Raw genomic sequence first — 57,793 nt, 5'->3', positions numbered from 1 at the left:
GTTATATCATTTTAGATTGACGATCGTCTTCATATATATATATATATATATATATTTTTTTTTTTTTTTTTTTTTGGTTGCCTTCGTATGAGGCGACAATGTTTTGTTTTTTTTATAATAAAACTTTCCGGATACACCCATCCTCCGGGAACGCTTTGATATCTCTATGAGATGGGAAGCGGGGTGTGTCTGGTCTTCAGAGGTCAAAGTCTCCCCAACTACATCGATTTTCGCCCCAATTGGCGTTTTCGTATTAAGAGACTTGTTACAAGGAATTCAGAAGTGTGTCTCTGGTGTATTGGTCAGCGCACTTAACCGGTATGCAAGGGAGCCTGGGTTCAATTCCCGAAGGAGACAAATCAATTTTATTTCCAAATATTAGTTTCGTATTTTAGAAATACGGATACAACATTTTTCAATACTTTTTTATGGGAATGAACGGAAGGCTTAACGAAAATCAAGAATTTCACAGAGGAAACAATAACATATCAATATTAATATATTTATATTATATTTATTTATATTTTATTGTATTATATTTATTATATATATTTATTTATTTATAACATACAATATTGAAACATATAACAATCTCCCAAACGACGTCCTCAGTTCATCTCTTCCTTTGTTAAAAAAAACGACTCAGGAATTACCTATTTACCATAAACAACATCGAAGACCATTTTTAAAATCCCGGTGTATAGATATGTGTGTGTGTGCACATATACTGTATATACGCGTATATATATGTACGCAATTTTCGAGCTATAGATAAAATATTTATTGATACGTTAGATTTAATTGATACGTTTATATTCCTCTGGTCATTGCGCATGATAAAATGTTATTATTGTTATTATTTTTTTATATTGTTTTTCCTTTTTTTTGCTAATCATGATTACACACTAATTTCATTGCATACACCAGATTCACCAATAAATATCAATATTTGTGTAAAAATCATGACTTATATAACAAATATTATGTTTATAGATTTTTTCTGTTTTATAGATATCTCTTTTTCTTTTCTCGTTAGTTTTTCATTTTAATAGATGTATTTATGCACATAAATTATATACTTGATTCAACTATTGAAAATCACTGTGCCCTTATAAAATTGGTGTGTCCACCAGTATGGATCCTATAGGATCCCTTGATGGATTTTTTTCCTTTGTTTGATCTATATGTTTTGTAACAATAATAATGAGACAATAAAATTGAAAGTGAATTGAAATTGAACCAAAATTGAGACACGATAGCGCTAAGGTGTCCGGAATTTCCACGCAAAACGGATACACATACAGTTTGAAATATTTTTTTCTTTTGAAAAAAAGAAGCAAATAGTCTTGTCGGGGATTATCATCTCGGAAAACCCGAAAAAATAAATTATTCTAAATATATTAAATCTCTGAAGGAAAGCAGCTTTCCGTAGTAGTAATAGCAATTTGTAGCTATTAAGAGTGTCTGCACGCGACTGTCACCACCGGAACATCTCAGGCGAAAAAAGTAATATTATTTCTTGTAAGATGAATAAGAAAAAAAAAATGATTCCCTCCCACTTTTGCAAATCGTTACTCGTCCGGAAAAGGGAAGTTTAACGTAACAAATATTATTGTTGATTCCTTGGGGAAAAAATAAGTAAATAAATGCAAAAAAATTGACTAAAGAGAATGAAGACTTGAAAGTTTTTAGTGGGGAGAAAGAACAAGAAGAAGGTGTCTAGTATCTTCGACCAACCAAACATGACACAGGAAATGTCTACATGGAAAAAAAATGCCATCGAAAGTTTTTTTGGAATTATATAAATACCAAAGATTTTAGAAGCGATAATCATTTACATGCTTTGGATTACATATGTTAACAAGTGAGTAAGTTTTTTGGTTTTGGTTATGCAATCGCTTTTCATTCTCTGGTTAGTTATTCGGAAAAAGCTTACAGAAAATGTCTCGTGGCATGTTTACCATAGCATAATTTCTTATGAAAGATGACATGTGTGATTTTTTTCAATTAATTAATTGGTAATTCTTGTTTAAAATTTTAATATTTTTATTTTACTCCTTCAAACCTCAATTTTTCTTCCAGCTGATAATTTTTTTCATAGTTAATGACATGTATTTGAAACCCGGGAAAATCATTTTAAAATGTCTATTTCGAATTTTACTGCTTATACAGGGGAAGACGTGCAAAGCCTCGAAAATCGTACATAAAGTAAATCTATGGGAGTAATATTACTTTCCACATAACATAACTGTCTTTTTTGTGGTTCAAACTATATTAAGAAAAACTTCAGATTGCAAACTTCAAGGTAAAACCAAAAAAGAAATGCAATCAAAAAATTTCAACAAATTAACGAAATCACATCCACACGTGCTTTGCAATAAAAAATTACTGTCGTTTAACTGAGACATATACCAGCGAATTCATTGTGTAAAATGGAAAGAATATGACCTCACCTTATGTAATGCGCACAAAGGCGATTTTGATATTTTATCTTCAAACTGGTTGCAGTGATGAACATTTTAAGAACCCTTTGCATATATGCAAAACCTACGCATTTAAGAGAGTTACGTTTTTTATTTATTTAAAGTTATTCTACTTATTTTTAAGTTCCTGATCGCTATATATGTATTTCGATTTGGAACCGGTGTATTGAATTAGCTTCGACTTAAATCGAATTCGAAAAGTCGTTGATGTTAAAAATTTGAATTTTGTTTTTAGGATATGAATATTTTACGTATAGCCTACGTTTCCTATTTCTAAATGATGAAGTAACCCATGTTGAAAAGTTGATATCATAGTATATCACATGTCTTTTATATCGTCATGTGAGAGAGAACCGAAATATGCAAATAAACTTACTAACGTTTGCACTGGCTATTTCTATATTGGAATAAGGAACAGAAAACTAGATCTCGAAAAATTTTATCCTCAAATCACATCGGAAATCACTGGTCTCTGTTTGACGAACGACGTTCACCCATCAAGATCGCTACAAACAAGACAAAATTATTACAAAAAATAAAGAAAAACATCGTTTTATATTAACCCTTATTTATTTATTTATTTATTTATGCAATATTGTTGGCCCAAGGCCTATACAAGAGGATGCGGTAGGTTAGTTTTCTGTTTATCATCATATGCTTTGAAACATTCGACAAGAAATCGGAGATCGTGGGGGAGTTAACAATAGTTGAGGGGAGCTTGTTCCATTCATCTATGGTATTGGAAGAGAAACTGAATTTAAAACAATCTGTAGAGGACCCTTTATCACAGACGGTAGTTTCAAGTGCCAGATTAAATAATCGTTATATATTAAACAACTGTGTATAAAAATAGTATTATTTTTGCATTTTTTTTGTCTTCAAGTGAAACAAAAATGACCTACCAAATAATTTACAGGATAACTATTTCTTATTATATTGCCATTATTATTTTTTTTCTGTTTATCATCATTTTCTTCTTATTCTACGTTTCATAATGTGGTAGATAAAGGGGATGAACAACAGAAACGTATTTTCGGTAACAAAAGCGTTAAAAGCCCGAGTAGAAAAAACAATTAATCTGTCCAAAATGTCCGAAATGTACAATTTCCAGATGCTGAAGTTTCTACTGCAGTAACAAAACAAACGTAAATAAATAGCCACGACCGTCAGATACATATATGAAAATTATTGGAAATTTATCTTGAATAAACATGTATAAAACTTAATTAAAATTTATATAAATTTTTCTATTGCTGTCATTGATGTTGATTTATGAATCAATCACTATTCCCTTAATTCATTTTATATGTAGTGAGGATGATGAAGGCAAAATCATCTGGATCCAAAATGTGGCTGATGGACATTAAACTATGGACTGTTACAATAGTTTTCATACTTACGATCATCACGGAAACTGAGTCTGGATGCTGTCATCATTCCTATTACCCAGTATATTATCCAGTGAAAATGGGGCCTCAGTAAGTTTCTCCCATTTTCATTTATTATTGAAAATCTCAATAAATTAAAAATTAAGTTTTTAATTTTTTGTTACTATTTAAAATATTTTTAATTTTTTTTTATTAATGAAGTAGCACTTTATGTGGAATTGTTCCGATAGTTGACGTAAAAGAGGGGCGGAGCCCTCGTGACGTCTTGTTATCTTTCTTGCTCATAGTAACCAATCAGCTGCATGCTAATGCCTCTTGTGTTGCTACGTTGCTAAGAATGTAGGGATTGCAATTACGCAATCCCGAACATCATATCTCACCCGAACGCAAATGTAATAAATTCATTCCAGCTCTCTCTCTGTGTTTCTTTCTTTATCGTAACCCTATGTGCGGAAAAGTTGCTTTTTCCCCCCTCCGGGTTCTTTCTATACTCTTGTTTAGTGGTTTGTTCCCCCCACACATAATGTTGTCGTCCCTCCTCATGCCAGAAGCACGAATGTGTAATGTCCTTGGGAAAAAAACTAACGTAGGAAATGACGTTTGAATGTTTACTCCACACATGATAATCTATTTGGAAGTTATTTTCCTAAAATGTTTTGTAACAGGTGTTTCAATAGGGATACACATTCGCGTTTAAGGCAAAACTTATATAGCAAAATAAGAGATTCACACGCAACCATCTGATGGGAAAAAAAAAATTGCACATTCGTGATTCTGTCATGCGGAGGAAAAAAAATGTAAGTTTTTACTATACAGGGTGATTCTAAATTCATGGGACAAACTTTAATAGGTGATATAAGACTTCTAAGCAAGCGGTTTCGGTCATAGAATGTGTGGTCAAATCACAATAGCAAAGGCAGTAGAGGGTGTTTTTTAACATCACCAAAAACGAATCCCATATTTTTCTGACGGGTTTGCTGCAATAAGTGCAATCACTCATTCGAGGATGTAGGGTATTGCAATGTGGTAGGCCTTCTCGTGGTGCAATCTGGATAATTCAAATTCTACTACAAGTCATTGTACCGCTTGATCATTGTTTAGCGCAACATAACCTTGATGGTCCTTGCACCAATAAAAGACAAACTCCAATCGAATCCGAAGGTGCATAGAGTACGCTAGTAGGGTTTATGGCAGATATCTCAGAAAATCCATAGGAAAAATATGATATTTGTTTGGGCGCGGTAGCCCAGATCGATAAGATTTAGAGGTGTCGCGAGTTCGATACCCAGATCGTGCTTGTCAAAAAAAATTCGTGACACATTGCTACATAAAAGTTTGCTACCGCAGGGAGTCCAACATCAAGGGGTTAGCGCACCAACCTCTCGGTGAGTATAAAAACAAGCCTGCCGTTCGAAATCGACAATAAATTGTAGGTCCCGGTTTAAATTTGTCCTCGTGTGCAGAAAATGACTATGGTGCGACAAAGATGATCAAAATGGTATATGTTTTTGATGAAGTGCTGTTGTGCAATCAATCTCAAAAAACACCCTCTACCCCCCAACTCTTGATATTGTTATTCGACAGCACGTTCTATGATCAAAAACGGTTATTTAGGTGTCATATCACCTCTTAAAGTTTGTCTCATGAATTTAGAATCACCCTGTATATTTATAAGACAGAGATAGAGAGAGAAAAAGAAGGGGGGTGTGAATGATCGAAATCTATATACACTGCCGCACACAAATCTATTTTTCCCATTCTATTTTACCTCTTCTAACATGGGAACAAGGAAAACAATTTTATCCCCGATACTTTTCAAATACAGACCATCAAAAATTTATTGTCAATAGCCTGAACGGATTAGGAGTGCCTTAACTAAATTGTGATGACCATATAATGTCGTTAGAGATTACTGGCTAAGATTTTTCTGATAAATAGGATCGTCCAGATTTTTCTGATGTAGAGGTTTCTTTATTCTTTAACCTTTTGGTTTGTCTTTTGATATTCTCCGACATCAGAGAAGAAGCGCTTCAATTAGAATCTTCCACAAAATCCTGAATTGTGCCTGAATAAGTAGATGCAGTACCTTTTATATGGTTAAATAAAGTTTTTCCCCTACATATTCTTTGCATTTTTTATTTATTACCAAGTAGATTTGCTACTTTGCAGTCATGTGAAATTTGAACAAAATATTCTTCCTCTTCTTGCATCATCACCACCGGAGACTAAAAATGTTTTTTCCCCTCACAGCAAGCACGTGATCCATCTTCATTCCAGTCACCATCACCATCATAGTCACGGACATCACCACGGGCATCACCATGGACACCATCACCAACATGGACACCATCACGGTCACCATCACAAACATAATCATGGTCACCATCACAAACATCAACATGGTCACCATCATGGCCATCACCACGGTCATCACCATGGTCACCATCATGGCCATCAACACGGTCATCACCATGGTCACCATCATGGACACCATCATCATCATGGTCATCATCATGGTCATCACCATGGTCATCACCATGGTCATCATCATGGCCATCACCATGGTCATCATCATGGCCATCACCATGGCCATCATCATGGACACCAACATGGTCATCACCATGGGCACCAACATGGTCATCACCACGGACACCATCACGGGCATCACCACGGGCATGAACACGGTCATCATCACGGGCATGAACACGGTCATCACCACGGGCATGATCATGGTCACCATCACGGACATCAGCACGGTCATCACCATGGGCACCATCATGGCCATCACAAGTGATTCGTTTCCCCGATTCTGTACGGTCTCTCAATCAGTTGCTGTTTCTGCTTGACGTGCGGCGGATATACTTGATGCACAACTCAAACAAAGGATTGAATAATCGAACTTCTGATCTCAAAAGACACAAATTTCAGATAACTCCGCAGCAATCGAAACACGTGTTCTTAATATATTTTCTTTCGACAACTTTGCATGCTAGTCATGAGTGAAGAAGATGATTTGTGATTAAGCTTATCATGTCAGCAAATCTGTTCCAAGCCACCAAATCACATTTTGGAAATCTATATATACCATTATTTCTGTTTCATATGACCATCGTATATATGGGATATTTTGTCAATATATAAATGAATAAACAAATCCTCCATTTTAAAAATACAATGTTCGTTTTCATTTTTAGCTATACGTTTCCATGTGAGTGGTGGTCATGTGTGGGCATCGTGATGATCCAGATTTGAACCCCGTTGACGGCACAAAGATGGTCAGATGAAGTTTTCTGCGGTTTTCCAAGGCGCGCATGTGAACTGGTTTTCACTTTAAAAGATTCTCCGCAAAGAGCACTGCACCGCAATTTACTGCCATTGAAGAGTTGGGTTGGTAATGAAGGCACCATCTATCGGTTGTTGCCTCAAGCTTTAGGGGAAAATATCTTGTTCTATATTCTTCCCAACGGCCATACCATGCTGAAAACACCGGTTCTCGTAAGATCACTGAAGTTAAGCATATCGGGCACGGTTAGCGAAGGTAGAATACCTCGTGCTGTTAGCATCACTATCTGCTGTGGCCGCAAAGAGCAGGCAGACCTTCAACACGATACATACTTAGTTGATATGAAAATTCAGTTATTCGCCATTTTCAGTTCACAATAAGGAAGACAGATGGCAACACACCGTAGATCGTGAAACACGCATAATTCTGAAACATAAATACTTCAGGGTAACCCATACACTAAGATCATAGATTCCGGAGCGGACCAATATTGGTTAGAAATTCCTCAATTCGTCGTTAATGGCCCGGCGGATCGTCTGGGGACCTTGCCGATTACCTTGCACGGGGGGGGGGGGGTATTCTTATATAAAATATAAAAACTATATGAGCAACAGAAATATGGTTATGCATACAAAATATCTGGGACAGAAATGCGTATGAGGGATCGGCAAAAGCATGTTCTAAATTGAGATTAAAAAAATCTACCCTATACGCTGTGCTGTTTAATATGCCTGCTGCTATGCACAATAATGGAAAATATATATAGACCCGTACAGAGAGTAGAACAAAATCGAAAGCATGACATTCGATATAATATTCCACAGCGCAACAATCAATGATTAACGAGACAAAGCAAGCAGAAAAACAGTCTTGCAAAGATTTCGGGGGGGGGGGTGCAACAATTGCGATTGGGGGGGGGTATGCGCATAAACGAGGTTAAAAATACCTGCACACTGTACATTGTTTCATGTGCACTCAGCATTTTGGCATTTTGTAAAAATGTAAAAAAGTCTGTACATCAGCAAACAAACAGTAAGCATGCGATACATTACCGAAGAACATGGTGCAACAAAAATTGACGAACATGTACCGCAAAATCTAAATAGTGGATACTAACGACCACCCAGAAAACTACACCACGTGATTACTCGTTAAAAACTTATATGAAAAGTATTTTCAGTTTTTTTTTGGTTTGACCAATAATTCCTGAGTTATAACGCTTTGAAAATTGATTAAGCGTCACTTCTCCAAATCCTGCCAAATTCACCGAATGTACACACACAATATGTATACATTTGACTTGACAGTAAAGGCGGCAGAATGAACACATTTTGACAAAAAAAAAAGTCGCTTTTGATTGAACAATCTTCAAATAGATATCATTTGGCTAAATGAGATTTCACAAATCTGGTGATGAATTAAATTTGCCAATGTAGCGGGTGAAGACAACCAAGTGTTATAACAACACTCTACACGGAGAGTGAAAGCGCAATCGCGCAGGAATACTGGGCAACACATCATAACATGTCACAAGGTTTCTCAAACGTTACAACTCCCGAAATATTCGTACGCTCCTAAAATGGAAAGAATGTTTCCATTTTAGTTTTTGACGACTAATCACGTGATGTCGTTTTTGGGTGGTCGACAGTAAATGATAACTGAGCACGGCCCATTACCGACATATCTAGAACGTTTCAAGAAGTCGGACAATGCCATGTGTGCTTGTGGTGAGATTGGATCTTTATGGCATTACCTGACATCTTGCCCATATTCAAAAAAATTTCATTTTGGCGCTATCCCCGAAAACGGTCGACTGTGTTTCAAAAGAAGAGTTTTGAAGAGCCCAATGAGGCTTGCTCGGGTGCGGTGGATTATATTGTTCCTCGAGATAACAACTTACACCGCATACATATTAAGAAGACTGGCAGTGCGCGTCTGAGCGGTGGGAAACGATGACGAGTTCAAACCGGCAAGAGCACCAGGGATTGATCTTAAGAGGAAATATGATCTTCGACCACGTCGGCGTCAACAGTAGTAACCAATAAATGGGAAACCGAAGTAAGTTCACCTACAAGGAGATAAATTAAGTGTTTGATGGCAAGGACGAATTAAGTATGACTTACTCGGCTATAATGAATTGTGGTTATCTTAGTTCACCCGGTGACGATTCCAGTGACAATTTCTGTAACGACTTGCGGCTTAGATGATGACAATCTGCGACTATTCACCGTGATTCGAAATGTTATATTCCAAGATTATCGGCAATCATTCGATCAATGGACGATTACTAGATTCTTCTGGGATGGACGGCTATAAACCACCATCTTATAATCCCGTTAGTAACAAGAAAATTTTTCAAGCTACCAGGGTCCGTCCCTTTTGATTCCTCGGAACCCCAAAATCCCGGAACCCTGGTAGCTTGAAAAATTTTCTTGTTACTGTTTCACCTGAAGCAATTTTTTATTTTTATTTCTGTTGAGAACAGGTACTCTCAAATAATTCAGAGAAAATATTGGATAATCGACCAGTAGAAGACAAACAATATTCTTGTTGTGGATCCTTTCTTTCTTTCTTCCTATTCTCGCACACAAGTCCTTCAGACAACAACAGTCAAGATGCCTTCCTGGGAATTGGTATTCCCAAAACTCTCAAGACCTACATGAGCATTTTCATGAGGGTCTTCCTTCAAAAATTCGAAAGTATTAAATTGTTCCTTTGCATTCTGTGCCCCCACCAGATTCTCCCATGCTACAGATTCGTTACCACAAATGGAACCTCGTTTACACAATGTGCAAGAGGCCACGTCAAAACGTCGTATAAGGGTGAAAATCGTACAATTGAAACTTCTTTGAAAATGACCTCCCCCCCCCCCCACTTCTCCCATAGACCTCACAGAAAATATCACAAAAATTCAATGGTTTCAATTGCATTTTGTTTGTTATATAATAATAATTCTTGAGAAAAATTAGGCACAATATTAAATTTTTCAAAACAATACTACAAATTACTTAAATGACTAATTCGCATTTCATCACCGTTCCTTAAATCCTGAGTATTCTTATATTGTGCTTCTGAAGATTTGAAAGGGAAAAGAAAAAGCGTAACTTTTCACTGTTTTTGAAAAAGTTTTATTCTTTTGTTGTTTTTTTTTTCTATATCTCAGTAAAGCAGATAATAGTTGGACATCGAGTCCAAGTCTATGAAAGTTGTCTAAAACAGAAGAACCGAAATACTGGATATCAGTGTTTCTCAAAGTCTCTCTCAGGGGCATCGCCAACCTTTTTCAAGGTCGTCGCGGTAAACTGTCAACATTGCTGATTGCCTGTTCAGTGCTTTGAAGGGGTGTTTTTTTTAAACTATTCTGAGTAGGGCTGCAACCAGAGAGGAACTTGTGAGTTCTGGTGACCAAGCGCCGGACCACAGGGGGCGAAAATTTCACTCTTTAACTTCCACCCCAACCTTAAAAGGAGGGGGAACTCCTTAATGCGTGTTTACCCCGGCTGACCAAGCATCTGGTTGCGGCCTCTGATAACGTACCTGTCACCAATCAGTCAATTAGTCGATCATTAAAACTTAGGGCTTTTGAGATGACAATATGCAGTTAAAAACACTTATAGTGATACATTTTTGTAATCCACAATAATTACATCGATTCAATGTATAGAAATGATCATTCTCGGAAGAAGGTCCCGAGTAAGGCATTGACATTGACCTGCGTTTTTTTCAAATTATTCTTTTGTTTAATGTTGAAAGAAAAGCGTAAGGGAAATTTCCCACGAGTGGCCATCATTTGACCAGCATGTTTTCCGTTATCCTAAAGCTATGTGCATAACTAGGATAACCATATGAAAAAAAAAAACGGACATTTCCATTGATCCATAGCTCATGTTAAAATAACGAATTCACGATTTAAAAATTTCAAAGCAAGTTTTTTTTAGAAAGCTTAACAAAATTAACATTTTTATTAAAACGCTGAAATAACTGAATATTATGAAAAATAATTTTGTCCCGTAAAATATGGATCATATGGTCACACTATGTGTAACTCACAAATATATATATATTTTTTGACACTTTTATCTACTGCAAGTGAGGATTCTTGTTTCGCCGAGTGAATGCGGACTTTTAGGACGCCCTGTATATTGACGAAATATTCAAAATTTGTTAAGGGCCCCGCGGAATAGCCTCGTTACCATCAAGGTTTCCGCGCGGGCTTTCATGGTGGAAAACCCTGCCCTACAGAGCCACTTTAATGATCTCTAAATGTTTCACGGATCCTTCAAGTGCTCTGGAAATGTTTCCGGGCTGCTTAAGTGCTCTAGAACTGCGCCACGCATCACTAAAGTGATTCTTAATTATGCCATGGATTACTTAAGTAATCTGGGAATGTTCCGCGGGTAACTTGAGAGATATATGTAGAACCACATTGGGGGCTGCTTAAGTGCTCTAAAACTGTGCCACATGTCACTCAAGGTATCTCCAAATGTGCCACGGATCGTTTAAGTGTCGCGGGTTACTTAGGTGATCTCTGAATGTGAAAGTGATCTTTGAGACCTACCTCAGTGATCTGAAAATGTGCCACGGGCCACTTAAATTCTCTGGAATTTTGCCACTGGTCATTTAAGCGATTTGTAAATGTGCCGCTTAATTCATTTTTACAAAATTAGGTTTGAGGGAGGCAAGCCTCATCAAAAAAACTTCAGGGCCACATTTGGTCCGCGGGTCAAGGGTTTACTATATATAGCTTAAAGTGTAGGTCGGAATGAATTTTTTAGAGAAAATTTTAGTTCTTACCCTTCCAATAGCATTGAAATTAACAGAAATCGGTTATAATAACATATAAAGGCATTTTCTTTCGAAATTTTAATTTTTTTTTAAATATTTTTTTGCATTAAAAAATGGGGTTTTTTTTCGTCTGGGGGGGGGAGGCGCACGAGCCCCCTATGCCCCCCCCCCTCCTGCGTACGTTTCTGATCCCACCAATATGCGTTAGGAGGTATGGACAGTGATGACGAAATTTTGCTGACAAGGGGGGGGGGCCAAAAATGGCTAAAAATTTGCTTACGTAATACTTGAACGACCCCTTATCTTCATTTTCAGATGGCATTTGATGAGGTCCAACATGATAAACTCTGGAAGAATTCACACGAGATCGGGATTGGGGGCAACTTGCTGAATATGATAGAATTGTGGTTAAGAGATAAGTCAGAACGGGTTATGGTGAACGGGGAATTTTCTGATTGAACATGCGTCAAAAGTGGAGTTCCTCAAGGACGTGTCCTTCTTTTTTTATCGACAAACTCGATCAAGGTATCGATGAGATTGTTAACAGATTCGCAGATAACGTGCAACTAAGGTGGGGGGAGGTGATCGGGAACCAAAGCGAAGGGAGTTGCTCCAGACCAACTTAAACAGGACCACATCATGGGCAAATGAATGGAGCGGGACGTTTATTGTTGACAAGTGCATGGTTGCTCATTTTGATTCAAATATCTTACGTTTCTCTTACGAGTTGAATGATATTGGGAATCCACTATCCCAGATGCAACTATGATCACTGATTTGTAAATTTTTATTGACGAGCGGCTTAGATTTTCTGAACAATGCCAGCGATGGTCAAAAAAAAAATAGAATAGAATGTTCGGTTTCATTTTGAAAAAGGTTTCTTCGCGTTGGCACATTTTTCTCAGCCATCTCGTTGGGCATTTTTCCTGTTGTAGCCTTGTATTTGTATCTAAATGCACGCAGTGGCGGATTACCGCACAGGCGCATGAGGCGCGCGCCTGGGGCCTCAGCAGAGCGGGGGGCCTCCAAATAGTTGTGTGCTTCATCCTACATATGAATTTACATGCGTATCAACAAAGCTCTTGAACTAAGTACAGTATCTGCTCTCCCTTTTTTTTAGAGTTATGGAAGAAAAACGGGAACTGAAAGAAAAGAACAATTTACAAGACGCAGCTCTCAAGGGCCAGTTCTTCCCCGACAAAGAAAGAAGAGACATTGTAAAGCGATCATTCAGGGAGGGTCATTTTCAAACAGTATTTCCCTAAGGGCACAAGCAGGAGGAGGGGTGAGAACAGCAGGTCCTAATGTCTGTCCGAAATGAAAATTGGAGTGAAGGCATAAACAGATGTCTCATTCCACAGTATTAAATGCTTTTATGGGCGCCGATAATACGACAGCTTTGGTGTAAGCTTTTGTATACAGTATAATGGATGGCAAGATGGCTATCGGCAAGCGGCGACATCGACAGGAAGAGACACTCGTACTAATTAAAATGAATGTAGTAGACAAAGCTGTAGTAGAGCTCTTATTGTGATTTTGTCTCCCATTTGTTTGAATGAAATACTATAAGCTGGTTCAAACAACATATACATTTGCAATCTATGACTGTAACCATACGACCATATGACAAAAAAAAAGTGGGGTTTGAAATGAATGCTGAATGACATGCATTCTGAATCACGTGATTTTTCTGTTTCTCTTTTAACACTCCCTCCCCGGCTGAAAAAAATCAAGGGGGTTTCTTTTCCTTCTTTCTAAAAAAAAGAGCTACATTTTTGGATTGGTCAAGGAGGCTTGGGTAGACAACATCTTTGTGTCAGACCGAAAAGTGTTTACTGTTAATGTAATTGTAATGTGTGTTATTGTAATGAAAAAAATTTTCATGCCGATCCTCAAGATTTCCTTTAGGATTTAGATTGCAGAATCTCCAAAAATAACGGTAAGCAAAACTAAAAATATATAAATTATCTGATAAATTTTTATTTGAGCATTTCAATTCAACTACAGTAGTCTCTCGAGAATTCGGTCGTGCTCTAATCCAGCACGTCCAGTAGTCCAGGATATTTAGTTGGTGTGGTGTCACTTTTCTCCTGATGCCCTAACCCCTAACACGTTCTAATATTTCTTAATTGCTGATCAAGTCCTGACTATGTCTTTGCACGAAATTTCATATATTATTTCAATGGGTTTCTTCAAAGTATATCCAGCAATTTCGGTAAAATCTGGCACACCGTGGTCTAATACGTACCGGATTAGCGAGAGTCTACTGCAGTGGTCTTCAACCTTTGAGGCATAGCAGGCCATATTGAAACATTTTATAAAGTACGCGGGCCACAATGTTATACTGTGGCATTTTTCGTTATTAAACGAAACGGGGGGGGGCATAATATAGAAGATTTTTATTCACTCTGAATACAAATAATACAAAGGCAAAGGCCACAACAGGCAGAGTGCCCAACGAGGTGGCTGAAAGAGAAAATAATAATAATTAATATAATAATAGTAAAAATAAAATAGAATAAACAAATAAAAAATAATAATTTCTAAAAAAAATTTTTAAAATAATTTCTTTCATTGACAATAATTTTAATTCATTCTGAAATAATTTCTTTCATTAAATTTTATTCATTCTGAACTAATTTCTTCCATTAAAAATATAATTCTTATATTTACTCTGATATAATTTCTTCCCTCTATTGAAGAAATGTTTTTCTATTAAATATTATCAGTATCTTTATATCAAATCAAATATATTATATTTGAGATATCAAATCTTTATTAATCAGTAATATTAAATTACTAAAACTATGACGGATCTCCATTTTTGCCGTGTGGCTGAAGGCACCAGGACGGACATCTTAGATTACTAAAAATATGATGCAGAATTTTACTGTGATTTTTTTTTTTAATGGGAGTATGATTATTTTTCATCTAGTACCAGAGAATATCATTATATTTCCTTATCTTATTTTTGTGTTTATGGTTTTGGTGATGCAAAAATAAAAAAAAAGTTATGATTTTCATAATATTGTTCATTTTAGTGAACCATCTCGTTCTTATTAGGGCTAAAAGGGTGCAGTGGTGGATAAAGGCAAATTTGTGGGTGGGGGCGGTGGTTGTGACCATGTGTTCAATTTTTCAGGACGGTTCTGATTTTTTTTGGAAAAAATTCTGAATTTTCTCCCTTTTTTAAGCAAATTTATTTTCTTGGTTTGTTATTCAGTCAAAAACGTAGAAAACATTTTTTTTTCCATTTAATTTTTCTGCTCTCGGGGGGGGGGAGGGGGGTGACAGCCCCTACCTTTATTCCGCCCCTGATAGGGGGGCCTCCAGATCAGGTTGCGCCTGGGGCCTCCCAAAATCATGATCCGCCACTGAATGCACGGTATGTTCCATAGATCCCTTGAGAAAATCTTTCGACCGAGTTACTGTGAAACTTAAAGAAACTGACTAAGAACTGAAGGAAGGGATGCGCATTTGTCTCCAGTATAGGTGGACCACTACATCTTCTGACATTACACCTTTTGATCTCCTACATTGTCTTGTAAGTTGATAACGATAATTCATTGGGGGGAAAGGTCCGGCCCAACTTCAGTGTGCAAATACGCAAAAACTTTTGAAGGGGAGAAAAAACAAAAATCGAAATCGTGATAACTATAAACAAATTTTTTTCCATGTTATTATGTTGGCCTGTTCCATACTTTGCAAAAGTTATAACAATATCCAGTTGATAACATTATCCATGATTCTAACAAGGGGTGTCTACTGTATTATTCAAATAATCTTTTTCAACAAACTTCCAGTAATTTCCAAACTTCCGGCGATTTCGGCAGTCCGGCACATCCTGGTGTGATATGTGCCGGTTCAGCGAAAGTCTAATGTAATTGTACATTCCGTTGCATTTTTTAGTCTTCGCCAGATATAGCAGTAACAGATATACCAGAAAGGTAAAGAAATATTTGTTAAAATAACATATATCTATTATCACAAAAAAAACACACCACCTATTTCGTCAGCTTGGACAGGCTTTATTAACCTCAGTCGTGAAAAAACTTTCAACACTTTACAACAGATGGCTCCCCAATTCGCATCCAAAGACCACTCGGACGCAGCAAATACAAAGGCGAACTCTTCGGACGACCAGACGTAAACATCACTCTTCATTCGTGTGAGTTCTGACCACGAGGTCCTGATGACGGCTCTCCATTGAAGAGCCGAAACGCGTCGACCATTCGACCAGTGTAATTTATTTGTCTTAAAAACGTGGCAATTTTTGTATAAAATAAAAATAAAAAAAATATATCTATTCATTTCTAATCTATATATAGTTCTGATTCATTACCTTTTAAAGCGCGCGTGTGGTTACTTGAACACCCACACGCCACACGGAGGTTACCTTGTTCTCCACCTCAGCCTGCAAGATGGTAAACTGAGTATCCTCTGTGCACGCCTTCTCACTTCAGTTCACCGAAACTCGGAGACACTACGCGTCCCACTCGGAGACACTAAGTGTCTCAGCTACTAACGCCCCAACCAACGAGAAGGTAGTGATAGACGATTTCGGGCTAAGGATCACCAGCCGTCTCGCATGCTTCAGAAAAGCATGGGCCACGTGAGTGGCTGGCGTCTGCAGTTCTGCCATTAGTCAGTTTCAGAATCAGCCTCGATAAGTCTCCACTCCATAGAGCGTGGAGCTTTCGGCACCGATCTCCCATGAGTTCCCACAAGGGTAAACTCTACAGAAGAGCGAATTGATCACCCTTTTGAAGAAGAGTGTCCAACTCGATCTTCTCTTCTGATTCTTAGGAACTCCGCGCACCTGGTTATAGTATTCCCGGGAATGTAGTCGAGAAGCCGACTTGCTCCTGGAGATTAACAATCTCCCACTGAACGTCGCAGGAAACTCGTGTCAGTAATTCTGCCACTTTGTAATGAGCAAAAGCCTACATGTTTATCCATAGACCCTAGCGGTTGGCTCGATCTTAATGAATCGAACCGAATTGTCCATCAAAACTGAATCGAGCCAACCTGGGGCATATTTCATGGTATTCGGAACCCCCGGATGGTGGTTTCCGATACTGAATTAAGTTACTCGTTTGAGTCTTATTTATATGGTTTTGTAAATATTTTCCCATTGTTGTGACAAATTCTAACAATATTATTTGTTCAATAATTACCTTCGTTTGAGACTTCCTATTGTTGTGTGCAATGTGGATAGTTTATTGCAATCTGATATTACTATCATTGTTTCTTATTTGCTTTTAAGTATTCGGGCGAGACATCACAACTCTTAAAGGGTATAATTGTAACGTTTGGTAGTTCAGACGAAATAGTCTTAATATTAATATGCCTATGCCATTGATCTCACATATTTGTTGGGTTAACTGTTTTCTTTTGTTAAATACATTTTAATTCACTATTCAGCTATTTATACGCACTAATTGACAATTTCGCCGACTAGTGGTCGCATGTGGTTCTGATGTGAATTGTCGAGGTCCCCCTTTTATGATTCCGATTTCTTGTATTTTTCTTGCTAAAAAAACGTGGTCTCCCCCTCTCCCAATCATAATGAAATACCGCCAGACAAGATGAGAGTTGTCAGACGTTGGAAAAATCCAAATTTACTTCACAATAATCTCAGAAAAATTTTCAGTCATTTTTTTTTGTTTCTCTTATTTTGGCTTAAATGATATTTGCTTACATTATATGATATTTGCAATTTTATTTGGTGAATTTTATGCGGAAAAAAATGTAGCAAGTCATTGTCAAACAGTTTTTGTTATTATGGGATAACTTTTATAACAGCTGTTTACTCTGTTGCCAGGTGATTTTGACGTGTGTGGTGCTCCAGCTACTGTTGCGGGGAGCAAAAATAAGCGTTTTGTACAAATCTCATTGCTCAAATTAGAATCCTCGAAAATTTGTAAAAATTATTAGAAGTTTGCGCCCTTTTTCGGGGTGAGTATTGCCACAGATGTTTCTGCTCTGGAAGAATATTACACCATTCTAACTACGCAAGAAATTTTTGCTGCGTTTAAATACAGGATAATGCGCTGCTAAGATTTTATTGTGCAAACTATGTAAAATGAAAACAGATTTTAAAAAGACGAGATTTCTGTTAGACTTCTTTAGTTCTGAAGAAGAAAATGGGAAAAGGAATTTTTTACCTGCGAATATGGAAATTGGTGCTGTAGAAAAAAAAAGTTGTTAGAGAGGTAACTCTCACTCAAAAATTATAGAAAAGATTACGTAACACTCAACCTGGGCGTTGTCACCACTTGAAATTTTATTTTATTTTGTTTGAAGCTGATTACTTGAGGCTTTTAGGGGACACGACGTGTATTTTTATTGCGTTGAGAAAAAAATAACAAAAAAGAAAAGACGTACATGATTCTTGAAGATTGAAATATTTTTCTAGAAATTTTCACCGAGTACCGGAAATATGCGATTTACTATGACGCACAATCAATGCATTTCTTATCTCAAACTGAGTATTGTCACCGACGATTTCTACTCTCACATGAACAAGCATTCATTGAAATTTGAAATTTCAAGAAATAATTGTACGATAGGATCTGTGTAACAGTGGCACAAAATCACTTTGCGCTAATTCAAAGGTTACCACAACGAAGAACGTGTTAAATTTTTTTAATTCTTACCCCATTTGGCAGTAATAAGTTCGTTTTAAGTTTTGGTTAACATCTAATTTCACTTTTGGTGTTCTAAAAGCCTTGGAAACGCCCACTTCGGTTGTAGCAACACATCGGTTATAACGAAACATATTTCATGAAATATTCGATGTTATTACCAAGTTTGACTGTATATGTGGTAATAAAACTTTTACAATTTATTTTCAAATAATATCTTTTTTTTCTTCTTAAGTTAATAAAAATATTTTTTTCTCAGATTTGATGGTCAAATGTTTGAAACGAGATGATAATCTTCCTTATATTCTGAAGTAATTGAAGAAAGTTTAAGACGTATAAGGAAACACATCAAACTGGCTTCATCGGAAAACGCTTCAGTAATCAACGAAACACATTTTAAGAGAATTCAAAAACTTGTTTATGAGGATAATTAAAACATTTCAAAAGGGAATCGTAAGAGAGGGAGTCATATCAACCACAACTGACTCTTAAAGTTGAATTGGGAAAAATACGACTAGAATAAGGAAAGCATTTTTGAAGATGTTTATAATGGACACAGACATGTATAGACTCTTAATCAACTAGACCATATTCAAGGAATGGAACAAATGATTGAAAATCATTCTGGTAGAACTAAATACAAAATTAGTGGCAGTGACACCGATTCTTAGTGGTTAGGATTCACTCGGAGAGAGATTCGGAGATTCTTTATACTGTTTTTCGATTACCCTATAATTCCGCCAGACATAACGAAAGATGTAGTATGCAAAAAATATATGTATGACCAAAACAGATGAGCAAAGCAGTCAGCTCAAAAGTTAGGGGCCATTCAAGTATTACGTTAGCAAAATTTCGACCATTTTTATCCCTCTTTCTGTCACAATAATGTACTAAGGTTAGCCTCAAAGACTGATATTAGTCTTTATTTAGAAGGCTTCGGTTGCTTCTTCCCCAGCGAAGTAAGCAGTGGGGGGGGGGGTGTTATATAGAGTCCCCCCCCCCCCTCTGAAGAGACAAAATATTTTTGTAAAATATTAAAATATTTAAGAAAAATGTCTATATGCCGTTTGAATGAAATTCTGTAAATTTAAAATGCTTTTGGAAAGCTATGAAGTCAATACTTCTCTGAAATATTTCTCTATTCCTACCCCCCCCCCTTAACTTTCGACCCATTAGTGTTCCCCCTTTCCAAAGGTTGTCCTGCGTAAGCCCCTATGGCGATCTTTTCTTCTCTCTCTGACAGGAAGTGCCCTAGGAGAATAGAGCTTGCTAGTCTGGCCATCACCATCGTTATCTCATGTGAGATATCAAGATGGTGGTGGTCTGGCTCGCAAGCACTGCTGTGGCGAGCATCTATATGTGCATGCATGATCGTATGAGCAAGTTATTAACTACATGCTGGAATTTTACTCTTATTGCAACTGATTAAATAGACTGTGTTCTAAATTAACGTTTTTTTTCAATTCTGATAGTTGCTCAGCGAAGCGAATGAATTCTTCAATTGCTACTAAAACTAGACAAGCTGATGATGACTCGTAGACTTGTCTCTTAGGTGACAGGAAATATTCGGAATTTCAATCTCATTCCCAAGATTGAACATAACACGTTTGATGAATTTATAGAGGAAGGCTAAAATACAATCCACCAAGATAGCCGTAGTGGAGGTCGAGTGGTCAAACTGACGGACACGCATTACGAGGACGTGGGTTCAAACCCAACCACCGAAACAGTGATGGTTGGCTGAAGTTGGTTTTCTGTGGTTCCAAACTTTGAGGCGCGAATGCGAGCCCCGTTAAAAAGTCTCGCCACAGAGAGCAACAGGCCTACTTACAGTGCAAATATTCAAGCATCACACTCCACTCAATATTTGTACAACACTAAAAATTCACTCGCAACACTGCATACGCACTCAGACTGTTAGGTGCACATACTCACACTTCCGGCACTTCTCAATCGTTAGTGAATTGCCCATCGCCAAGCCAACTTCGAGGCACGAATTCCAGCTGGTCTCCCCATTTTAAAAAGTCTTTCCGCTAGGAGCAGGCAGCCCTTCAGCATCCCACCGTCACCACAGTGGTGGTCGGTTGAAGTTGGTTTTCTGTGGTTCCCAACTTCGAGGCGTGAATGCGAGCCGATCCACCGTTTAAAAACTCTCGACGTAGAGAGCAACAGGCCCAGAACAGTACAATTATTCGATCATGTCACTTTAATCATACTTAGAAAAATTGATGGCAGATGGCAGCATACTCCACATAACAAGCAGTACACAGTAACAAACTTCACGTTAGGATTACAACACGTATACAAGCACATTCCAGCATGTACCAATTCGTTAGAAATTCCGCGGAGGAATGTGGACGAGGTATATGTGGGGTTTAGTAGTAGTAGTAGCAGTAGCCCTTCAACATGATACGTAACATGAAAATTCATTCATTTACCATCTTCACTTCAAAATATGGAAGACAGATGACCGCGCCAGTAAGAACACGAAACAAGCACAACTCTAAAAACATAAATATATTAGGAGACACGCGTACACACACGCACGCGCGGGCGCGCACATATAACACGTTCCTGCGTTTACCTATTAGTTGGGAACTCCGCAGAGATGTACGATGTGGATGTGCCGTTAAGTAGTTAAGATACCTACTGTCATTGAAAGTTCAACAGAAATCCTAACTAAAAATTGAACCTCGGTAAAAAAAATATGAATTTTTTGCTAATCAGAACAGGTTCCGGTCCCAATTATTCCGAATTAGATAGATACATTTAACCACTCACAACCCCGGACTTCCGTTAACTCAAATAAATGGCAGGGTTGCAAGTGAAGAGATATGAAAAGAAAGAGAAGTGTGTGAAGAGGTATATGAAAGGCCTATCATCAATGATAAATGGTCGAACCCCCCTCAATTAGTCCGAATTAATGGGGTTCTACCATATTCATGTATGCTAATTGTTTCTAAAGATCCCAAAGATCCAATTTTTAACAAAAACGGTCGTGAATTGATGCTGTCAGCATATTTGTAGTGTTGTGTGTGTGTGTGTGTGTGTGTGTGTGTGTGTGTGTGTGTGTGTGTGTGTGTGTGTGTGTGTGTGTGTGTGTGTGTGTGTGTGTGTGTGTGTGTGTGTGTGTGTGTGTGTGTGTGTGTGTGACCGAGAGAGATATTTAAGTGTAAAAATATACCGTCTGCCTTTATATTTATGTTGTCCATGACAGATAATATCTTGCTTACGAAAGTTGAATAGTTTTTGCTTGATTTCCTTTTAAATTCCCATTTTCCCTCTTTCTCTGTATCTCAATTTGGTGCGCTTTTATAAATCTCTGAAATCGTAAAATGACACCGACAAATAATCAGTTCTATCCAGATAAAAAAGTATTGTACTTATTCATGTACCCATATATTTTGCACTGAAATTACTGTAAAAGAACTGCTTTCTCAAATACCAAAAAAAAAAAGAGAAAAGAAAGGAAAGGAGAGAAAAGAAAGATTGGCGTAATGGCTTTTTGACCATATATTTGCCATGCATATTCAAATATACGCTACCTACAGGATTTAATGAAGAATTATCGAAGTTTCAATCTGCGAGATTTTTTTTTTTTTCATCCAGAGAAGGTATAGATTATGCAAAACTTCAATTCCAGTAATAAAAATGACTATTTTTATGATGAAATTAATTTAATGATCACACATATATTTTCGACGTAAAAATTAGAAACGAGTTCAGCATTTTTTGACCTATAAAAATTGTTTTTTACTGAATAAATCATAAATATTAATACTCATTATCCAACAGAGAATGCGTCCACCCAAATGCACAGCGACGCATTTATGACAAAGCACGACAAAAATGAGAGATAAAAAGACATCAATATATTAATCCTCGAACTTTGTACGAATAGGTACCGAGTCCGAGTTCGGTCCCGCAGCGAAACGACAGCGAAAGTGGAATAGATGATTTAATGAATTTCTTTTTTCTCCTTCGTTTGCGTTTACGAACCAGTGGTAAGTGATTCTCTCACATTATCACCGAGACGTCGTCTCTACCTGTCAATGGCGATATTATGCAACCGATTAATGAGAAAACCAATGGGAAAAGAAAACAAGATAAAGAAACAGAGACGGATGACTGTCTTCAACAGGAAATGTGACCACTCCAGGTAGGATAAGATAGATTAAGACCGTCTGTGTCTTTTTACTTTCTAAACAGATTACGAGGAATTAAGAAGAAGAATAAAAAATGTTTTTCGAGAGCAGGAGAGAAAATTAGGATTAGATCATGTTCACATTCACTTCCTGTGCCGTATAAAATCATTAAGGTAAAATTGTTTTCCGCATCAGAAAAATACTCATTTGATTCTCAAAGTTCAGGGAAGCCACAAGAATCTCATTCTGGACTTCTTATAAGTGAACATTGGATACGTATTATCGGGGAAAACTACTTACCCGGGCTTTGATTGGAAAGCCTTAAGTCGGCTAAAACGTAAGTCATAAAAGTCATCAACTTTACCTAAAATAACTTTCTTAATTCTGAATTTGGTCATTAATTTAATTGAGTGATTTATCATCAATCCTCTGATGAAGTCTATGAAGGATTATCAATTATTATTATATTATTCAAGTTATATAGGTTTTTTTTTTTTAAGACTGATCCTTAACTACTGGGAATCTAAAATAGTTCAAAGAGCCAAAATCTGCAGAAGCTCTTCAAAAATCTTTTCATACGATGATAATATAGTAATTGTTTTTTCTAATTACTTGTCTATTTCTGAAGATAATGTAATTGAACGATTGGTTTTTTTTATTATTACTGAACGAAAATATGTGACCATTGAATATAGTATTAGAAAAATAATTTAGTTTATATAATTTATAAGTTATATCAGCATCGCATTTGAAGATCAAAATTTCATTCTTCTTGGTTTGTGAATTTTTACTTTTATGCTATAATTATATAAATTGAGGCATTATCTGATGTACCATTTGAAAAATACAGAGAAAATAACGTCATTTATTTTATCTTGATGGATATTGATATCAAACATTTCATTCAACTCGCAGCTTTTCATTAAATGCTTAAAATTCAAAAAGTTTTCATAAGCATTCTCATTGATAAAAATTGTTTTTTCGGGTTCGAAGACCGTCGTCCGTTTGAGTTTGTTCTCAACGTTTCCCCAACACTAGTGGTTGGCATCATCAGGAGAATTGATAAACTGGATCAAAGTCAAGTTTTCCGGAGTTTATCAATTCTCCTGATGATGCCAACCACTAGTGTTGGGGAAACGTTGAGAACAAACTCAAACGGACGACGGTCTTCGAACCCGAAAAAACAATTTTTATCAAATGATGGCCGCGAAAACCTTATAGACTATTAGCATTCTCATTGTTATGTAGAGGTGTCTTGTAGGACAAACTGTTTCTTATAATAAATCAAAATTTTAAAAGAGAAGATAAATGATTAGTTCCACAATGTGAGTAAAATGTGAAAAATGGCAATCGAAAAGCGAAAATTTCAGGTATGACAGTTTACTTCTGTAAGATGAATGGAGGAATATATAAGGAATAAAATTTTTATGCAATCCTTCGATTACAAAAAAAGAAATTAAAATTTGTACTTGTTTTTATGGTGTTGAAATAAATTTCTCACTTGGCATTTGAAACATTATCAGCCATAAAATGCACCGAGATATCAATGATTAAAATTCTTGATTTTCCACTCTTTTTTTACGTGATAAAATACCTAAGTCTTGAGAAGAATTGAAAGATTTCGTCAAAAGTGGCTAAAAGAGCAATTATGGATATCTTAAAAAATATAAGATCAAATTTTTTTTTAGAAGTAAACCTTTTTTACTATATAAGGAATCTATAAATTATCTATAAAAATTATTAAATAATAACAAACATTTATTTAATATCTGGGCTGTATAGAGACAAATATCTACTAATTAACCAGGAACCAAAATTTAGGAAAAACACATCTTTAGGTTAGAATTCCATAAAAAAAAGGAGTTATTCCTGCACGACGTACTAAATAGAAAGTAAAAAGTTATTTCTATAATGAGATGGCTTCATAAAATCTCATTCGCCTCCTAGCCGCAATCAAATCCTTAAAAAGTCCATATTTTATGAAATTTGTGTAAACGAATATCATGTGCCTAGCATGCTTTAGTTCTTTTTCATAAATAATTGATTTGAAAATATCGATATGAAATTTTGAACAGTCTGCAAAAATGGCAGATGCCACAACAACCTTTGAAATAACATTTCTAAAAATTAACTTCCCCAGCTTGCACTGCAGACTCTCAAAAATCGGCATAGTTCGGTACATGTACTAATCTGTGATCGACAAAACAATTTTTACTTGGTTATAACTTAATAATCGCCACCAATTCATCAATTAGCCTGTGATTATTCTTGAACTTGAGGAATGTGCATTTTTTCACAGAAAATCGCGTAACTCGGGGTAGCGTGAGTCGCTCTGTATCCTTCTTTCACTAAGGTGGGAACTATCACAGCTGAATTTTTCATTTTTGATGATAATTTTTTATATTTTAGTTATATTTTTGAATCAACCGTGGAACTTTAGCTTCTATCGGGGTTATTTGAGTGAAATATTCAACTTATAGGGGTATAAAAGAAAATGAGTAACTAATGACTCATCAATTTATTTAATATATAAGGTTTCACGTTCTTATTTCTCAATTCAAATGTACAGGGTAATTCAAAATGAGCTTTATATAATAAATCATTAATACTTCAGTCATTCCTGTAACTGCTGTAATTTATTTCACACATATAAACATTAATATGGAAGGTCAATTAATATGGAAGGCAGCATCCAAAGTTAAGGCTACTGATCTAATGTACATGCGTATATATGAGAATTGACATCCCCATCATGCCCCAACCCAGATTTTGACGTCTATCTCTGCCTATGGCTGGAAATATGAGGAAAACTTGAATGGCTTGTAATTTTTCTCACCATTTGGAAAAATTCCACTTTCACAGGATTCACAACAGTTGTAACATCGGATAAGTGATGTCGATAACTCAATTAAGTACCCGATCAATCTGGTATTTCAAGGGGCTCTAGATCATGCTATGCTGGCACAGGTGTGGCAAAACAAGCTTCTCGACAGAAGTTTGTTTCTCCACACCTGTTTGTTTTTCCATACTTAGAAATAAGACAACCATAATCTTCTTTATGGGCAGTGTATTATTAATTATTAGGTCTCTTTTTCGTGATGTAATGCTCTGTTCTTATATTGGGTTGTTGTATCTTAGTTATAATCGACATCCATGTTTTTTATTGGCATCTTTTTTCAGCCACCTCGTTGGGCAATATGTCTGTTGTGGCCTTTGTGTTTACATTTGTATTTAAAACCTAGCAGTATTTTTCTAGCAAACATTTGGGAGATGATGGCTTTTCAAAAAAAAAAAGTGTTGCCAAGTGTAACTCGAGAGTTAATTTTTCGTTATATCAACGTTGCGTTGATATGTGCGAAATACATTAATTACAGCAGTCGCAGACATATTTTCTTTTTGTACCAATCATTTTGAATTATCCGTGTATGATATTATCACAAATGACAGAAGATACTTCCCATCGCTGTATCCAGGAACATTTTATCGAAACGCTGTCAGACTTTTACGCTTCACACAATAAGAGAAATCGTGGTTGATTTAAAACATTTTGCTTCATAAAAATTTGTTTAGTTTCCCCCCCCCCCAGCTTAACTCTTTCAGTTCTACAAACTTTTAACCCCCGTAACACCCCTTACATACGTTGTGGGAGTTAGGATGAAAGCTGTGTAACTACTTTACGATTACCAGATCACAGCTAAAATGTGATACAACTAGTTTTTTAAATATGATAAGATTTACGAATAAAGATTCACTTTCACGGTCATCATCGTAAGCAGATATAGTTGCAATTTTGCGAAAGCGTACTAATAAGAAATTAGTTGAGGTGAACATAATACATTTCCCCCCCCCCTTATTCATTATTGCCCATATTTAACGGGTCGTCACCATTTTCGTGAAATAGTTCCTGTGTTTCAAATGCCAAGCAAATTTGTGTGACTGGTATTTATAAGTACTGTCAGTACATGGTGAGGTGTAAATTGTATGCAAACAATGGTGAACTTAAATTTAATTTAATTTGGATGTGCGGTTTTTATTGTTAGAACTAAGAAATGAAATCTCGATATATAAGGATATTCTGCGAACTAAAACAAAATCCTGAAAAAAATCTGTGATAGGGGTTATCATTGTATCGGGAGGCAGACCATCATCGTAGTGTACAACCACATTTATACTGTTATTTATATATTATCCATATTCAAGTTTTTAGTATCACCACTGGTATTTATTTGCGAAAAACAAATTATATTAATAGATTAATTAATAAAATTCAGTTAGGTGTGTAACCCTTGTAAAAATGTTTACTGCATTTGTAATTGCAATTACAATGCATGTATTCCCCTTAAAAATGTAAATGAAATAAATTATGGTTTTCTTTGTGGTAAAATGCATATATATATATATTTCTGCAACTGTATTATTCAATATATTTGAATTTTTATTTTTTTTTATTGTAAGCGTAGAGTGCTGACGGTACTTTGAAGTACCACGTCTATTAATTTTGAAAAGCCACAAAAAATAGCATGGCACTCGTTTGACTTTTTAGTCCCTAAAAATGTTCATTTCATACAAAAATTTGCATTCAAATTTGCAAATTTAAAAAAATAAATAAATTAGACAAAACGTTGCTTAAACGCAACGTTCGTCAAAAAACAGATCAATAAGAATCTGAAAAAATAAGTAAATTTTAATACCAATTGTATAAAAACTGTCAAATCGATCAGGATTGATTTTTTCTAAAAATCAATAATAAAAATACCTCCGTATCGAATGAAGGCGGGTGGATTTTTTTAATATTCGTAAAGCAAGAACAGTGTATTAATAATTAGCGAGTTCTTATTCAAAGCTGAAAAGATTCGCGTTGAAGAAATAGCGATGCATGACGCCGACCGCTGTCTTGGAAATGGCAACATATAATTATGAAATACAAATTATTTAAAAAAGTTTTTATTAAGTATAATTATTTCTCTATGTTATCTTTCTTTTGAACGATTACAGATCAAAATGAGTCGCAGCACGTTCATGGACATGAAGCTGTGGCTGTTCGCAGTGGCTGCCCTCGTGTTCATAGTCGCTGAGGTAGATGCTGATTTGCATTACCATTACCACCATGTCCCGTAAGTACACATTTTTTATAGGAGAAATTACTTCGTTGCACCCCCAAAATATGATGACATATCCTTTTAATTTTTATGATTTTGATGCATGAACATTTTATTTGATGCGAGATCTACTTTAGAGGTTTTAGTAACCCTCCACCAGGTTGACGGTATAAAAAATATTATCATTATCCATGCGGAAACATGTTGTTACAGAGTTTTCATCTTCTTTGAGCTTCATGTTTGAAAGAAAGTGGAATCTGAAGCCAACTATATATAAAAAAATATATATCAGTGAAAAATTAATGTGAGTAATCATTCACGAATTCATGAACGTACGAGTTATGGTTTTTCATGATTTCAAGGGTAGCTAATGGTATGGAAATGTATGGAAAGTTATGAAAAATTAGTGACACCTTTTTTCATTGCACCTTAAACAGCAATAGTTAGAAATCATAACTGTGAGTTCCAATGTAAAACGAAGAATCTCAAAGATGAACTTCAGATACAGACTCAGTGGCTTTCATTGGAAACACTTTCCCAGAGGGAGTGAAAAATATATTTTTAACATTGTCATATAGGCTATGATATCTGGATACATGCATGCCATTCCGAAAAATCAAACAGCCATTGAAAACATGTAGGTTCATGAGGATTACCAAATCTCGTCAAAGTCAGCGCATCTCAAAGTGCTGTAAGAGAAATGGTTGGCATTTTATCTTCTAGGACAGCGACTTTAGTGCCGGTCAGAATTAGGGATTACGTGGACTGTTTTTACATCACGGCTAAGCCTAGCCTCAAACTTCTGACTGAATGCTGTAACAATTTTTGGCTGTTTAGCCAGTTCGAGTATTCGATTACTGTTTCCGTACTTGTAGTCAAGACTTGAGCTTATGTGGGTATTTTACGTTCCCTCATTGACATAGGCTCTTATAGCAAACGATTTGTCGATAAAAAAAGCAGTGGTTGATGGGATGAATAACATTTTGAGCAGTCTGTCAGTTGGGGTTCCCGAATTCTTTAAGGTGATCGTTTGGCAAACTGCAAACGTTCATTGATATTTAGGGAGTAGAATAATTTGCAAATATAAAAGATAGAATTTCAGGTTTATAACTATTGAGTTTATTTAGCGGCTAAAAATATTTCGAGTAGCGTACAGATGTTCGTTATTCAAAACGCATACTTGTTGTCCAAAAGCAAATTCATAAACTGTAATAGTCTTCGAGGAAACACGAAATCAGTTTAATGATCACACCCCCCCCCCCCCAATAATTTTTTATCCATTTAATTCATTCTTTCAATAGTACCCTGACGCCTCCCATTGTATATAATTAATACAAATTTCTCGCGATTCAATTCAATCTCTCCTGATATAAACGTTCCTACATCCCTTCAAAGTCTTAATGAATGATGTGTTGTCTCATATATATATAGAAGGATTATGCTTATATATATGTAATTCATTAAACTTGACGTTTTGTGAATTTCTCTAACATGTCATTACATGAAAAATGTTTTGCTTAATATGTTCTACAGATGAGTCGTAAAAGAAATTAAATATATTAACTTTCACCAAAATAATTTCTTTGACTTAGGTAGCTTCCAAGAAAAATTATGTGACAACATTCATTTTTTTTTCTTATTACGGTAATTAGACGTTACCGTATAGCATCAAAACGTTGCAGTAACAAAAAAAACACATTGCCAGGTGGTTTTGTCACATATTTTAATTACTTTCATTCTATTTTATAATTTTTAAATTTTTCATTTGATGTTCTTGTTGGCGATGTTTGTCATGGAACCGAAGTTATCTCTAAGTTTTACCAACCTGTATACTTATTAATATGAACAATACTTAATCTTCTTCCGTATTTTTTTTTAGATATCCCGTTAAGAAAAATATCGGAAACAAACCGAAAACTTTGGTCCGTACGAAATGTTTTATTCAAAACAAAAACAATGCGAGTGAATTTTACGTAATCGATTTCCGATCGAAATTCATTAGATATGATAATATCAAAAAGGAAATGAGTATCTTCAACGGAACTAGTAGATAGATGCTCCCGCAAATGGCAACAAGACTTCCTCGATGTGCCAAAATGGCCGTCACGGCTGAGCTGTATTTCTGAACGACATCGTCAAGACTATACTCAAAGTAAACTCGTCTGATAGCAATTTCCCACGCCAAAGTTCCACATCATAGCTTGCAGTCGGAGAACATTATAACTACGCTATTTCTTAGGGATTACGGAAGAAAGAGTTTTGAGGAATTACAAGGGTTACTAGAACGTGAGGTGGTTACTGATTAATTGTGCAACGGGAAGAACAACTTATCTGTACTGAGATTTGCTCGTACTATTTACAAAACAATTAATGAGTATGATTATTATTGATGCGAAAATATCGGTGAGAAATTCATCAACTCGTGTAATTAACGAGAAATCCGTCAGATCCGTGCCGCACTTAAATGAGCAGCGATGCATTCAGAGTGTGATCTGATTCCAATGAATAAGGTCACGTGGCAAACTTAATTACAAACGCTAATATGTGTAAATTAAAAATTGAGATTTTTTTAATGAATCTGAAAGGAATTTTTCCAAGTAAATGGATTTTTTTAATTATTATTGTAAACAAACAACGCTATATACAACCGTTGTATATTCGAATACAGATATAATACGCCATATAGAAAAAAAAGTTAAATTGGAAAAAAACCATACTATACAGCTTTTTGGAACCTATTTGTTTCTTCATAGAGTAATTAATCATTATCGACATAAAACTGTAAAATTAGTAAATTAGGAAAACCAGTGACTGAATTCAATGAATGTAAAAAATTCTGTGCAGTGGACAGCATTTTGTGCAGAGTTTTAAGCAACCATTTTGCCATTGATTGATCAATATCTCTACCTAAGTAGAGAAACCAAGACGAAGAAGACGAGAGCTTAGTGCTCGGTACTTCGCATCAACTAGCAACGGCAACGGCATGATAGTACCTTTATGCATTTGTCGTTCATCAATAAATCAGTGGTACGTAAACTTTTTAAAGCGCGAGACCTCTTTTGACAAAAAAAAACAACCCTTACGTAGGCGGGACATTCCGAAAGATATTCAATTGTTTTTAATGTCATAAATATTTACTTTGATTTTGTGATGTACTTATATAGTGCCCCTTATGCGAGATGGAAGTGTAGCGAGGTGTATGGTCCTTGATTTTCGTGTACAGGGTGATTAAAAAAGAATCATCCGATTCCAAAAAGATTTTACACTTGAAATCGACCATTAACAAAAATTGTTCATAAAACGTACACATTTTCTACAGTATATTCACATATTACTTATCATTTTGTGTTTTTAATTTTTAAGGAATATACGATTTTGAAATCGGGCGATTCTTTCTTTCATAGAGTAACATGGGTAGGGTAACCATTCAAATGTCATTCTTTTTTTTTCTTTTTTTTTTGCAAAGACATCGCACATTCGTGATTCTGGAATGACGGAGCTGATATATTGATTATTGTACAAGTAGAATATGATAAAATTGCAGGATACAGGGTACAACAAAAACGGCGACATGACCGCAGAAAAAATTGCTACCGCAGGGAGTCCCCCATCGAGGGGTTAGCGCACCAACCTCTCGATGAGTATAAAATACAAGATTGCCCTTTCGGAATCGGCAGTTAATTGTAGGTACCGGTCTAAATTAGCCCTCGTGTGCAGAAAATGACCGTGGCACGACAAAAATGATAAAATTACATTGTATGATACATGGTAATTAGCTCAGCTGAATAAAGGCATTCTTTAATTTTGACATATCTATATACAGGGTGTTCTGTTAATGGACCCACACGAACGCGGAGGGTTGTTAATAGGCATCAAGAGGAATAAAAATTGCAATGGAACATGGTGTCGCAAACCACGTTGAGAGGGTGAAAATCGCGAGAAACGCATGCAGGCTCTGAGTGCAGAGGAGACGAAAAGTGGATGTCAGTTGATCGCTGAGTGGGTTCGCTCACCATGTCTGACGTGAACAGCGTCGCGAAATGCATGCGCTGGGGTAGGATCACGCGCTACGGACGACAAAAATTAGCGCAATTGTTGTAGTAAGTCTCATAGCGCGGATTGTTGTCGCTTCGGCAGATATCAAATGCATAACTGATATCTTCGAGCGCGTCCGGGAATCGTTTTTACGTTTCTGCAGACTGTGCAATGACGTCAGAGGCCCCCACTTCCAATAACTCTTGTAATAATTAATCAAATAAATCTTTTTGCAGTAATTATTGTACTTTTTGCGGTTCCAACGTGACGTTGAAAACTGCATGCGGTTTTTTTTTTGCCTTTATATATTACTACGATTATTAACATTTCATAATTTCTTGTTAGGAAGAAGAAGTTGAAAATTATAATCAAGGACGAGCAAGATCACCACCACCACCATCATCACCATCACGGGCATGACCATGGACACCATCACCACCATGGCCATCATCATCACCACGACAACCATCATGATCACCATCATGGTCATCACCACGGCCATCACCATCATCACGGACATGACCACCATCACGGGCATGATCATCATCATGGCCACCATCATGATCATCACCACAAACACGAAAACAAACACGAACACCATCACAAACATGGCCACGATCACAAACACGGCCACGAGCATAAACACGAGCACGGTCACCATCACGGCCACGATCATCATAACCACCATGCTCATCACCACAAGCACGGACACGAGCATAAGCATGGCCATCACCACAAGCACGGACACGAACACAAGCATGGTCACGAGCATAAACACGGTCACGGCCATCACCATGGCCATCATCACGGCCATCATCATGGACATCACCACGCTCACAAACACGGCCACGAGAATAAACACGAGCACGGTCACCATCACAAACACGGACACGGCCATCATCACAAGCATGGTCATGAACATGGACACAAACACGGTCATCACCACGGTCACCATCACGGCCATCACCATGGACATCATCATAAGGAACACCACGACCATAAGCACGGTCACCACCATGGTCATCACCACGGACATCATCACGGACACCATCATAAAGAACACCACGAACACAAACACGGCCACCATCACGGTCATCACCACGGCCATCATCACGGACATCACCACGGTCACAAACACGGCCATCATCACGGACACCATCACCAAGAGCATCACGGCCATCACCATCAACACGGCAACCACCACGGACATCACCATGGTCATCACCACGAGCACAAACTCGAAGCCCGCCATTCTTTCTTGCATCCTCTCAAACACGACTTGTTCGGCTATCGCTACACCGAAAAGCCTTAGTTAAGCTATCCACGAGAAACAATTGGTAAGAGAACTTGACCAATCAAGATTCCATCACCCTTGAGGGCTTGGTTTGAGGGTTTCATTGACTGTCATGGTGAAGTCATTGAGTACCACTCGGATATTCCACTTTTGATTTCAATCCACATACACGGTGTTTCAAAGTTCTGGCAGGAATGTGCTATTCAGGAATACAACGCGTGACATTTAAATATTTCTAGAATTTCACTTGTTCATTCTAAATTATACATACTCAACCTACGGCCCGCGGGCCGAATGTAGCCGTCGGAGTCATCTGATGTGGCTCGTGACCTCACACCTAATTTTTTAAAAATGAACCAAGCGGCACATTTACATATCACTTGAATAGCCCGCGGTGCATTTCCAGATTACTCAAGCGGCCCGTGGCACATTTCCAGTTCACTTAAGTGATCCATTTCATATTTACATATCACTCAAGTGGCTCTCCGCAACACGTTTTCACACCACACTTTCCTAAAGGTTGAGCACCTTGCACCTTGTTTTAAATAGTCTTTCTTCACCTTCGGATCAGACTTCACTGAAGGGGGACTATTTTGTGCAATCGTTGTTCTGAATAGTCTCCCTTCAGTACGTCTTACCCGAGGGTGCTATCGTTGCTCATGCAACCACAGTATTTTGTAACGCGGAGCCGAAAGCTCTCAGATTATTTCAGAAATTAAAACTCGTACAAAAGCTTAATCTGAGCACCCATAGGTCTGTAACACTTCTGACGTGTATGTCTTTTCCGAAATCAATTGTGAAGTAATTTTTTTAATAGCTACTGCTTTCCTTTTTCGTTATCACTCTTAAAATCAGCCGTTAGATGTCCAGTATGGCGTTGAGAGAATGCCCTTGTATCTACAACTTGACTTAGGAGCAACCATAAGTCTTGTAGCCGCACTGAAGAAGATAAAGGATTGTGATATATTTTTCTGGCCTGAGAGTACGATCCTCTCGATTCATGGGTGATGTCATTCAGAAGTGACCAATTACTCGCCTTTGGCTTCAGATTGCTTGAATTATCAATCAAAATTTGATCCACAGTACTTTTTTTCGTATTCCCATCTTCGGTGAATCTTACGGAATGGAACCATACAGGTTGTCCCAAATAGTTTGCACAGCGGATATCTCTGCAGTCGTTAATGTCTTAAATTTCCCAAGAGATTTGCATACATAAACAAGTAAAAAATTAACTTTTTGTATAGACAATGTGTGCTGAAACCCCCAATGACTGAAATGTAAAAGTAGCGCTCTGAGAGGTCATTTACAAAAAAATTTATGTTTTTAAATGCAATATTATAATGGAGATATTTGACTTTGAAGTTTTCAGCATTTGTCGCCAATGATTGATGCGTTGTTTACAAATAGCGCAACGAAACGTAAATTAAATTCAAAGTTATAAAAACTCTGCAATTGTCATAAACTGTTATCGCTATTTATAGTGAATAAAAGAATTGAAATGGTCAAGCACATTCTATTTGTGTAGTCCTAAAAAAACTGCAACTTTTCAGCTAATGAAAACTTGCTAATGCAGTGATAAAGTGCCAAACAAAATATTTAGTGATTTTATGTATTTATTATCTCGATGAATATTGCGTTTGAAAATATGAATATATCGGTTTTTGCAAATGACTTTCCAGAGAGCTCTCTACATTTCAATAATTTGGAACTTCAAGCACACGGAGACTGAATGGAAAGTTAATTTCTTTTTTTTTTATGCACACGACCTCTCAAACTAATTCTGAGATTGTACGTAACCACACGTCATTTGAAAACTTTTTGCCATAGAAAGTATGTTTCTAAAGCTAAAGGTTGCAGAGATATCTGCTGTGCAAACAATTTAGGACAGCCTTTATAAGCCTGGTGCAACGTCAGATCATTAATTACTGTTAAATTCAATGTCAGAACTCACCAACCACGACACAGCTGGACATTATAAATAACCGTTCCGTCCCAGCCTAAACATCAGGTATATAATGTCAACTCGCAAAGAGGGAGATGCCACTTCAGGACAAAAACTTGAAACATCAGTCAGGACTAGACATAATGCGTTTGATAAACATTTAAACTCCTCAGGGTGTAAGTCAAAATATTCATTCAAATTAATGCGCATGCCCGGCTTTTGAATAGGAAGCTATGATAACAAATTATAAATCAAGTTATGAAAAACATAATTGATAATAATATTCTTATCAAAACGAAAGTATAATCATTATATGATTCTATTCAATTTTACCTGGTCTATTTAATTTGAAATTTCAGTTGTAGTTTTTGATATTGGAATCTTTTTTTTTCTGCAAATGTTAACTTTGATATGAAATTTGTTGGAATCTGATTGCGATTGAAACTCATCTCATTATTGTTCAATATCTGGTCATATTCAAGGGTTATGTGTAATTTTATTTCTGAATAAAGGTTTTTTTGTGTTTAATTAGTGCTGCAATTTATTTTTTTTAGAGATTATGAAACTATCATGGTACGTAAAATTGCCAATTAATTTTCCAGTCATTCCATTTACATGCATATTTTATTGTAAGCACCTATAATACTAATATGTAGTCACCCACGTTTTTCAGTGACCATATTTCACCATTTCTAGGTATACTATATACCGTTGACGGTAAAATCCTTAGATAGCTTGGGTGACCAGGCTCTTAAGTTATCCGACTACGTTGAAAACGTCATTTTGGAAGAAAATATGAATTTCCATTTTTTTATTTTTTATAAGAGCCCTAATTTGTTGTGATTCCAAAACGGGCATTGTTTTGTTAATATGATGCTTAGAATCAAAGTTACGTTCACTTTAGCGTTGCGTTTTTACATACAAGTAATACGCGAATAAACATTTTAAACGTGTTTTACGAAGAATGCTATTTTTAACATTTTACTTGACTTTGTGACATGATTTGTAAAACTTGATGCATTGCATCCTTACGAAATTTTAATGTGATATTTTGCTATAAATCGTTGAGATTATGAACCAAAATCTAAGGTCTATCACGTATATTTTTTGAATTACGGTGTTTTATAGACAAAATGTAGGATGAAATTTCAAAAAATTCACACGTACTTAAACATATTTTGGTGTAACTTATGAACATATCATGCAATCCTTTAAATTTTGGTTCATAACCTGCAACATTACTAGCTAAATGCACTGTGAAAATCACAAAGCATTTCATTGATAAAAGTTTTTGCAATCAGGTTTCGATTATCACATGAATTTTGCCTAAAATTTGACATAAAAACGACTTTTTCATAGAAATATATAATAGATAGACCAAAATTTGTCACTGTTTTGACCATTTCGAGACACTTTCTAACAAAAAATGTATTTAAAGTTCACTCCGGAACCATTTTAAAGAAAAGTGACAAGAAAGGTAGTCGGATACCTTAAAGGAAGGGGGATGCCTATCCCGGGGATAGCACCTCTTGGATAAGGCGATCTGGAAGAGTGATACTACTAAGAAGCCAACTCTCTCTCTAGAAATGCTTTTTCTGTAGAATGAAGAGATGTCCACGTGGAAAAGTTAAACTGTAGTAACATTTTTTTGAACTCTTATTGCGCTCGTTGATGAAGATGACAACCTTCTTCACACTTGGTTGAGTGTCATCCACAAGACTGTCTTAACGCAAGGGCTACCCGAGTGCGACAAAGGTACATGGAAGATAAGTGATATTTGAGTATCGTGATTTTTGAAAGTACAGAGGGATTCAAAAATAATCATCGGGTTTTAAAAAAATATTACTTAAAACATATAAATTGTATTATTCAAAAGTAAACGGGGCGTGAAAGAGCAAAAGTTAAATTTTTATTCACACACATTCAATATTCCAAAAGTGTTTTGTATTGTGAAATATGCGACATCATCACTTGCTTCGCCGTCCCATCAGACGAGCCTATAAGGGCTTCTGATCTTTTACTATTTGTAACTTTTTACCCTTTGTTTGTGACTTTTTGGGGTTTCATTAGATACGCTGTACAAATGTCTCCAGAGCCAACGGAATGGTGTTCTTGAATAAGCTCAAGAACCAAATTAACATCGCTTTTACGAACATGTATTGGGTATGGGGCAGGAATTGGAGTACCGTATATATGTGTGCCACGTAACGAAAGGAGGCCACATATAAAACTTATAAGTAGTGGAAAAAACAAACAACTTTAAATGTCTCTGCCGCTTAAGAGAAATTATCCATCCTGCTATCTGTAATACTTTTTGAAATATATTACTTTGAAATCCGATGATTATTTTCGAATACCCCTGCATTTAAATTCGTAGACTAGTACTTCTAGCTAGGTAAGGGAGGCAGAGCATCATTTGCCATGGAGTCCCTGGTACTGTTACGATGATTTTTGTAATCTTCAGATAACAGTCTCCACTTTCCGATTCCTCAATGACAAAAATTCAAGTAGGAATGCATTCAAAGTAAAATATTTTCCAACTAAAATCGAAATGATCAGGCGCAATACAGTTCGACTTGATCTTTGATCAAGGTACTCATGGCTCCAGTAGACCGCATTTCTAAAACTGCTGAATTCAAAATGGCGTATATCGGGAAGTAATTATAGAAACACAAGCTGTTTTATTGAGCCTATTTTTCTTTGCGTCAATACAATCAAATACGTTGTGTTGACACCTTGAGCGTTTGTTTGTAAAATAATTCCCCATCAAGTCCATTAAGATGCTAACCGGTTTCCAGACAGGCCCGTCATTTCGCCCCCCACCCCCTGCTTTGAAAGGTACAACGGAAATGGACTAACAAGGTGAAATATGTATATACCATGCATACATATATTGAGCCTATGCTCCCCCCCCCCCCCAGGAAAAAGTTGAAGTAACGGGCCTGTTTCCAGATATGGTTTATACTTTAAACTAAGTTTTGTAGATTTTATTCCGATAAAAATACAGGACGGGTAATACAGGATGAGCAAAAAGTGAGTAAAAATTTTAAAAATTCAGAAACCCCGGAAAAATAACCGAAATAAAAAACGGTTTGCAGGGTTAGCATCGCTAGGTCACGGGAAGTTTTTAAAGACAGGGGAAAAAAAAACTAAAAAAAGACGGCCGATCGGTGGGGCTGACGTATACAAGTCAAATAAAATATGCTCAAATAACGAATAGAATGCCTCTAAATCATTTATTACAGCAGTATGTGTTCCACATGACCACCGCCACAGGGAATAACACATTGCAGGCGAGACACAAATCCAGCAACTGCAGAGTACAGAAGGTCCGGATGTAGTATACATGACACTTCTCGGCGGATCACATCTTTCAGTTCCGACAGATTGGATGGACCGGATCGATACACCCGGAACCGTACCGCTCATACCAGCGCCATCTATAGGCTGTTTTTAGTTGTTTTTTTTCCTGTCAAAAAAATTTCCGTGATCTAGCGATGGTAACTCTACAAAAACCGTTTTTTATTTCAGTTATTTTTCCGGTTTTTATGAATTTTTAAAGTTTCTACGGACGTTTTGCCCACCCTGTAAATATACATACCATGACGTCTAAAAATAAGAAATTAAATTCCCGTTAGTCGAAGTATTGGCAAGTCAGTATCAGAACCATGCTATAAGTTATTCGACTTACTCCATTTCTAGTGACCGCAATATTGAGACCATTTTTCTATGCTATGGTCAAGTCTGGTAGGCCTTGGTGATCCGATAGACAAATATTTCTCAACCTTTTTGATGTTGCGGACCTCCTATAGTGGAAGTGAATAAGTCAATGTCCCGCGGTACCCCCTGCCCCCAGTGGAGGTCAATTCTCCACTGAACCCTCCTTAGCGAAGGTCAATTTCGCGCTATTCCCCCATCCACGTGGTCCCGAAAATCCTGCATCGGTCCAGCTGAGATCCCTTAGAAAGTATTTATGGACCACACTACGTTAGGCAATGAAGTTTCGTTCAACTTATTGCACCAGAATACATTAGTTTACTGCTTAATTTATAGGTGCTATCCTCAACAGATCTCAGTATGCTTGCAATAAAAAAAGACTGTTTTATGTATAAAATTCATAAAAAAATTGTCAAAAAATTAATTTCTTGAATTTCATATGCTTTTCAAATATTTTTAATGACTTTTCAATAAAATATAATTAACTTCACTTCGAAAGATTTGTTCTCAATCTGGTACATAAGTGAGTTCAGTCACCTCTGTCTTTGTATTGACAAATAATAATAATAATACGAGTCGCACACTTTGACAGAGACGTGCGCACGTCAAATCATGAGCACCTAAAAATAAGAGGATTCTCTAAAAATGCTTCATGGTCTGACGAAACAAGAGAAAGAACAAAAAAAAAAATAATGATAATAATAAATCAATATATTCTCTTCTTGTTCTGAAATCTGATGTGGCTTTCGTGTGGCACGCGATTCACTATTCCGTAGAGAAGGGTGGTTGGAGGATTGGAGAGCAAATGCTGAGTTTTGAGCGAAAATAATCGAAAAAATTGCGAGGCACATCCATTAACGTGCTGTTATTCTTTTATATGACGCTGGCTAAAATAAGAAACAATCATACATTGTCCATTTTTGTAGACATTAAAGAAAAAAACAAAGGTAATAATATCTTCGAATTTTTCTATCGATTTATTTGTGGTAATTTTTAGAAACGGGGCTTTTTTTTTCTTTTGATCTTCGGAAAACATAATTTTATAGAAAAATATTGTGTCTCAATTCATTGAATGGGAAGTAAAGGATTCCTAACACTTATTTACGAAGGGGAATAGATTTCAGAATGAATTAATTTGCGTATTTATAAACACACCACCAGGTTACCCTAGCAAAACCACTGCTGTGCAACGTGCAGGGATCGAAGCAAGGTTCTCGCAATGAGAGTCCATTCGGCTGCTGACACGAGCCTGCAATGCATCTACTGTATAAGGGAACGTCGTAAGAGCTATTAGCTGAGCTAGGAGTCTGTCCACGCACAATCACGTTCAGCATTCATACATATTCTCTAAAGAAGGAAAATGTCTGTCCTCTGCAGTTCAATGGTTAGAACACTCGCCCGGACAGTGAGAGATTGGTAGTTCGTTTCCCCGCAGAGGAACGTGAATTTTCTTACGAACTACATCTCGATCTCCGCTTGGTTATCCAGGCTTTCGTACTTCGTATGAACAGCGGAGAGTGACATCGTTTCTCTCTGTATGTCGCCATCTGGGGGCTAACGTCGTAAGAGCTATTAGCTAAGCTAGGAGGCTGTCCATGCGCAGTCCCGTTCAACATTCATACATATGCTCTAAGGCAGCGGTTCTCAACCTTTTTTTACTCGCGGAGCCCTTTTCAGTGTAGAATCTTTGTGGCGGAGCCCTGTTTTACTCGAGGAGCCCTTTTTCGTACTTAATTTTTATGGCAGAACCTTATAGGCATCTATTATTTACTTATCTATCAAATTTACTGATTCATTTTATTTTCTTCGAGCCGCCGCGGAGCACCGGTTGTGAACCGCTGCTCTAAGGAATGAAAATGTCTGTCCTCTGTAGTTCAATAATTAGAACACTCGCCCGGACAGTGAGAGATTGGGGGTTCGTTTCCTCACAGAGGAATGTGAATTTTCTTCCCGAACAACATCTCGATCTCCACTTGGTTATCCAGGCTTTTTCGTACTTCATCTAATTCAGCAATGTGCCTTAGACACCTCCTTAGATGATGGCAACCACAGTGTTGGGGAACCATGTGAAAAACATGAACTCACCCCTTCCTGAGAAACCCTCTCAACCAGACTCATAATTAGAACATTTTTTAGAAAGAAATTTTCTCATGTGAATCTAGATACTATTAACTATCATTTATTTGAGTACATTATTTTCTTTTTAAAAGAACACAATGATAATTTTTGTTTCTTTAAAAAAGAAAGCGGTAGTAAGTCAAAAGAGAATCTTTCCATTTATTATCAGGGTTATTGCGTGTGTCCAGACACATTTGTAAAAAAAAACTAGGTTACGGAAACTCTAGATCACAGGGACGATCCAAGGGGAAAAAACGAGTAAAAAAGCATTTAAAAAATATATATGGACCTCGTAATATTGTAAATAAAAACACCGTAATTCACGTGAAGATACTGAAAAAAGGATCACGACTAAAAAAAACCGTTCTTTTCGAAAGGTTCTTCAATGGTGATTTATGTGGAGTTCTTGGGGCGTTTTATGAACTATCTTTAGAAAGTCTTAAGTCAATTTTCGAGACTCATCGTAACTTTTTCATGTGGACACGCAAACTCTCTCCTTCATACTTCGAGCACTTAATTCTCTTTCTTGCCTTTTTTTTTTTTTTTTTTTTTTTTTTTCTAGCCCCATATATTACAAGGAGAAAAGTAGAAAAAATTACAGATGATGTTCGACTTGCCACAGTGAATGTTTGTTTCATGTTTTATTCAAAAACCAAAACTTCAGTCCTGAAGTAAACAAATCGTCTTTGGATACTATTTCTGATCTATGCAAAAACTATATATTTCTTAGGTAAGTCCCTGTCCGAGTATTTTTGACTGACGCGTTTGCGCAACGCTTTTGTTTTTATTTGCAAGTAATTTTCATATAAATTTTCGTATGAAACGAACATTTTTGAAAATTAAAAGATATAATGAAAGAGAGTTCCATAGTATTGTTTTAATTTGTTTACAAAAAGAAATTCGATTATTTTATGATTTTTCAAAAATGAAAGTTTTAGAAATTTTATCGATTTCTGATTTGAGATGTTTTTTTCATGATCATGAATAAAAACAATTTTTTTTTAGAATAGAAAAAAAATAACAATTTTTCCTATTTCTTTTGTACCGTGGCACACAAGAATTTTTGTGAAATAATAATTACAAATTATTTTAATTAAATTAATTCGTTTATATTAATTAAATGTGCAATTAACGAAATTTACAATAATAAAAAAAAACATGCTAAATTAATGTCAATTAGTTTTAAACTTCTCAATCGTTATTTAACCCTTTAAGTGGCAATGACGAGATATCTCGTCTCTATAAAAGTCTCTTATTTTAGTATTGACAAGGACGTATATTTTGCCAAGTTGATTTCTCAATGGAAGACTTCCTTATACACTCTAGATTGCACCTGCTGAAAATCGGAAGAAAGGATACTTCATTACAAAAGATATGACATTTCGAAAACCTGAAATCATAATCAGTGATACGGGATTCCAATGGGTAATGATAAACCCATCATAACTCTGCCGATTCCAATAAAAATATGACATTTGATTTTGACAATGAAAATATGACATACGATTCCATCCAAAATATGACATTTTGATTTCTAATTGCTGCTCAAAGGGTTAGGTAACTAGTCATAATATAAATTGTGTTCCATAAATTCGTAAACAGTTTAAAAATTCATGCAAATTGAAGGAATTGATGTATTTGAATGCGGTTTGAGAAAAAGTTATCCACGCGAAGGGGGATTTTTTCCCGGTGCAAAAAAATTAGTTCAACTTTTTGTCGATAGGGGATGCTCCCCGAAAGGAAATCACTAGAGATATGTAAATCGAAGTCCTATGAAATGCAGGGTGTACGATTAATAGCTCAGTTCTAAATTTTTCCTGTTACTGGTGCTTACATAGTATTTTCATTGTGATGTTAACATGAATGAAGTTGTTTTACCTCAGTGAAGCTTTACGAATGTTTCGGACGCAGAAGGGATTGAAGAAAGGTTCGAAACCAATCATTCCTGCCGGAATTTCCTCCAGCGCCCACTGTCGACAGCAATTTGAACTAAATTTTTTTCAAAAAAACTTTTTACCAAAAAACCCCTTTCGTGAGAATTACTTTTTCTAAAACCGCAATAAGAATTCCTTCAATTTCTATGAATTTTTAAACTATTTCCGAATTTGTGGGACACCCTGTATTAAAAAAAATTGTGTAATTTCATCACGAATCGGGAAAGTGGCCAAAAAAAATCGTAGTTGCGGCCCTGATATGTCGGTCGATTTTACTGCGATTTCATGTAATTTATGTTGTAATAAATAAAGGTTCATATCGACATTTTTTACGCCCCTATCCACTTCATAAAAAAAAATTGTAACCCCAAATATAAATTCACGGAGATGAAACAGCTCAATTTCTTCTCTCTTTTTGCTCGTATTTTCGGATAATTTTACTTCTATTTTGAAATCAATAGTAGAATTTTTATTCTTTTCAGACACTCTTTTTTTCGCAAAACACCCTCTACACATTTACCACGTTCCATCAGTCTTATACGGGATCCAAAAAATATAAACACAAAATATTAAAAATACAGTCTGTCAACGCCGCTTATTATAATCACACATAATGTTATCATCCTGGTATTGTTATCACTAAAAAAAGTGTTTATAGTTATCAGGACTTCGGTTTGATGTTATCTTTTTATTTCATCGAAAAATCTTTTTGCTTATTTTGAAGCTGAAGTTTATTCATATATTTCATATATACACTGAAGAGCCAAAAAAACTAGTGCAACTGCCTAATATCGTGTAGGGCCCCCGCGAGCCCGCAGAAGTGCCGCAACACGACGTGGCATGAACTCGACTAATGTCTGAAGTAGTGCTGGAGGTAATTGACACCATGAATCCTGCAGGGCTGTCCATAAATCCGTAGGAGTAAGAGGGGGTAGAGATCTCTTCTGAACAGCACGTTGCAAGGCATCCCAGATATGATCAATAATATTCATGTCTGGGGATTTAGGTGGCCAGCGGAAGTGTCTAAAGACAGAAGAGTGTTCCTGGAGCCACTTTGTAGCAATTCTGGACGTGTGGAGTGTCGCATTGTCCTGCTGAAATTGTCCAAGTCCGTCGGAATGCATAATGGACATGAATGGATGCAGGTGATCAGACAGGATGCTTACGTACCTGTCACCTGTCAGAGTCGTATCTAGACGTATCAGGGGTCCCATATCACGCCAACTGCACACGCCCCATACCATCACACAGCCTCCACCAGCTTGAACAGTCCCCTGTTGACATGTAGGGTCAAATGGATTCATGAGGTTGTCTCCATACCCGTACACGTCCATCAGCTCGAAGCAAGTGGAACCGAGACTCGTCAGACCAGGCAACATATTTCCAGTCCTCAACAGTCCAATGTCGGTGTTGTCGGGCCCAGGCGAGGCGTAAAGCTTTGTGTCGTGGGCCTTCGGCTCCGAAAGCCCATATGGATGATGTTTCGTTGAATGCTGACACTTGTTGATGGCCCAGCATTGAAATCTGCAGCAATTTGCGGAAGGGTTGCACGTCTGTCACGTTTAATGATTCTCGTCAGTCGTCGTTGGTCCCGTTCTTGCATGATCTTTTTCCGGCAGCAGCGATGTCGTAGATTTAATTTTTTACCGGATTATTCCAGATATTCACGATACACTCGTGAAATGGTCGTACGTGAAAATCCAAATTTTATCACTACCTCGGAGATGCTATATCTCATCTCTCGTGCGCCGACTATAACACCGCGTTCCAGCTCACTTAAATATCGATAACCTGCCATTTTAGCAGCAGTAACCGATCTAACAACTATGCCAGACACTTGTTGTGTTATATAGGTGTTGCCGATCGCAGCGCCGTACTCTGATTGGTCCCATATCTCTTTATTTGCATACGCATGCCTGTACCAGTTTCTTTGGCTCTTCAGTTTATATCATATAAAACTGTTATTACTTGAAGCTGAAGCCCAATTGATACAAGGTATCCTGTAAGTGCTAGCACGTCCTTTATCTCATCAACCGTCCATCGTAGAGGCATGATTCTAGTTTAACAAATGCTCAAAAGTTCAAAAGGTACCCTGTACCAGTTTTGAGAGTGAAAATACAGTGCGTAACAAAGTAAAAAAAATCTAAATCTTTAAATGGTCCCCCTGTGCTCTAATTTCCAACTAGAAAGTTGTTATCCTGTCTCTTCTGATGCCAAAAAAAATTCCATGTTTCTAAGTGTTATACATTACACAGAGATATTATATATAGAATTCGAAAAACGGAGAAACTTTTGAAAAGTTTAAGTGCGGTTAAGTCAAGTCTAAATGCGGAAAAACTGTTTAACCCGTATTTAACACCCCCAAATTTCTTCCGATTTTCGAATTTGAATATCTCTGTGAATTGCACTTAGAAACATGGAGTTTTCTTTTGGCATCAGGAGAGACAGTGCAACACCTTTCTAATTGGAAGTTGGAGCACAGGGGACCGTATACAAATTTAGATTTTTTTATTTTGTTACACACTGTATTTTTACTGTCAAAACTGGTACAGGGTAATTTTTGAACGCATGTTGAGCAATTTTTAAATTGAAATCATATCTCTACAACGGACAATTGGTGAGAAAAAGGCCATGCTAGCACTTACAGGACACCCTGTATATAAATAAACTCCCCCCCCCCCGTAAATTATCATTACCAGCCTGAAAAACTATATAGGAGGCTAGAAAGTGTTCTCTCCCCTTCTTGTTGATAAACATTTTCGTACTTCATGTCGTAATCAGGCAGTAGTAGTATTCGCATAGTGCCGAATCTCTGGTTAATACAAGGCCCCTATGCACTTGATGCCCTCAGCAGCTTCAGAATGGGTTGATATGGCCGTGCCAGTAGATACTACTACTTGACCGCACATGAACCTCTTATACATTCGTCTGCGGAGTTTCTAATGAATCGGAGCATACCGGGATCTGTGTTCTGAGTGTATGCGAGGCCCTAACATTTCTATGCTGTCAGAGTTATGTTTGTTCCATTTCGTATTGGTGCTGCTATCTGTCTTTCATATTTGAAAGTAAGAAGGATGGTAAACGCTTAAATTTTCATGTTATGTAAGTATCATGTTGAAGGGCTACTGTCTTCTGCAGAGAAGCTTTTTTAATTGGGAGACCGGCTCGCGGAGTTTCACAGGAAAACCACACACGCACACACAACTACAGACAATATAACGTACTACAAAGACCATTCAAGTCAATACAACGACTGAACTCGTCTCAACTCACAATAACCATATTTTTCATTTGAAAAATTTGTGTTTCACTTTGAACCTTGATATTCGAGAGAGCGCGGTAGCCCAGGTCGATAAGATACTCGCCCAAAGTACCCAAGGATGTTTAGAGTTCGATACCCGGTTCGTCCTTGTCAGAAAAACTTTCCTGACACAGGGGTACAATAGAAACGGTGACATGATCGCAGAAAAAAAAATTGCTACCACGGGGAGTTCCCCCATCGAGGGGTTAGTGCACCAATCTATCGATGAGTATAAAAAACAATCCTGCCGTTCGAAATCGGCAATAATTTGTAGATCCCGGTCTCATTAGCCCTCGTGTGCAGAAAATGACCGTAGTGCGACAAAAAATGATCACTAGTATTGGAGAATTCGTTGCACATTAGTGTTTTCGTGCAATTAATCTTACAACTTTATTATTATTTTCTGGCATTTTGCATTTTTATTGCAAATGGTTTTTTTGCATGGAAAAAAAAAATCAATATAATATTTTTTTTTTCGTTCCATTCAAATATGAATTCTCTTATAAAGGAAATTTTTTTTCAAACGTTCGTTATATATAATGACGTCCTAATATAACGTCCGTTTTCCGTGGTACGAGTGGGATCGTTATATCAAACGTCGGCTTGTGTATTCGCAGAAATTTCAATTTAAATATTTTCAATTAAATATTCGATATATACTTCCGCTGCCATGATTAAAAAGCATTGAAATAACTATAACTACTCATATGTGAGTCTTTAACAACTTTAAAATTTACGTGCCGTATTTTTATTTTTAGGAACTATTGCCATATTATATTATTTAGGATTTATTTTCTGCTCACATGTGTAATCACTTGTTGATTTATGGACCGTAAATTCATGCACGATTGTCACTTTATATTCAGGATTGTCTTCCCGGATTCTGAAAAATGTTTGGACCGAGTTTGTTGAGCACCGAAATCATAGCGGCAGTAGTTGTTTTCATTCTGATGAACCTGGTAATATCAGTAGAAGGATGGATGCCACCTCCTATGCCTCAACCCATGATGCCATACATGCCATATTATCCAATGGGAAGAGGAGGTGCCATGAGTCACGGTATGATGCAGCATAGCAGCAGTATTCTTCCTTTGCCGATGTAAGTACGGGAAGTATACTCATTATATACATTAACGTACTTATCTCTTAAGTAATACTTATCATATTCATTTATATATCTGACTTCTATCATTTGTTAAATTGTTGTTGTAGTTATCCGGACAAAACAGAAGTAATAGTCATCGGAGCAGGAGGAGGAGGAGGTGGTGGTAATAAAGGGGGAGCTATGCATCATCATCACCATCATCATCATCATCACAAGCATCAGCATGGTCACGACCACAAGCACGGCCACGACCATAATCATAGCCATGATCACAAGCATGGGCATAACCATAAACACGACCATAAACATGGTCACGATCACAAACATGGCCACGATCATAAACATGGCCACGATCACCATCATGATCACCGGCATGGCCATGACCACAAACATGGACACCTACATGGGCATGACCACGGTCACTCACATAAGCACGGTCACGATCACTCTCATAAGCACGGGCACGGTCATAGCCACGACCACGGCCACAAGCACGACCATTTAAGCCACCATGATCATCACCACAGCAACTATCATAAGCACAGCCACTTAAGTCTCCACGATCATTTTGCGAAGCATTTACACGATCACCTCAGTAGACATAATCACAATCACGAACACGATAACCTCCAACACGGAATGAGCAAGTACTCCGAAGTACTTCAACCAATTCCTCAGAATACCATAGGCGATGACCTGACTCAGAATTTCGCCGTCAGACCAGTGCCGATCGACACGAAAGCTGTAGACTTCCGTAGGCCATGGGACAATCGGTTCGGCGAAACAGAGATGATCAATTCACAGGATCCAAGGAAGATAGATGATCCATTGAGAGATGATTACTTCAGCGAAACCAACGAAGATGTCCTCAAGACAACCAACGTGGACGCTTGGTCGAAAATATTTGGTTCGCGCATCTCACCGGAGAACAATGATCGTCGGGAGTTATTGTCAACGCAGTATGAACATGAAAATGCTGATTTCATACCTAAGAACATCCCGAATTCGATCCAAGATGTTCAGCGTTCGTCTAGTATGAAGGTAGACGAGTTCAGTCCAATAGAGATTAAAGTACCTCGAAAACTTCCCAACATCATGAAGGTCTCTTTGTTTCTCCGCACATCAAAAAAGAACCAGCCACAGTCTGAACAACCAACCTAATCTGAACCTCATGAGTATCAGACGATCTGAAACTTTACCATGACCTTAGCCCGTCGTGATCGGAAGCAGTGTGTGCCAAAAGCCATTGTAACATCAACAGAAGTTTGTGTCATTGTATAATACTTGAATAAATGAAAATACGAGTATGTACATAACTTTTTCGATGTAGATTTGTCTCTTAGCCATTGTTTTTTACTTTACTTGTCAATTTTCTGTTCGATTTACCGACAAACCGACCGATTCTACGCTCCGTCTTCAGGGGAAATGTAATTCGGAAGGGCTTTTGATACTAGTGTGAAGGGGACGAAAAGATTATGAAAATGTACCGCTCGCACTAATCTGTCTACAACTATTACCGCCTCCAGTGATGCCCCTGAGTTCGCCCAAAGCCATCAGACTTATCGCTCCAACTTGGAGGAGAAATGAGGCAAAGATGGTATGTGCAAGCGGGTGATCCCACAGCCACTGAAAGTCGCAGACTCAAGCAAAGTAGATACTACTTTACTTTACCACACAAAGATATGTAATACATCTTTCTCAAGATCAATAAATGGTTAGGTTTTCCCGGATTCACCCGAGTCCCCAGGGACAATGTGCTTATATCACCGAGTGTGAGAGAGCCTGGGTGTCTCTCGGTTCCTATCACTATCACTTTACCACACACCAACCATATCGCCATACAGCAATTTCCAATCAGTGGAGTTAGGTGGAAAATGATGGTGCCATCTACCGGCGGTCTCCCCAAGCTCAGTAGGTTGATGATTTTAAACTTGCGTCTGACGTTCTATGCCCAGATTCGAACTCACGAACCTTCACGGTAACCTTCGTAGTGGAAGATGAGAATCGTACCACTGCGTTTCCGCCCTGGGCCGGTTAACTCCTCCTTAGTGATCGGCCTGGACGCCTCGGATTCCCCCGGGGCAACCATATCGACATCGGGCGTAGCGTGGACGACCGATCGTTATAACACTGCTGGGGTCAGAACTCTCAACCTCAGGCCATCTGAGGCTCACAAAGCAGCTGGGTAACACGAACGCTCCACACACAGTGGTCGCCAGCTGCTGGTATATATACACTTATTTACTTCACAAAACACCAACTCTGGCCATATCGCAATTTACTGCCACTAATGAGATGGGCTGGAAATGAAGGCGCGGTCTATTGGTGGCCACCTCAAGTTCATTAGGGAAAATACCTTACCTATATCCTCCCTCGGGTTCGAACCCGTGACCGTGACAGCAACCTTCATGGTGGTAGAGCATCTTACCAGATATACTTCGTCACCGCACACCAACTCCGGTTATATATATCGCCAATTTCCAACCAGAGGAGTTGGGTGGGAAATGAAGGCTCCATCCATCGGTGATCACCCCAGGCTCGGTAGGTAAAGAACTTGTTTCTAACGTTCTATGCTCGGATTCGAACCCATGCACCTTAATGGTAACCTTCATAGTGGAAGACGATCATCTTACCTCGGCGCCAGAAGAGAGAAACGTCGTGAAAATTTGTTAACTGGACAATCGACGGGAAATTTCGAAAAATTAGTTGCGATAGCACATCATATATCATAGTCAGCTCAAGTGGGATTTAGCTGTCTTGTGTCGAGTTGAAGAGGTTTCTCCCCATTGAATTTAGTATTATGTCAGTCATAATAATAATAATTGCCGATTTATCGAGGTTCTGTTGTATTGTGCAAGATTTACCATTTCATTTCTTGTTTTATATTTCAAGTTCGATACTTTTGAGTGAATTGAACGATGGGGATTTTTTTAAAAAGGGATGTTTTATGGGAAAAGTGTCCGACAGGAATAAAAAATCTACAATTGGTTCTAAAACTGAAATAAAATACATGAAAGTGATAACAAGCAAAATGTAGAAAATTGAATTAATATATGTGAAAATGATGAACAAAAAGTGAAAAGTTTATCTGCAATAGTGTAACATTCATAGAATATTAATTAACGTTTAATGTAGGAATAAAAATTTTCATATACGACATCCCCCCCCCCCACACCAAAAATTTTGAAGGCGATTAGTAAAATTTCTAATACTCCCTTTCATGCCGAAAAAATTTTTTTCTCGTGATTATTTGAATGAAAATTCGTCAGAATATCAGGGATGAAAATTGTTGACTTTTGCCACCAAGTCTGGAAATTTTATTTATGACTTGGTAATTTTAGCTCCTAAAAGAGGAAACAAAAATCAAAAATTTCAATCACTGATGTCTCAGAAAATATCAAAATATAATTTTTTTTGATATAATAGACAGAAGCGGAAATTTCTCTCTAATTGACTCCTTTTTATCAGGAGCTATGAAAAAATTCACATTTTTGTATTTTCCCAAATTATCGTTTTATGAGAATGAAACTCTCATTAATTTGAAGATATTTTTCGTATTAGCACCAACTGTATAACTTTATTCCGTTACATGAAACAACCTGTACAAAGGATAATTAAACAGTCTGCGTTCCCGATAAATTAGGGTAACTGCTGCCAAAGAAAAATAAAAGATAATGCTCGCACATGAGAGTTATGATGGTAAAATATCATCTCAACCATTTTCTCATATAATCTCAGAATCTTTATATAAGAAATCTCTCTCTCAGATTTTAAGCACGGAAATGTCATTAATTGTAGATAACTCAATAATTGTAGATTCTCAAGAGCGGGTTAACCCCTATGAACCCGCTCGGGGGTTATTGGAAAGCTTCAGGTTTTCCGCGAGCTTGTATGACATAATAGTTGAGGAGAAAGCCCCTGACTTTTATGTCATTGGCATGTAGGGCACACGCCGTAGCGTTGGTCACAAGTTGGTCACGCATTCAACAGCTAAAAAGCTAAAACTTGAATAAAAATAAATTTTGTAAGTTTAGGTCATTTTTCTGAACTTTTTTTATTTTTGCTGATTTAATATTAGCAATATCGTGGAATAAAAAAAATAATTTTTCAACTGTATCACACAAAAGTAAAGGCATAAAAAACAAATATTCATTACCCTCTATGGTCTTGTATATATTTGAATATACATGGTAAGTAAGTGGTAAAAAAAAATCCATCATACCAATTTTTCGGTATTTTAAAGTTGCATCATTTAGTGTCATTTCAGTACAAAAAAAACTGCACATAAGCGCAATATTTTTCTATCTAGAAAGAATTGATTCCTTGTGTGTGATTTTTTGAGAGGTGCTGAAATTTTGTGTTCAGAGTTTACTAAAATCACATCAGATTGAGTGAATTTGAAGTAAAATCCCCCCCCCCAAAGAAAAAACTATTCAACTTTGCTAAGTAAGATTTTATCTGTTTATAGATAAGACAATAATACAAAAGGCCATGCTTTGCTCTTAATTATCCATTTTAGCTAATGGAAAACATCATTAAAAATAAGTTACCTGCACCAATTTACATCCGTTTTTGTGAAAAAAAATTTAGTACGTTTATGTGGGGTGAACTACAGAGGGTTAAAACTCAAGCCTGAGCCCGAACGATCGGACGAGTGAAATACTACCAAAAATTCAAGGTTTCAAAAATTTCCCGGTCTTAAAGGGTTAACCTCTCGAAGGTGGAAAATCAGAAAAAAAAAAGTTATTGAAATGTCACTTTGAACATAACCGCAACACACAGCTAAAAAGTAACTATAAACTATGTAAGCCGTAGCTTTATTACAGAAAATGTTAAGATTTGGATAGCCTAGGATTTTGACACCATACAGACCAGACCTACAAGATTCGTTTTACTGCAAAATAATCATTTGATAACAATATTTATAACGTACAGTTTTTCACTTGACATCATTTAGAATCAAACATCCCTGAAAACTAGAAAAAAAAATGGAGCTACTACTGTAACATTTTAAAGAAAGAAAATTATGTCTTTGCAGAAGGTCAGAATCAATTAATCGTCATTATTTTTTAAATCTCAAAACGAGAACATTTGTCATGGTGAAGTGAAATGTCGCACTAGTGCACACAAACACACCTAATCCGTCAAGAAATGTCACTGGTGCGCAGTAGCTGAGAAAAACCACAATTACACTTTTTTTAGCCAGTGCAATATTGGGAATTCCCATATAAATCCGAAAGTTCTAGTAGATTCTATCCAAGATAACAAAAAAAAAATTGTTTGGATTGTCACTCATTAAATTGAATAAGTGGACCGACCGCCTCAGAAAACTTTCTCTCGTCTCTTATTATCTGTTAGACGGAGAGATGTGTCTAGCGGCGAGATCTGGGCTTTTCGGTCCATTTAAGCCAAGTAGTTGCTCGAGGAAACATGTCGCTTCCTGATTCCGATACCAGGTGCCAAGATAAGAAGGTTTTTCGCTCGCTAAACCGCTCAACCGCAACCGCAAAATTCACCGCTGAAATTAGGGCTGATGTCATGACACCCCAATAAATAAATAAATAAATATACAAACAAGCCCAGAAAGTAAGCCAATAAATAATAATATGCTTATTAGACTCTAAAAACGTTATTTTAAAAATTACCTATAAAAACCATAACCTTCCATTTTGGGACCTGACTCGGTCACTTACAAACAGTTCAGACACATACAGTTCCCACTCCCTTGGATAATACCGTCAAAAGACTACATACAAAAAGTGAGTACATATTTTAATGTATATTTCAGAAAAATATACAAAATAAAGACAACAGGTTATCTACGTAAATAAGTTTACATGAACTAAAAATAATATCACCCCTAAAATTTCAATATTCATAAATTGTAGATCGTAATATATTTCGCAAAATGTGAGTACATCTAATGCACGTTGTTTACAACTGATGAATTTTGGAATTCTAGTCTACGGTGAGAGGAGACTTTTAAAATTTCTTAAGGTATAAAATTTAGTGTAAGATCGATATAGAAGGTTCACCAAAAGTCCAAACTCAGGTATCCTGCATGACTCTAAAAGTGAATTTTTTTCCCATAACGATCATTTCCAGAAAGCAGTGTTTCGAAAATAATTCATCATAGTTAAAGTTCATATCTGGACAATTTTTCCATAATTATCGTTATTCAAATATATGTTTCGAGATTTTATAATTTAGATAATTTCTTGTAAAGCGTTCTAATTTTCCATATCAATCGTATTATCACATCATTACATGGCTATAAATGCCTGCAAAATAAATCAAATATATGAACATTATTTATAAAATTATTCACTATCATTTTCTTAATTTAAAATAGTTTGAAATTGAAAAAAAAATAATGTTTCAAATTTCAATAAATTTTCATTTTATTTTACTAAAGATTTGAGAAACTAATAGAAAGTTAATTTGCGTAAAATGAAGTCTGAAGAAAAGGAAAGATTTTTACACCAAGAAAACAATAGAGGAGTTCCAAAGCTATTTATTTTTATCATAACCTAGGAAGAAGAGTACAATACCAATCCAAAGGATTAAAAGAAGATTAGAAGCGATCGTAAGCCATTCTTTTACGAATCGATGCATAAAAAAGCATTGCCATTCGGATCTTCCAAACATTTTCTTTTTTTGAACATCGCTTTGTTTTCGATGTATTTAGTTCATTATGATCTCATTGACTTAAAAATTTTATCAGGAACATAATCCTCTTACTGATCCAATATGCTATAACAAAGCTAGTTAATCTTTCGCGCTAGATCTTTACCCTATGTAAAGCTGAAGAAAACATTTCCTGAGTATGATATCAAAAGATGTTAAGCGTCACATTAAATATAATTCTTCATTAACATGAATAAATAATTTGAGAATTATTCAAAGTAAATTGAGAAAAACGAGTGAAGATCTAATTATTACATAGTTGTAGCTAACAAATTAAATTTATTGATATCTTCATTAGCACTAATTGGTAATAAATATGAATTTTTTTTATTTACTTCTTCTATGCGTAAATTATTAGCTGTTCCGATATTAATATTGTATATTGGTGGTTTTTTTTTTTTTTTTGCTTTGTTTAAAAATTTTCCGAATTTATCTAATTTTTCCTCTCTAATATCCCATAATATATGTAATAATAGGGTAACTCCTCGTTATTTAAAGCTAGCATATTCAAGTTGGCATGTCAGGAGAAGAGGAAAATGCGCGATATAATATAGAATAGTTTGATAAGGTTCTGAAAAATTGTAAATGAAATGCAGCAGCCTCATTAAATATTTTGTAATCAGCGTTGTCTATGAAAAATTGAGCTGTCTCATTTTTTCAAATGAATTGGGACCTCCGGTCATGTTATTTGTATCTGGATTCGTTCGGATACATTATCAATCAATTATTGTTATCAGAACCCCAAGGTCCTGATATACTAATATATAATCTGAAGCCACAATAGGCAAATTTTCCAACAAGGTGGCTGGAGCTATATGATCACATCAAGTGGTTGTAAATTTCGGCAACTCAATAAAGACAATTGCCGGCGGTGATCAATGCAAAACAGAAAAAAAAAAGTGGCATACAATCAATATTATTTGATGCATAGAAAATGAAACAATATAGTATGTACGCAACCAACACCGGCTTTATTCTACTAAAGCTCGTTTTGACACAACCCAATTGAATTCGTAGGTGTCCCCCATCCATTTGAGTTTTGGTCAGAACATTTCTGTGTCTGATACATGCAGATATAAGCCCCTAAAATGTCCATACCGTTCAGTTTAATGCTAAGAGTCTTGCGCCGAAAGAACGCGTGCTCTGAAAACATAGGCTCCCTTTTTCTTCGATGCATTTTCTATTTGCCTAATATTTCATTTTACATGAAAGGGTTCAAAGAATTCCAGAAAAAAAAGTATAGGTGCATCTGGAAAAAGATTCCGAGGTGGACATATGAGTTAATCGGGCTCTAGTGACAATGATTCTGATGATGATGATTGGTGCCAAAATTCAGCTCACGACGCAGCTATTTTATGACAATGCGTGCATTCATATCAACGGTTATGTTTGTTAGCAGAGCAGAAAAATCCCGAAAAAAAAGTCTTCGTTGTCCGAACAATTCGTAACAAGAGGGGTCCGTTTGCCGAGGTATCACTGTACTGCTATAACTAGTATTTGAAAGGAATACAAATTCTACGATTGATTCTAAAATAAAATTTAAACATGCAAGTGATCACAAAAACATGTAACGTGATGTGTATACCACCGTAAATCTAATGTTGAGTGAAATAAGAAATTTTAATTTAAGATGTGAATAAAAAAATTATTTCCTCAAATTTTTAATTAAATTTTTTTTAAATACTTGTAATTTCCCTCATTATGCTAAAGATATTTTATCCGTAAAATTCAAAAAAAAAATCTGGAACATTAAGATATTCTTGAACTTAATTCGTTATTAGACTTTGAAGAAACGCAAAAATCAATTAATACAGTAAAGCCCTTCTTAATGAACACCCCTCAGATGCATGCGGTCACCACTTTTTTTACGGTCAAATTAAAATTTCCCCTTGTATGATAAAAGTATGCATTTTAAACCCCTGATTAACGGTCACCCCTCTTTCACGGACGAATTTTTTTGTCCCGCCGGTGTGGTGTCCGCAAAAGAGATTTCGCTGTTTAATTATGGATATATCGGTGGAATTTTCTTCGAATGACGGGGAGTAAATTTCTTTGGATAAGACAAAAAAACTTCAGTATAACAGACAATATTCGTTGTTAAGCGCAGCACAGAAATTTCAATTTTTATATTTTCTCCGTAAACATTTTGTGTGAATGAAATCACAAAAGCTAAATTTTCTGATTTTTTGCTGAAATGTTTTTAAATATAGTATCTTTTGCTTTTTTTGGAATCGACCATTCAATTGTCTTCAGAAATTCCTTGTAAAATACCCTGTATGACTACGAACGCCCTTTTTATGTGAATAACAAGGCTAGAGTAAAATTTTAATAAATGGGTGGGACAAGAGTTTTATAACTTCAATGATTTTTGATGTCATATATTACAATAATTTAAAGTAGGTTTTTTTCGCCATTTGTAGGGTTTTTTTAATAACTTTAATGATTTACATTTCATCGTTTACATTTGAAAGAATTCAGTTAATGCGTAAATAGCGGAAGATTGCGTCGTTTATCGAGGAGACCGTTATTATCAGGCTCTAAAATTTCAAACGAGTGTAGGTTTTGAAAATATTTCCAAAGTCATCTTTCTTTTACATTATGGTTACCAGATCCAAAAACTGAAAAAGAAGGACGCTGTTCGAGCAGCGTTGATAACGTCACTTTTCTCTATTTTTACAATAGATGGCGTCACTATACCCACAAAAATGAGTCTTCACAATAATTTTTCCCAATTAAAACAAAACGGCTAAAAAAAAGAACAAATACTGATCCGTCTCCCTTCTTTTATGACGAATTGTTCCCTCCAATCTGGTCAGCTGTACTGCTTTGCGGCCTTTGCTTGGAGCATGACGAAGTTTTCTTCGGGCAAAAACCTTGGTTTTGTTACATTTTTATTGGCTAAGCTTTCTTATCCTTTCGTGGGGGGGGGGGGGGGCTGTTCCACGAAACCCGGGTCACCTTCTAGTTTCATGCTAACTGCTGAAGCTCGGCGGTACTTTCAGGCGACTTGCGGTGGTTGCCGGAAACAATTTTCAGTTTGTGTCGAACAAAGACATTTTATTTTCTTCAGTCGAATTTTTATTACCCTTTTAGTCTAATGCAAATCGTGGAACAGCCCCTTTAACCTCTACCCTCAAGGGTTTTTTTTCTTTTGGGAGCGTTGCTTTTATTGCCAGAGGAATCAGTATTGGGTGCTATTTGCATGCTATTTTCTTTACTTCTGAATAGGGGAAAAGGAAAGCAACCCCCCCCCCCACTCCCTCCCCAGTTCAATACAAAGCATTTGCTCTTCATTAGCAAACGATGGCATTCTCAAAAGGGATGTTGCGAATTTCTTCTTCCAGAGCTGTTTTTTAGGACTACTTTCATCATAATATCCTGGAGCCAGCTGTGCCATGGTTAGAATAGCGTCTGCCCAACACCGGTATAGTATATATAGATGGTGTTGGTCTGCCTTGGAGACAAGTTGAAGTTGGAGTCTGCCCCAGGCAACTTGGGTTCTTGTATTTTGGGAATTTCGCGACGATCGGTCCAAGCGTGTGAAAATGTGCGGGGGGGGGGGGTCCAAAACACTCTTGTCAATGAAGAGAGATATATGTTTCAGAGCGAAAAAAGAAATTTGTCAGGTAAAAGAAGAAAGAATTCCGAAAACCAGAAAAGGAGGACAAAAAGGTTAATTTTTCCAAACGTAGAAGGACGCTTGAAATGACATCAAGAAGGAAGACATGTCATCTCAAAGGAAGACGTCGGATATCCCTATACACCATAGTTTCCAAACTTTATTTGACCCATCGCCCCCTTCTTCAGAAATTATTTTCTCCCATCGCCCC

General features: G+C 36.7%; 4 protein-coding genes across 4 annotated transcripts in view; all 4 read left to right on the top strand.

Moving 5' to 3' along the window:
• Positions 1-3,801: 3,801 nt before the first annotated feature.
• On the top strand, positions 3,802-6,977 carry LOC149081666 (uncharacterized). Its single transcript, XM_089236843.1, has 2 exons — positions 3,802-3,961; positions 6,122-6,977. Exon 2 carries the CDS (start codon positions 6,193-6,195, stop codon positions 6,715-6,717), a length of 525 nt encoding a protein of 174 aa, XP_089092969.1. The 5' UTR covers positions 3,802-3,961; positions 6,122-6,192; the 3' UTR covers positions 6,718-6,977.
• A 15,985-nt stretch (positions 6,978-22,962) lies between these two features.
• On the top strand, positions 22,963-35,432 carry LOC149081665 (uncharacterized). Its single transcript, XM_089236842.1, has 3 exons — positions 22,963-23,068; positions 27,727-27,845; positions 32,211-35,432. Exons 2-3 carry the CDS (start codon positions 27,733-27,735, stop codon positions 33,175-33,177), a joined length of 1,080 nt encoding a protein of 359 aa, XP_089092968.1. The 5' UTR covers positions 22,963-23,068; positions 27,727-27,732; the 3' UTR covers positions 33,178-35,432.
• Positions 35,433-41,562: 6,130 nt separating this feature from the next.
• Positions 41,563-48,605, top strand: LOC149081664 (uncharacterized). The gene is made up of 3 exons (XM_089236841.1): positions 41,563-41,666; positions 47,038-47,270; positions 47,384-48,605. The coding sequence occupies exons 2-3, from the start codon at positions 47,062-47,064 to the stop codon at positions 48,435-48,437; spliced, it is 1,263 nt and encodes a 420-aa protein (XP_089092967.1). The 5' UTR covers positions 41,563-41,666; positions 47,038-47,061; the 3' UTR covers positions 48,438-48,605.
• Positions 48,606-52,964: 4,359 nt separating this feature from the next.
• The window catches only part of LOC149081663 (uncharacterized), a 15,229-nt gene continuing 10,400 nt past the window's right edge, over positions 52,965-57,793 (top strand). The window contains exon 1 of the mRNA XM_089236840.1: positions 52,965-53,035. The gene's annotated coding sequence lies outside the window, so the exon portion shown is untranslated. The remainder of the gene's footprint in view (positions 53,036-57,793) is intronic.

Source organism: Pholcus phalangioides, unplaced genomic scaffold, assembly GCF_987345545.1.
Source record: "Pholcus phalangioides strain wild (caught in Gottingen) unplaced genomic scaffold, Ppha-v1.0 ptg000009l_1, whole genome shotgun sequence".
Classification (NCBI taxonomy): Eukaryota; Metazoa; Arthropoda; class Arachnida; order Araneae; family Pholcidae; genus Pholcus; species Pholcus phalangioides.
Note: the sequence above shows the minus strand (reverse complement) of the source record. Positions and strands in the feature narration are given on the sequence as shown.

Bases quoted from the DNA above. Each gene is read 5' to 3' on its own strand.
- LOC149081664 (XM_089236841.1), top strand. From the start codon at position 47,062: ATGTTTGGACCGAGTTTGTTGAGCACCGAAATCATAGCGGCAGTAGTT. The intron at 47,271-47,383 runs GTAAGTACGGGA...TTGTTGTTGTAG, and splicing joins AGTATTCTTCCTTTGCCGAT to TTATCCGGACAAAACAGAAG.
- LOC149081666 (XM_089236843.1), top strand. From the start codon at position 6,193: ATGGACACCATCACCAACATGGACACCATCACGGTCACCATCACAAAC.
- LOC149081665 (XM_089236842.1), top strand. From the start codon at position 27,733: ATGAGTCGCAGCACGTTCATGGACATGAAGCTGTGGCTGTTCGCAGTG. The intron at 27,846-32,210 runs GTAAGTACACAT...ATTTCTTGTTAG, and splicing joins TACCATTACCACCATGTCCC to GAAGAAGAAGTTGAAAATTA.